At 37.3% G+C, this 72,089-nt stretch overlaps 3 protein-coding genes across 4 annotated transcripts; 2 read left to right on the top strand and 1 right to left on the bottom strand.

The window, feature by feature from the left end:
- Positions 1 to 23,813: 23,813 nt before the first annotated feature.
- On the top strand, positions 23,814 to 29,726 carry LOC115696632 (uncharacterized). The gene is made up of 5 exons (XM_030623525.1): positions 23,814 to 24,252; positions 24,682 to 26,082; positions 28,018 to 29,023; positions 29,174 to 29,327; positions 29,640 to 29,726. Exons 1-5 carry the CDS (start codon positions 23,814 to 23,816, stop codon positions 29,724 to 29,726), a joined length of 3,087 nt encoding a protein of 1,028 aa, XP_030479385.1.
- LOC115697609 (putative lipase YDR444W) lies at positions 29,612 to 40,848 on the top strand. 2 transcript variants are annotated; one of them, XM_030624681.2, is made up of 11 exons: positions 29,612 to 30,070; positions 30,372 to 30,513; positions 30,989 to 31,056; positions 32,644 to 32,714; positions 32,824 to 33,054; positions 38,242 to 38,405; positions 38,506 to 38,561; positions 38,659 to 38,711; positions 40,056 to 40,224; positions 40,314 to 40,411; positions 40,499 to 40,848. In XM_030624681.2, exons 1-11 carry the CDS (start codon positions 29,875 to 29,877, stop codon positions 40,601 to 40,603), a joined length of 1,353 nt encoding a protein of 450 aa, XP_030480541.1. In that variant the 5' UTR covers positions 29,612 to 29,874; the 3' UTR covers positions 40,604 to 40,848. The 2 variants fall into 2 exon arrangements, with proteins under 2 accessions (XP_030480541.1, XP_060974765.1); XM_061118782.1 differs by having other exon boundaries at positions 29,618 to 30,070; positions 40,314 to 40,848.
- A 27,580-nt stretch (positions 40,849 to 68,428) lies between these two features.
- LOC115697076 (dof zinc finger protein DOF1.5) lies at positions 68,429 to 69,444 on the bottom strand. Its single transcript, XM_030623986.2, has one exon. It carries the CDS (start codon positions 69,155 to 69,157, stop codon positions 68,603 to 68,605), a length of 555 nt encoding a protein of 184 aa, XP_030479846.1. The 5' UTR covers positions 69,158 to 69,444; the 3' UTR covers positions 68,429 to 68,602.
- Between the last annotated feature and the right edge of the window lie 2,645 nt (positions 69,445 to 72,089).

The raw sequence follows: 72,089 nt of genomic DNA, 5'->3' as shown, positions 1-72,089 counted from the left end.
GTGACATAATTTGATGTAAAGGGCAGAAAAGCTAGAGTCAAACTATTCAAGATCAAACATACTTGAGTTGTCTGATATATAACATCTCCATGATTCTCAGCCTCTTGGAAGTAACTAGTCATCTAGAGCAGGTGATCACGCACATTCTGATGAGGTTTCATCCGTGCATTGATAAAATTCTTCGTAGCCTTAAAACGAGCTTAACTTGACACCATCCCAAACAGTTGAGTCAACTGGTTCATGATATCTACAGCCATGAGAGTATTGGAAAACCTTGTTTTTAAGGTGTCGACCATGCTAGAAAGCATAAAGTATCAAGCTTTGTTGTTAGCATTTTGCAACCGCTCAAACTTTTCCTTGACTGCCTTGGTCGCATTCTCACCTGGCTGCTCAGGGTCAGAATTATCGTGTATTAAACACACCTTTAGTTGTTGATTTTAGAGATGTCTCGACAGAAACTTGATTGTAGTGATCCCAATGGTGAGCTAGAACCATTCTTCAATCCAAGATTAACAACATACGGCGATCATGGATATAAGGAAATCTACTGACTTGCCAGGGTTGTGAGTCTCGCTTCCACTAGTTGGATGAAACTATTGTTGGGTTTTATGCCCTAAATAAAACCCATTTCAATATAATCAAATTTACTAATTAATAAAGATATGAAACTGCATTTTATGTTGCATGGTTCACATAATTTATTTCATGATTATTTAATATATAAATTCTATTAAGTCCAGAACATATGTATTTGTTCATGATTATAGTGTAAACAACATAGTGGAATATAATCATGATTATATGTTCAAATGTTTATTTCCCTGATTTGTCAGTTCACTGGATTTAGATTGGCATGATAATCAATGATAGGTATACTTACACCTTGGATAAGTGTTATGTCCTTTCCAGGGCATTGGCAAAGTTTACCAATATCAGATGTATAGATTATACATTGGAAGGGACTGATATTGATCTTAGATAAGATATCCTAAACTTACCGTTATATCTTTCTAAGTCAATATCAATGGTTGATGTTAGGTCTATGGATCTTAATCCTGACATGGTTAGGTTCGATCTCAAGAGTGTTATTTGTGTTCTTTGATTTGTTAGTTAAGCCTACCTTTTGGTCTGGGTGATACGTACATTTTCGAAACATGATAGTACAATTGAATGGGAGCGCTAATCATAGATATGGAATCTATAGCTTCTATCTAGAGATAGAAGTAAAACGATGATTTCCTTCAAGCTTGGCTAAATAAAGATAAATGATTGAGATCTCATTTCAGTAATTATATTAGTTTACTAAAATATCATTTATAGGTAGCTAAGTGTTTTATGGATAAAATACATTGAAGGGTAGAACGGTAAATTTGTCTCTATTCAGTGTAGATCATCTATAGAGGATCCTTGACTATTAGGATTTTAACAATGGATAATCATAATGTATCTATATTGTGCTACATATAGAACGTTCTATAGAACAGAGAGTGCAATTTCAAGTTTTATAGTGGTTCGATGATGAATTCATAAGTTAGGGAATTTATTTGGTAAATTCTATATCTGCTTATTGGAAGTTCGGTTATATAGGCCCATAGCCCCCTTACTAGTTGAGATAATACTGCTTGCAGACTCAGTTAATTGATTTTAATTAATCAATTATAATTCTAAAATTAGACTGTGTCTTATTTAAGAATTTTCACTAAGCAATGGCTTAATGTTGAAGAAAAGAGGTTTTAGGGTCAATTTGTTAATTAAGAGACTTTGTATGGTCTAATTAATAAATTACATAAATGGAAAATTTATTTAGTAATTAATTATAATTATTAAATAAATAGTTTTGGCATTTATAAGGTTGAATTGGAAAATATGGTATAATTGAAAAGAAGAATAAGTGGTTAAAATAAAGTGGCAAAATTGTAACTAGAGTTGGTCCACTTATTGTGTATGGCCAAGAGGTATTTTTTGCCCAATTTTTTATTCTTTTTTAATCCATATAATTCAACCATAAGCTCTAGTTGAAACACTATAAAAGGAACATGATGCTCTCATCTCATCCACCTGAATTAATGTCAACTTGACTATTCAACCAAACCTAGATGATAGAGTTCCTTCTATAGAGATTTCACCTCCTTCATTGTTCTTCACCATATTTGAATGCCTTAGTGATGAGTCACGTGCCCACACATAGCAAGTCAAGTACTCAATCATAGTGAGTAAGACGGTGGTAACCAAACCCGAAGGAGGAAAGAGATCCAGGTTCAGATCTTCATAAAGCTCTGCGACAGAAAGGAATCAAGGGCTAGAGATCTTGAATGGAAGGAGTCATTATATTCTGCTGCAATCAATGTAAAGTTTTCTTAAGCCCTTATGCGTTTATTTCATTGTTTTAGAGAATTCATATTTGGGATTTTATTGAAACGTACTTGTTAGTAAATCTAGATCTTGGTAAAATATTCCAAACAACTGGCCTCATAGCCATGGTAATGATTTACTTTCATGAAATATGGATTTAAAACTATGAATATTGTTTGTGTGTTGATTTGGATACGTTCATGTTGGTTTATGTGATTATTTGATGATTGAATATGTATTACCAAATTTTTCCATGAAAATAATTTTATTTTCTTTCTAAAATTATTTTATTTGGATTCCTTGTGAAAAGTTAAGCAACTTTTGTTTTTATAGAACTCAATTCCGATGAAAAATGAGAAAGTTATGGAGTTTTGAAAATTCGGATGCATTGAGTGTCATCGCACGACACAATGCGCGCAGAGGTGCTCTTACAAGATGAACCCGTGTGCGTGTCTGAAGGGGTTCTCTCCGAGGCAGCACCCACATGTCCGAAGGTGCACCCTGCTAGTAGGGTCTTTCGCGCACGCCTGAAGCAGAAGATGCCGAGGTTTCTCGGCGTCAGGAGGCTGCAAATCCTTCCCTACGCGCGCGCACATGGGCTGCGTGCAGCCTTCCTGGGCTGCACGTGCAGCCTTCCTGGGCTGCACGTGCAGCCTCCTGGGCAACACACCCAAATTTTCATTTTTTGTGGGAATTTTCCCCAAATTTTGAATTTTTGCAATTTTCAAATCCAAATTTCAATATAAAATATTAATTTTAATATATTTAAACTTAAATATCAATTTTAAATTATTAATATTTAATTTTTAATAGATTATTATTAATTTTATGATATTTTGATGTTTAAATTTAAAAATTGATTATATTTTTTTAAAATTATGGCAAGATTTTTTAAATTTGTTAATTTCTTTAATATTTATATATTATTTAATTATAAGGTTAGATATTTTAATATTGGGTATATTTTAAATTAAAGTTAGCATTATTTTTTCAATTTGAAATATTATATTAAATTTACCTTATATGATAAATTAAATAATTAATAAATTTGAAATTAACCTAGATATTTTTATAGATATTCTAACCATAATATTTTCAAATTCAAAAATTTGTTATTTTGTTTAATATTTAATTGTTTATAAATTATAAGTTAAAAAAATGATATTTATGCTATATTATATCATTTTACTTATTAGAAATTTATAAATAATATTTTAAATATTTAAATAACCTAGATATTTTTGTAGAAATTTTAAATAATGCTTAATTTGAGATATTTTGACATATAATTAGGATAATTATTATTTGTCTATTATTTTATTCTTAAAATAATAATTATCTAACCATATCTAATTCAAAATTAATTTATTTTATGAAATTATAAGCTTAGAAAATGATATTGAAAATATCTTTTTGGTTATTTTCAAATCATTTATCTTATTAGATATGTAATTTAATTTAATTTAAATAAACCTAGATATTTTAAATTAGTTTCATTTTTTATTTTTAAATTTTAAATTTTAAAAAGATATTTAAGGTTGTTTTCAACAACCCTAAATTTTCAAAATTTAGTTGGTTAGTTAAAATAATAATTTAATTATATTAATATCTTATTTCACATTTGTTACATGGATATTGTGTTTGTTTTATTTATTTGTTTATTAAAAACTTTTTTTTAACAAACCTATTATTTATTTTATCTAAATTGTTATAATTAACTTGTTGACAGATCCAATGATCTTATTTTAATCATAGTCCAATTGTCAATAGATCCTATAAATAAATTGTAACATGTAAATTTAGTAATTTCTTTCATCTGTGTAAATCTAGTAACATGATAGGGCCCATCCAAATCAATTTGACCTATGTGAGCCTATATGTTTGTTTTTGGGCTTAAATGCATATAGAAAGCCCATTTATTTCTAGATATTTAAATGGACTAGGTTGCTAAAATAAAATATCACCCATGATAGTATTATTTAGGCCCAATTAGTATTGAATTTATTCAATGAATAACAGTTATTTAATGAAAGGTTGAATTAGGGGGGTCATTAGTAGTGGGTACGACATACTGAACCTAACCCTCCCTCACATGAACAACCCCAATTGTGAAGGCCCATTTGCCCTATTTAAATAATTGTATTAGGCTAATTATACTAGTTTAACCTAATTAAAAATAAATAAAATTAATTTTTCATTGGATTATTTTAAGATTAATTTAGATAAATACACTTAGTTTAATGAAATATTCTAGATAGTGATTTCTAGTAACTAATTTATATTTTCTAATATTTAATTAAGTAGAAAAATAAATTTGAGTTGAAAATTAATTTAATTAAATTTGGGCCAACTTAAATTAGAATATTTTTCATAGAACTTAAATAGAATTAATAATTAAGTTGATTTTATTCAAGAGACTTAATTATTTGTTTCTATTTCATGAAATTTAATTAAATTAGAAAATATATTTAAGTTGAAAATTAATTATTAATTTTGGACCAACTTAAATTAGAATATTTTCTTAGTATTTAAATTAGAATTAATAATTAAGTTCATTTTATTCATGTTGACCGAGGTTTTCGGCAACTAATAAAATATGATTATACTATTGAGCTGTAAGAAAGTGAGAGAAGGATTTTTACGTGGTTGGGGCGTTAATGAGCCTTAGTCCACGAGTCTTTGTTATTAATGGATGTATTTAATACAGATTCTATACTTGAGAGAATGTCACCCTTATAAATACAGAGAATGTTCTTGGTGAGTATTTACTCTTCTTGCTCATATGCAGCCCAAGATTCTCGATCCCATTTAATGAGCTTTGAGGGGGTATTTATAGTGTTTTGGTGGGGTAATCCCTAGAATTGTTCTTACAAGTGTATCTGTAAGTATCCATAAAGTTGGGTATTCCCAATGAATATACCATGAGTAATGCATGGTCAAATCCCTAGGTGCTGTAGGGTTTTTATGAGGAATGTCCTTTTTGCCTTGTGATTGATGTGACTCTTCGCAGTGTAGCCGTCGCTAGACTTAAATGATCATTACTGTGGCGCTGCTGGTTGGAGGTTGTGCCGTCAAACTTTATTGCGTGTTGCAGTCCCAACACGCTTCCTCCCATGCAGCATTAAATGCGACTTGATAGCTCAGGAGAAGCCTGACACCTCACGGAGAGGCTTTATGCTATGCGAGCTTCCGGGAGCACCTTACACTGTGGGTGCCTCCTCCGGGACCTATGCCCATGGTGTTTCCTTGTGGCATACAAAGACTTAGCAAATATTTATAAGTCATTTGATCCACGTGTCCCTCTTCGGTTGGTCCACGTATATTGGGCGAAATCAGGGGCAACATTTACCCCCCAAGCCTTGTTTACTTGAAAAATAAACCAAGGCTTGCTCAGGTGCCTCCGGTTGACTCCTCGGTTTCTCGGCTCAAGCTTAGAGCGCGTGAGGGCGTATTTAATGATGGCATTTAATGCAGCGATTTGCTTTTTGCAGAGGTGTCTCCGGCCGACTCCTCAGTTTCCCGGCACGAGCTTGGAGCGCGTGAGGGTGCATCTAATGATGGCATTAAATGCAGCGATTCGCTTTTTGCAGAGGTCGATTCGTTTCATGCCCATTGATTGATGCGGCGCATTAATGGTGTCAGACGGATACTCAAACGTTTCCACCGCCTTTATTGCGAATCAATCTGGCCCGTTGATCTTTGGGTATTTGAATCGTGCGTTTCCCCCACTGTTCGATTGGTAGGTGGTGACGCCTGTTCCTCATGCACTTTTGCCTATAAAAGCCACCATCTTTCCTTCATTTCGGTTACTTTCCATTTCTTGCCAACTTTGCTCGAATTTCCCAGAGAGAAAATTCCCAAACCCAGCACGAAGCCTTTGAACACTTTACAATTTTCCCAGTTCTTCCTTGCTTGCTGCTATCAGTCCTTCTCGTCTTTACTCGACTTACATCAGGACCCCCAGTTCAACATTTCACTGTAAGTTTCTTGCATCCTTTGGTAGTGACATGCTTCTACTCGTTCTGTTTGTTCTTTTCTGGGTTCGCATTTTGAGATTTCTGGGTATGCAAGTGTTTAGGTTCTTCATGTATTCTGTTTTGTATTTACTGCTTTAGTTGTAGGATTGCCATTATCATGCCTCTGTTATTATTGTGCATTTTCGTTGAAGAAGACCATACGCTCTTCGTTCAATGGTTGTTTAGGGCATAGAATAGGGTCTTTTTCTTTCTGTTCCCCTTATTGTGTAAAACCACCTTCTGCGATTTTACTGCACCCGACACTTGTTCAGGGAATCTTTCTAGGGTTTCCCGTGTGACACGTGTCCGGAGGGGGCCTCTTTCCAGCGGTTAGGGGACCCCCATTCCCTTTTTCTTGACTTAGGGTTTGGTATGGGGCCTAACTGCTGGAATTTTCTCTTTTCTTTTTTTTCCACAGAATATAAAATGTCTGCCTCTGGTTCGAAGTCTTCGAAGAAGAGCGGGAAACGTATGGCTACTTTGGAGGAGGTTTCCCTGGGACCCGTTGCCCAGGAGGGGTATAAGTCCCGGGCGACCGGATGGGAAGCGGCCGAGCTTCATTCCACCTTGACCTGTCCCCATCAACTTGAGAATATTGTGGAAGTTGCAGGGATCAAGCCTTCCACCTCAGGAACCTATCACCGGCCACCTCGTGACTCGGAGACGCCCAACCATAATTACGGCGGCTTTGGAGCCTGGAGCCAGACGCACCTGATGGCCGGTGCCATGCTTCCTCTTCAGGACTACTTTGTTAATTTTCTTGTTTTTGTCGGCCTTGCGCCATACCAACTCATTCCCCAAGCTTATCGCCTGCTTTCAGGCTTATTTATTTTTTATGCCGCCCGCGGATGGGGATCTCCTCGCCCGGCGGAAATTTTGTATTTTTATGAACTTGTATCCGTCCCCAAGAAGGGGGACAAACTTAAGGACGGTTTTTATGGGTTCTGGATCCACCCTGCTAACGAAGGGGTGGTTCCGTATAATAGGCAGACTCACGTCAAGGAGTATCGCCATCGCTTTTTCTTTTCCTCCGGGTTCAGGGCAATGGACCACCCGGAGCTTCTTACTGAGTGGGTGAGGATCCCCCCCTATCAGCGGACGGCCCCTACACAGACCTTCCTCCGGAGGGCCTAGGCCTTTGCCTCCTATGACCGAGCTGATCTTGACGTCGGGGGTTTGGTCACCACGGAAAACTGCAGAAAGGCCAAACTTATCCTTCCGCATCAATCTGTGGAGGACTCTAACCTCTCCCAGGTCATCTGTCCCAATGTAAGGGCGCCAGTCACGAAGAAGACCTTCCGGGACGAGATTATCGCCACGGCAGAGAAGAAATACCATGACTATCTCTACCGGAAGGCCCAGGAGAAGGCATACTCTCAGGCCCAGGCGGCCTCTGGGAGGGGACTTCGCGTGGGGAGTCCGGTGGTAAGAAGAAGCCAGGCGATTGCCGGGAAGTCCGAGGCTAAATTTTTTGACAAGATTCTTCAAGAAGAGGTTGGAGATCGTCCCGCCGGGAGGCCCCTTCGCATTGAGGATTCTTCAGAAAGAAGGGCTCCCAGGCCACAGCCTTCGGTTCCAGAGCCAAACTCAGGGGCTCCTGGTGCCAGCACTTCCGGTGCCGGCGGTAAGTCTCCTTTGATAATTCATTATGTTCCTTCCGTTGGCGAATACGCCAGTCGTAGGCCTGTAGGGTTCGACGAGTGTCTACATAGGTTTAGGATGCCATCGACCCGGTGGGGGGATCGTTTGAAGGAATTTTATTTTTCAAACTTAAGAGATTTTCTAGGTCGGTCCCGGATGGGTTCTGGCCCTCCGGAACCTGTTCCCTTAGGTCCTTCAGCTTACATCACATCCAGCTGGTTCCGGCTTTCGGACAGCTATCTCAGAGATGATGCTGCCAGCATTAAAGTTCAGGACTTTGCTAGGGCCGAATTAGGAAGTTCGGGTAGGAGTAGCTTATTTGCTATATCTTGTGTAAGTGGTTTCCCACGGATGTCTAACACTTGCCTATTTTTGTACAACAGGTATCTCCATGGATGCCATCTTGGAACAGCTTGCCGGAGTTCACACTCCCGTGGCTCCTCCGGCCTTTACCTCTTCTCCAATAGCCCCTTCCCTAAAGGTCTCCTCCAGCGCTCCCCCTGACACTATTGATTTGGTGGACGACGAGGAGGTGCTACCGGGAGAAGGTCAAGGAAAGCAATGGGGCTTTTCTGAGGAAGTCGCAGAGGGTGCGAGAGAGTTCCGGGCTCTTCCGGAGGAAGCTGAAGAAGGTGAAGAGGAGCCTGAGGTGGCTCTGATTCGCAAGCGCAAGGGCAAGATGGTTGCCCAGGACGAGCCCAAGCGGCCTCGGAGAGCTGACACTCCTGTCCATGGTCTCGACGGCGGGGTTTCCCCCATGGAAGAACATCCTGCTCCTCCCAACATTGTGCTGACTCCGGTCCCTGGGGACGAGGTGAGGCAAGAGCTCCGGATAGCGAAGCATAACTATGCCATAGACGAGTACTCCCGGGGATATGCCGAGGTGGAAGCCCTTAGGAGGGTTTTGCGGGTTGAGGTACAGGAGAGTATCAACAACCCAGAGTACCAGGATCCATGGGACCTTAACTTGGACCCCCTGTCGGACTGGTTTCGTCGCTTCCTTGGGCCCACCTTGGCTCCCTTCGCCGCGGAGATGACTGGCGAGTTTGCTTCTCAGCTTACTCGATGCGCGCCTAAACGGTTCGCCACTTGCGCCTCCCTGAACTCTATCTTCCAGGTCCAGGACCTCAGCCACTCGCTCACCGTGGTAAGTACTTCGCAATTTTGCTTTTCCCTTCATTTTTCTTCTTGGGAATTTTTCTCTTACACTTGCGTTATTGTTCAGCTTGCTGCTGAGGCTGGCCGCCTCTCTAAGAACGTCATAAATCACGGCTTCGTTCTGTCTGACTTTGGGGACATGAACGACGTCCGGAAGGTCCTTCAGGACCTTACTGCGGAGAGGCAGCTCTACCAGGAGGCTGCTGAGCGCCGGGAGGCGGCTGCCAAGGCCAATGAGGAGGAGGCCAAACGGAGGGAGGCTCAAGCGGAGGCCATGATCCGGGACGAGGCCCAACGAAGGGACAGGCTGGAGGCCCAGCATCAGGAGGAGCTGAGGGTACAAAGCGAGGCTGCTGATAAGGCCAAGCGGGAACTCCGGGAGGCCAGGGAAGCTTTGGACGAAATGGTTGCCAATGTGAGATCCTTAGAGGAAACTCACCAGGCGAACTTAGAGTCCAAGGCCGCTCTAGCCGCGAAGCTGAAGGAGCTCAGGGACTTCAAGGAGCAATCCATCAAGAAGGCAAAAAGAGCCGAGCTCCTTTCTCTTGTTTCCTGCGCCCGGTGTCCAAAGCGCTTCGATGATGGGGTCTACATGGCTTGGTCTACCAACGACCAAAATATCAAGCTTACCTTCTATTCCAAACCTGAGGAAATGATTGCCAAATTCCGGGAGAAGAAGAAGAAGCTTGATGCCATGGTAGAGGCACGTATGTTTGAGGCTCGAGAGACCTTTTTTAGGACCGCTTTTTCACTTTCACACGAACAATGTGAAACATGTATGGTTTCCTTGCAAAGTCCTTCCGCTGCATGTTTGATTTCATTTTCAGGTATAATCCCTGAGACGTAGCCGATACATACGATAGGCGAGGCTTCGAAGCCTGTAAGTACGTCTCCGGATCTGTCTACTCATCAAGACCTCGCCTTCCTCCGCGCATTGACTGAGCTGCTTTGTGATTGACCTAGTATAACCAAGATTCCACCCGCTTCTTTTATTATTATCTTTTTTTTTTCTTTGTACATATTTGCTGCTGCCTTGGAACAATATATATAGGTAGCAGTTTTTATTCGAAGGGGAGACAATATTTTTTAAGGCCTATCCCCAGGGCGTTTGTATGTATACGACCTGCCCTTTGGGTCAGGATATTTTATATGTGATCTTTCTTTTGCCACATATTTCTCTTTTTAACCTGTCCTTTGGATCAGGATTTTTATACTTATGCTTTTTATTTTTGTGCATACTTTTTGACCTGCCCTTTGGGTCAGGATATTTTACTTAGTTTGTTTTTCTGTCTGTCCGTGCGGTATACCCTAGTACCCCCTGAGTGGCATAGAAACTTTATTTTTAAGGCACTCAGTTTTATTTAACATGTAGAGGAGGTATACATTTGGACGGTACAAACTCTTTGAACAAAGTCTAAGTTTTATTTCGCTACTGGTAATATCTTCTGAGGTGATCGGCATTCCAGGCTCTTGGCACGGTGGTTCCGTCCATTCTTTTTAATTTGTAAGTGCCGGAGCCGATCTCGTCCTCGATCTCATATGGTCCTTCCCAATTTGGCCCAAGTACCCCTACTCCGGGTTCCTGGGTGGCTGGGAAGACCCTTCTTAGGACCATATCCCCAATAGCGAATTTTCTGTTTTTTAACCTTAGAGTTAAAATACTTGGTCACCTTCTTTTGATAAGCAGCCATCCGTATTTGAGACTCATCCCGGAGTTCTTCGACTTGATCCAAAACTTCTTGAAGCAGTGCCTGATTCGTGGCAGGATCGTAAGTCGTCCTCCTGTGGGATGGGAATAATGTTTCTACCGGGACCATTGCTTCACAACCATACGCCATTGAAAAAGGCAAGTGACCGGTCGTGGTTCTGGGGGTCGTCCGGTAGGCCCATAATACCCTTGGCAATTCTTCAGGCAAGTTGTTTTTGCAGGCCAGCAGCTTCTTCTTCAAGGTGACCTTTAGGATTTTATTGAATACACTGGCCGTTTGTTTGAGGCCTGGCTACCGCGGAGAAGCTTTTCACTACTCCGTGTTGGTTACAGAAGTCAGTAAATTCTTCGCAATCAAATTGCTTTCCATTGTCAGAGACTATTTTGTGAGGCAAACCATATCGACACACTATGTTTTTGATAACAAAGTCCAATGCTTTCTTGGCAGTTATTGTCTTCATAGGCTCGGCCTCTGTCCATTTGGTGAAGTAGTCTACTGCTACTATAGCATACTTTACCCCTCCTTTTCCTGTTGGCAGGGACCCGATAAGATCTATTCCCCAAACCGCGAAGGGCCAGGGACTGGTCATCAGGGTGATCTCATTTGGAGGGGCTCTCGATATGTTCGCGTATCTTTGGCACGAGTTACACTTTTGGACATAGTCTATACAATCTTTTTTCATTGTTGGCCAGAAGTACCCTTGCCTCAATATTTTCTTTGAGAGGCTGGGTCCTCCCGTATGATCTCCACAGAACCCTTCGTGGACCTCTAGCATGATTTGTCTAGCTTCAGGGTCCAATACACACCTTAAATAAGGCATGCTGAGTCCTCTCCGGTAGAGAATTTGATCCATCATCACATAACGATGAGCCTGATACTGAATCTTCCGACACAGTGCCCTCTCTTGGGGCAACTCACCTGTTGTTATGTATTTTATGATGGGGACCATCCAGCTGGGTTCTTGCCCAACCGTTAGTGTGGTCTCTTTTATTTTGATGCTTGGTTCTGCCAAGCGTTCCACTGGTACTACCCCCAGCTCTTCGATTTCGCTGTCCGAGGCTAACTTAGCCAAACAGTCCACGTGAGCGTTCTTTTCTCGGGGGATTCTTTCTATTTTGTAGTCCGCGAACTCGTGGAGCAGTTCTCGGACTATTGTTACGTACGCGGCCATCCGCTCGCCGCGGGTTTGGTATTCTCCGGATACCTGATTTACGACCAGTTGGGAGTCACTGTAGACTTCCACTCTTTTGGCTCCGACAGCTTTTGCCAATTTCAGCCCTGCTATCAGGGCTTCATATTCGGCCTCATTGTTTGAAGCTATGAAGTCGAATCGGAGGGCTGCCTGGAGTCGCAGTCCAGTTGGTGATATCATAGCCACTCCGGCTCCAGAACCGTTCTCATTAGAAGCTCTGTCTACAAATACCCTCCAGGTGGGGATTGGCGGTACCGGCGTATTTGCTGTTGCGTCGGCTTCGTTGCATTCAGTAATGAAGTCTGCCAAGGCTTGGCCTTTTATAGAAATCCGGGGGACGTAGTGCAAGTCGAATTGACTTAGTTCCATTGCCCACTTGAGGAGCCTTCCGGACGCTTCCGGCTTTTGGAGAACTTGCCGGAGTGGGTGGTTGGTCAGAATCTTGATCGGATGGGCTTGGAAGTATGGCCTTAACTTCCTTGACGCCATCAGGAGGCAAAATACCAGTTTTTCAATGACCGGGTATCTCGTTTCGGCCCCTATCATGCGCTTACTGACATAGTACACAGGATGCTGAGTTTTTTCTTCTTCCCGGACCAGAGCGGCGCTGACCGCGTGTTCGGAGACGGCCAAATAAAGGAACAAGTCTTCCCCGAGGACGGGTTTTGATAGGATAGGAGGCTTGGCCATGTGGTCTTTTAGCTTTCTAAATGCCTCCTCGCACTCGTCCGACCATTCGAACTTTTGGCATTTCTTTAGCACGTTGAAGAAGGGTATGCACTTGTCCGTGGACCGTGAGATAAAACGGCTCAATGCAGCTACCTTTCCGGTCAAGCTCTGCACATCTTTATGCTTCTTAGGGGATGGCATATTCAGGAGAGCCTGGATTTTTTCCGGGTTTGCTTCAATCCCCCTTTGGCTGACTATGAAACCCAGGAACTTTCCTGATTTGACCCCGAAGGTGCACTTCTTTGGGTTGAGTTTCATACCGTATCTCCGGACAACTTCAAAGCATTCTTCTAAGTTGCTTGCATGGCTGTTGCATGCTTTGGATTTGACAAGCATGTCGTCCACGTACACCTCCATGTTTCGCCCTAGGAGGCCTTTAAACATCCGGTTAACCATTCTTTGATAGGTTGCTCCGGCGTTTTTCAGTCCGAAAGGCATGACTAGGTAGCAGTATACCCCCTTATCGGTCCTGAAGCTGGTGCACTCCTGGTCTGTCGTATGCATTTTTATTTGATTGTACCCGGCATAGGCATCCATGAAGGATAACAGCTTGAATCCGGAAGTGGCGTCTACCATTTGGTCGATCCTGGGCAGCGGGAAACAGTCCTTTGGACAAGCTTTGTTTAGATCAGTGAAGTCTATACAGACTCGCCAAGTTCCGTTCGGCTTGGGCACCAGGACCGGATTGGCCAGCCACTCCGGATAATACACTTCGCGGATCATGCCGTTAGCCAAAAGTTTGTCCACCTCTTTCTCTAGAGCTTCGGCTTTCACCGAGTCGAGCGGGCGTCTCTTTTGCTGTACAGGAGGCATGTCCGGATTGACATTGAGTACATGGGTGATGACATGAGGGCTTATGCCAGTCATGTCTTGTTGGCGCCATACAAAGATGTCGATGGCGCCCTTCAGTGTTTTTATTATTTTGTCCTTTTCCTCCGGGTCCAGGTTCTTCCCTAACCGGAGTACTTTGGTGGAGTCGACGTCGCACACTGGTATTTCTTCGACGTCCTCCATTGGTTCCACGATTCTTTCGGACCCTACACGAGGATCCAACTCATCCTCTTCAGCCATTTCTGGCTCAGCGGACTCCCGGACCATAAGTACGGGCAGGTGGGTTGCAACATTATAACATTGCCTTGCTTCCCCCTGATTTCCCCTCACAGTCCCGACTCTGGCTTCCTGGGTAGGGAATTTTAGGCACAGATGTCGGATTGAAGTGACTGCACCAAAGTCTACTAGGGCCGGTCGGCCGAGGATCGCGTTGTAGGCTGTCGGACAGTCCACCACCACGAAGGTGCAGTATTTAAATGTACTCTGGGGAGTGTCCGGGCACAGGGTGACCGGGAGCCTCACTTTTCCCATTGGGATAAGTGTCGTCCCGTTAAACCCTGTGAGCTGGGATCCACTAGGCGAGAGGTCACGATCTGTCAAGCCTATCGCGGTGAAGGCTTCTTTGAAGAGCAGGTTCACGGAACTCCCATTGTCAATTAAGACTCTGGCCACCACTTTATTCGCGATGGGGGTCTCTATGACCAACGGGTCGTGATGAGGGAAGCGCACCGTCTTAGCGTCTTCTTCCGTGAATGTGATGGGTTGGTCCATCAGCCGAGGCCTTTGAGCTGGGAGTTGAGTAACTTCCCATATCTCATTGTGTTTTGCGGCCTCGGCGTATCGCTTTCGCTCCTTGCGAGTTTTCCCTCCGATATGGGGACCTCCGGAGATCATGGCTACCCGTCCATTAGGCCGGGGCGGCAGCCCGGGGATATGCTGGGCGTCACCTGCGGGAGCAGCTGGAGCCAATACTCCTGCTGTACCCCCTGGTGTTCCCGTAGGCATACCGCCAGCCACCTGACCCGGATTAAGGTGGGGCAACCTATTCTTGATCCACTCATAGAGGTGGCCCAATCGGATTAGATTTTCGATCTCGTCTTTGAGATTCTTACATTCATTGGTACTATGACCAATGTCGTTGTGGTACTCGCATCTTTTGCTCGGATCTCTCCGGGAGCTGTCTTTGTACAACGGCTGCGGTCTCCGGTAATGTGTATTTTGCCTAGTGGCGAAGTACACACGTTCCTGGGAGTCCGATAGCTCCGTGTATTGAGTATATTGGGGGGTGTACCCCTTTTTCTGGCGCTTCTCTCCTGTCCGGGTGCTGCCTTTGGAGGACCTTTTACTCCTTGATCCCTGGGAAGGGCCTGTTAGGCTAGCAGCCGGGGCAGCATGTGAAGGAGCTTGCCCATTTACTCCGGACGGGTTGCCATAATGAGAAGATGCTGGTGCCAAAGCTTGGCCCTGGCTATACCCGGGGGTAGCAGAGAATTGTATGCCGCTTGCTTGCGGAGTTGCGGTCGGGGCAGTACCCGAGGGCGATACTCCGGGCATGTACCCTGCTATCCCGGTGGGATAGTAGCCTCCATAAGCCACGATTTGGGCTTCTTCGAGGTTGATATATTTTTGGACTCTCTTCTGGAAGTCCTGGAGGCTAGCAGCCCCTTCTTGCTGCAACTCATTCCAGAAGGGAGTCCCAGTACGGATTCCTGCTTGGAGAAGTGCAAGCTGTTGTCCGTCATCAACCTTCTTGGTCTTCGAGGCTTCCTCTCGGAACCTCTTGATGTAATTCTTCAAGGTCTCGGTGGGCAGTTGCTTGATATTGGTCAAGGCACTGACCTCCAAGTTGACCTTTCTTGCGGCGACAAACTGTCTCCGGAAGTTGGTCTGAAGCTTGTTTCAGCAGCCCACGGATCCTGGTTCCAGCGTTTTGAACCATTCCTCTGCGGACCCACTCAGAGTGAGTGGGAAGCACAGACACTTGGCGTCATTGCTGACCCTCATGACCGTCATGACACGGTTGAACCGTGACAGGTGGTCGCTGGGATCGGAGTTCCCGGTATATGCTGCCATTTCGGGCATCTTGAAGTTTTTAGGGAGCTCCGCCTCTAGGATGTGCTTGGCACATGGCTCTCGATCCTCGCTGTCCGAATCGGAGTCGTCTCCCTTCTGTCTTCGGGAGACTCGGGCAATGTCTTTTCGGAGTATGGCGAGTTCCGCCATAATTCCTTCATTTAACGTACCCGAGGAAACCACGGGTCCGTATCTTTTTTGGTCAAGGTGATCCCGAAGGTCACCTTGGTTCCCATTGATTTGATTTCTCAAATCAACGGGAGGGCATCTCTGTCCTCTTCTCCCTCTACCCCCGGGTTCCTGGTGTACGGAAACGCTTTTTCGGTCCCCTCGATCCTGAGGGCCAAGACTCCCTTTTTGGGGCTTGCCCCTCTGCGGACCTTTCCCTTTAGGGAAATCTGAGCGGACCTTTCGCGGATCCTGCACCTTTTTCGTTCGCCCAGGGGTAGAAGTAGGGTTTTTTGTTTGATTCCCCTCAGCAGGATATCTTATAGGGCTAGGCTCCCTAGATTTCTGCTGCTGGGAATTAGGCGAAGATGTCGTTGGTTCCCTGTTGAGTCCAGCGGTCATTGCCTTGGGGTGCACGTGAATGCCAGCTGCTTCCATGGCTTTTTGCATGGCCAGCATCACTTCCTGCATTTTCTGGTTTTGCGCTTTCTGAGCTTCGATCTCGGCTTCGTGATCGATAGCTTTTTGTCTAAGAAGCACCAGTTCTGAGTAACTTCCTTCGTCATAGGCATACTCGTCGAGGTTTCCCTCGTAGTCCTCATCGGGGACTATTTCTTCTTCCTCGGACTCCTCTGCTGCTCTCGAGGCTACATCTTCCTCGTTTGGGTCTTGAGCGTCTTCTAGAGGGCGAGGCTCACGTGTACTTCTTGTCTCCACCATATTTGTGAAGTCAAATGCTTGTTTTGTAGCAGCTTTCTTTAGCTCTCAATGAAAGCACCAAAATGTTGACCGAGGTTTTCGGCAACTAATAAAATATGATTATACTATTGAGCTGTAAGAAAGTGAGAGAAGGATTTTTACGTGGTTGGGGCGTTAATGAGCCTTAGTCCACGAGTCTTTGTTATTAATGGATGTATTTAATACAGATTCTATACTTGAGAGAATGTCACCCTTATAAATACAGAGAATGTTCTTGGTGAGTATTTACTCTTCTTGCTCATATGCAGCCCAAGATTCTCGATCCCATTTAATAAGCTTTGAGGGGGTATTTATAGTGTTTTGGTGGGGTAATCCCTAGAATTGTTCTTACAAGTGTATCTGTAAGTATACATAAAGTTGGGTATTCCCAATGAATATACCATGAGTAATGCATGGTCAAATCCCTAGGTGCTGTAGGGTTTTTATGAGGAATGTCCTTTTTGCCTTGTGATTGATGTGACTCTTCGCAGTGTAGCCGTCGCTAGACTTAAATGATCATTACTGTGGCGCTGCTGGTTGGAGGTTGTGCCGTCAGACTTTATTGCGTGTTGCAGTCCCAACACGCTTCCTCCCATGCAGCATTAAATGCGACTTGATAGCTTAGGAGAAGCCTGACACCTCACGGAGAGGCTTTATGCTATGCGAGCTTCCGGGAGCACCTTACACTCCGGGTGCCTCCTCCGGGACCTATGCCCAGGGTGTTTCCTTGTGGCATACAAAGACTTAGCAAATATTTATAAGTCATCTGATCCACGTGTCCCTGTTCGGTTGGTCCACATATATTGGGCGAAATCAGGGGCAACATTTATATTTAAGATTACTACTAAGATGGAAATAATTAATTTTATTTCAATCACCATCTAACTATAATTTTATAAATATTATATTAAATTCTTATTTTTGAATTTCAATTCTTAATTTCGAATTTAATGAGAATTTATTCATTAGAATAATAAAGAAAATACATTTTAAAGAATGAGCTTTATTATTATTAAGATATTCGATCTCCATTGTGGGTTTTACACCGCGTTTGTTTTAGTGAGTAATCCTCCCTAATGGAGGAACGTTCATTAGCAATTTCGCACCATTTAATCTCGCATGATAAGTGGTTTGTAAGTGTTTTATATGGTATAGATCACCCTAATGGTGGCTACCATATTTGACTTGCAAATTGCGAAACAATGGTAGAAGCTCATGAGATAGAATAGCCTTGACTCTCGCCTAAACGGGACAACGCTGGATTCCAATCTTGATCGAATAAAAGGTTGCTAGAATGTTTAACATTTTAGATGAGCTGACAACTGTATTCAATGGATGGTAGCTTTGACTCTCGCCTAAACGGGACACTGATATCAGTTTGTTGAAAACCTTGGAAATTATTTAGGATTGAATTTTTTAAGTATTTTCTCACATCATTCCTATTTGCTATGTGCTTATAATTTCTGAATTGATTTTGTGTTAAACCATTATTAATTTCTATTTGTTGATTTCTATTATTTTGTAGTATCCTGTATTATCAAAATGAATCCCATGTTATCACTGTTGACTGAAAACAAGCTGAATGGATCTAACTTTAATAAGTGGAATGAGAACATTAATATTGCTCTCATAGGAGAAAGTGCCTTGTTTGTTTTAACTGAGCCGTCACCTGAAGTGCCTGGGGATAATGCTTCCAAAGCTGTGAAAGAAAAGTATGAGCGTTGGCAGAAAGCAAATGACAAAGCTCTATACTTTATGCTTTCTAGCATGGTTGACACCCTCAAAACTCGGTTTTCTAAAACCGAGAAGGCTGCTGAAGTTATGACGAAGTTAAATGAGCTATTCGGTAAGGCATCACTTCAGTCACGCTTTGACGCGACTAAGAAGTACATTAATGCACGGATGGAACCTCATCAAAACGTGCGTGACCATGTTCTCCTCATGTCTAGTTATTTCCAAGAAGCCCAGGATCATGGTGCTGAAATGGACAGTGCTACTCAAGTTAGTCTTATCTTGAATAGCCTGACTCCAGCATTTCTACCATATACATCAAATTATGTCATGAATAAGAAGGAAATTGACTTTCATGAATTAGTCAATGACTTTCAAACTTATGAAAATTTGATTGGAGGACCCAAGAAGAAAGGGAATAAACCTCACAATCCTGGGAATGGTAATGGGACGATAAAACCTGAAGCAAATGTTGCCTCTGCTTCAAAGCCCAAATCGAAGAGGAAGTGGCACAACACCAAGAAGCGAACAAAAGCCAATAAAAAGGCTGCTCCTTCCGGTGATGCTACACTTAAAGGAAAGTGTTTCTACTGCAATGAGAAAGGTCATTGGAAACCCCAGTGTCCTAAACTTCTTGCAAAGAAACAAGGTATTTCCATTTATAAACTTTAAGAGTTTAGTGAATTATTATCCAATTGGATTTATGATTCTGAACTAACTTTGTTTATTTGTTTTCTTCTTCTTATAGGCCAAGCTACTTGAACTCAATTGAGTTGGATCAGAAAGCTGGACCAAGGGTGAAATCGTCCATATGAAGATGAAGCTCTTCAATTTTTTGAATTAATTGTTTTAGTTTAAAGACAATTTGGATTTCAAATTTTAGTCAGGGATATTTATCCCTGTTTCTCTCATATTGTTGCAATACATTTTTTTTATTAATAAAGTTTCTAATTTTCGAAATTTACTATTGCAATTTATGAGATTGAGCTTCATTTAATTTATCTTCATCAATTATTACCACATTATATTTGTATGTTTGTATGTGTAAGTGTTTTTATTATTGATGCAAATTCTATATATTTTCAACTCTTCATAGAGTTATATTATATAAACACTAGAAATTATTTCTATGTTTATCAATAATTGTTAATTCTCATACAATTATTAAGAATTTGTTTAATAAAAGGATCTTTTGATCTGATAGGGGTGGAGAAAAGTTAAGAAAACTATGCAGTTCAACGATCTTTTATATCTAATGAACTCTGGATAGTATTCAACTCCACATAAACTCTATCACACTAAGAGAATCATGATCTTTACTACCTTTAGGGGTGGATCATAATCTCTATATACTTAGGGGTGGAGGTTATCCACAAGTACCCTATATGTATATTCTTAGGGGTGGAGTCCATTCCACAATTCCCTATGAAACACATATCTTGTAATATAATGAGTCAGCTATTGTCAATATAAATTCTTGATCTTGATTGTATGTTCCATTTCATTTTACTGTTGTAAGTAAAAGTTTGATACCTTTGAAAGTTCTTTGTTAAAGTTTCACACTACCTTAATTGAGTGGGAGAATTTTAAAATTCTATACCCATCTTCATCAGGTTGATACTTGTGATAGGTACTTAAGAACAATACTGAAAAACAAATCTAACCATTCACATGGATAGGAATAGCTTATCAGAATTATGAGAATAAGATAAAGAACTCTAGTTCAGTCCATTCGAATGACTTGAACATAGAATTCTTAATCCTCATAAAATTTGATGGTATCTTAATTTTGATTACTTTATCTCTGGCATGTATTTTTCACTTCAAATACTAGTCTGCCATGTTGATGACTTAGTCTTAACTTAAAGTTTCAGACTAATACAAAAGTCACAACTAGATAACTCTCTAAACAATCAGAGGTTAAAAGTATTATTTAACCAGACATCTGCAATTGAGTGGGAGCTATCTGAGATGTAATCAAATAGGGAACATTAGAAGATATTCAAGAAAGATTTATGAAAGTGATCTATATGTCAGATATTAAGGAACTGTGTATCAGTTGTCTTTGTATCACACCATCTAATTTCGAAATTCTGTAAGATGGTGCTTACTTTGGGGGTGGAGGAATTATTGTATAATAATTCAAGCTCTACCAGAGAAGAACTATAACTTGGTCTATTTGAAAATACAAGAAAGTTATATCACTGAAGAAAAGTCTACACTTTATTATCTCAATTACATATTTTAAAATATGAGAGATATGTCTTCTGTTAATTCAGATGTACTTTTAAAACAGTAAAGATTTCAGTATCCCTTGATGAGTAAAGCATATAGTAAAGGATGTTTCATAAGAGTTTTTATGAACTAGTTTCCAGAAGTTTGGGTGGATTCAAATATACTACACTTGATCTGAAGATCAAGACATCAGATTGACCTATTTGCACAGTTTGTTTTATATTAGTGCAAGTGGGAGTTTGTTGGTTTTTATGCCCTAAATAAAACTCTTTACAATCTGATTAGTTATCAATATAAGAAATTTGAAGTGATTGATGTTTGCATGAATTTTACATGCTAATGGTTTAATATGTTTATTACATTCATACACACAAAATCAGTTAAATCCAGATCATATGTTTATTCACAATTACAGTATCGTCAACACAGTGGAATGTGATTGTGATCATATGAATCAAAAGACTTGGTCCCTGTTTCATCAGTGTTATTGGATTTACACTAATGTGATAATCAGCGATGATGTATACTTACACTTGGAGTAAGTGTTATGTTCTTTCCAGGACATTAGTAAAGTATACTAGTTTCGAATGTATGGAGTATACATTGGACTGGACCGATATTGCAACTAAGTTAAGATATTACAAACTTACCGTTATACATATCTTTCCAAGTCAATATCAGTAGTTGATCTTAAGATTAAAAGAATCTAAATCCTGATATGCTTAGGCTCAACTCAGGAGTGCTATTCATGTTCTTTGATTTATTAGTTAAGCCTACTTTTGGGTCAGGGTGATACGTATATTTTGGGAACATGATAGTATGATTGAGTGGGAGTCTTGAACATAAATATGGAATCTATAGCTTCTACTGGTGTATAGAAGTCAAGTGATGATTCCCTTCGAGCTTAGCAAATAGAAGTAAATGGATGAGCTCTTGTTTAACTGACTAATTATTAGATCACTAAACACCATTTACAGGTAGCTAAGTGTTTTAAGGGGCAAAATACATTGAGGGGTGAGAACGGTAAAGAAATCCCATCTCGATGTAGATCATCTATATAGAGGATCTTTAAATCATAATAAGATTATAACAATGGTTAAATGAGATAGTATATTGATATCGTGGAACATACAATATGCTCTATATAAGTCTGAGAGTGCAATTCTAAGTTCTAAGAGTGGATTCAACGAAGAATTAATAAGTAGGAATTTACTTGGTAAATTTGGTTCACTTATTGGAAGCTCAGCATATAGATCCATGGTCCCCATTCTAGTTGAGAACATTCTGCTTGTAAGACTCATTAATTGATTCGTGATTGATCAATTATAATTCTAAAGTTAGACTATGTCTAATTTTATGAATTTTCACTAAGCATGGGTGAAATTGTAAAGAAAAGAGTTTCTAGGTTTATTTATTTATTAATGGACTTTATATGTCTAATTAATAATTAAATTAAATGACAATATTATTTAATAATCTATTTTAGTTATTAAATAATTAGTTTTGGCATTTAAAAGGTTAGAATTGGAAAATTAGCGTTTTTGAGAAAATAGAGATAAAATTTGATAAAACTGCAAAATCAAGTGAGGCCCATTATAACACCATGGCCGGCCACTTATTGTGGGATTTCAAATTAATATTTTCATTATTTTAATGCCAAATAATTCCTAACCTACACCTAGTAGTTGCCTATAAATAGAAAGTGATGGCTCAGTCACATAACATGCTTTAACATGCTTTCATTAGTAATCTGACAGAAATTTCTCTCTTCAGAAAAACTGAGCCTTCCCCACTTTCTATACCTGGCCGAAATCATCCCTCTCTTTTCCCTTCATCAATTTCGTGACCCTAGTGAAAGAGTGAGTGCCCACACACAGCAAGCAGTAACTCAATCATAGATTGGAAGACTGTGAATGATCAAACTTGAAGAAGAAGGACATTCGGGCTCAGATCTTGATTATACTCTGCTACAGAAAGGATTCAAGGGTTAGAGATCTGAGTGGAAGGAGACATTAATTCCGCTGCATCAATGTAAGGTTTTCTTAACTTTATATGTGTTTAATTTATCGTTTAGAAAGTTCATATTTAGGGTGTTTAAATAACATACTTGTGAGTAGATCTAAGATCCTGGTAAAATATATTCCAACAACTAATCCTGTTTCCTTAGCACCTCCTCCAAATCCTCGGCCCCCTACAAACCAAATCATCTCTGAACCACCCTATAGTGATCCAACATCTGAGTTTAGGATTCAATACTTTCATCAACCACGAACCACCCCGGTAGGATGCTACATGACACATGTTTCTCAAAATACCTCCTTCAATCGTGGCCATAATGGAACAAGCTCCCCCCCCCCCCCCCCACATGCTTTTCGGCCTGGCCAAATAATGGAAATGTGGTGGATCTTGATAGCCCTTCTCATAGGCCTTCCCCCCCTTTGCCATACCCGATCGTCAATGATCAAAACGCTCACATCAATAATACTATGCCGCTCCCTGAACAAATTGCTACATCAAATCCCATTGCGGCTTCCCCTATTATCACTAGCACCATGAATACCACTGATACAGCCAGTTACACGGTTCCGGTCTCTCAAGCCTTTGCTACTATTATGGCGGATCTCAATGCAAACCAACCTCTTCATTTTGCCATTGGTTCATCATCCTCACCAGCAACGGCTTCCCCTTCAGTTCACCGATACAAGCCAAAGCGTCTACCAAGCATTAACGAGATTGAATTTCGTAAGATGCTTAAACGTACTCGAGATCTTCTCGTGCTCTTGATGAAGGATATATTGATGAGGCGGGTGCTACCCAGCGCACCCGCCAAGCCCCATGATTGTCATCAGTTGGAATGCTCGTGGATTAGGGAGTAAACGAGCATTTCGATCTCTCTCCCTTTTAACTAGGAAATATAAGCCCACACTTTTGTTTATTATGGAGTCTAAACTCCCTGTTGGTGCTTTAAGTAGATTTAAATTGCAACTTAATTTTCCTAATGGTTTAGAAGTTCCTCGAGTCGGGCTTAGTGGTGGTCTTTTGTTGCTCTGGACTCATGATGTTGATGTAACTTTATTTTCATATAATATAAGTCATTTTCATTGTTACCTAAAGCCTAATAATTTTTCTGCTTTTTATTTCACTGGATTCTATGGGGCACCTAGTCATCACAATAAAGTTCACTCTTGGAAAGTGCTCCACAGAATTGGATCCAATATCCACAACTCCCCTTGGTTGATAATGGGTGATTTTAATGACTATATAAATCTGGATGATAAAATTGGGGGGGACACATCTCGCACCCCATCTGGCCAGTTTCAAAATTTCCTTGACTCTTTCGCTCTCCATGCTCTCAGTTTTACTGGCAACCCTTTCACATGGACAAATAAACAAAATCAGCAATTCCATACCCAAGAGCATATCGACTGGGGGATTTCTAACACTGAATGGGATTCTTTGTTCCCAAAGCATCATCTTCTCCATGGAGATTACTTTGGATCCGATCATCGCCCCCTAATTTTGAACCTTCATCACACACCAACCTCCCAAAATCATAATACCCGCTTCTTTTTTGATAAACTTTGGTTGTCTGAACCGGACTTTGAAGATTGTCTTCGTCATGCTTGGACTTCGAACCTTCATAGCAATACTACCGATTACACCTTGCGAAATGGAAGAAGTCACTTGGGCCTTCCATATCTTCCAAAATCCGAGATATCCAATCTAATCTTAAGAATGTGCAAAGTTGCACTCATCTGACCGATTCTCAGCTTCAGCTTGGGCGACAACTCGAACATGAGCTTGATAATCTTCTATACAAAGAGGAAGAATATTGGAAGCAGAGATCTCGTGTAAACTGGCTTAGACTGGGAGACAAAAATACGAGATATTTTCATCAATTTGCTTCCTCCAGGCGAGCGAAAAATAAAATTACCTCTCTCTTAGGTCCTTATGGATCTTTGGCCACTGACACTGAGGCTTTTGTGAGTACGATTGAGCAATATTTTGATCAACTTTTTCCAAGCCAGAATCCTGAAGAGGAGATCATTGATCGTGTTCTTTCTGGCTTCATTGACTGCCTTTCTGAGTCTGAATTTGATTCCCTCAGCTGTCCCTATACTGACACTGAAATCAAAAGAGATGCTTTCCAACTCGCCAATGATAAAGCCCCCCGGATCTGATGGCTTTCACGACACCTTTTTCCAAAAAAACTGGCATATTGTTGGGCATGATGTTCTACTAGCCGCTAAAGGTTTTCTGAATGGGGATGCAAACATTGGTGCCATCAACCACACGGTTATTGTGCTCATTCCTAAGCATTCCCACCCCCAACAAGTGACTGATTATCGTCCCATCAGCCTCTGTACGACTCTGTACAAAATCATCTCTAGAGTTCTTGCCAACCGGCTTAAGCCTATTCTCAGTCGTATTATATCACCTACTCAAAGTGCTTTTCTTCCTGATAGATTAATTTCGGATAACATTATTATCAGCCAAGAAGTTTTTCATGCTTTATCCCATCGAAAAAATGGCCGAACTGGTTGGATGGCCATCAAATTGGATATGGCAAAAGCATTTGATCGAGTCGAATGGAGATTCATCAGGCAGATCATGTCCAAGTTCAATTTTCCTGCTCGCTTCATCAACCTTGTGATGGCTTGCATTTCGACTGTTTCTTTCTCCTTCTCTATTAATCATCAAGTTCTGGGAAGAGTCATACCATCTAGGGGAATCCACCAAGGTGATCCTTTGTCCCCTTATCTCTTTCTACTTTGCTCGGAAGGTCTTTCTTCCCTCATTTCCCAGAAGACACTGACCAATAACTCACGTAACCAAGGACTTGGTCTCAAGATTTCCCACACTGCCCCAATCATATCTCATCTTTTCTTTGCGGACGACAGTCTTCTCTTCAACCCTTCTTCTCCAAGTGCCGCCACCACAATCAAGGATATATTGCAGGATTATAGTTCAGCATTGGGCCAGATGGTCAATTACAGCAAGTCATCTCTCTTTTTCTCACCCAACACTAATGAGAACATCAAAATCCATATCACTTCTGTCTTGGGTATTCCCATTCGAAATTCCTTTGAGAAATATCTGGGGCTTCCCCAAACTTTTGGGAGAACTAAAAAAGAGGTTTTCAATTACCTTAAAGATCATGTCTGGTCACATCTGAACAAATGGAACTCAAAGCACTTTTCAAAAGGTGGAAAAGAAATTCTTCTGAAAGCTGTGGTTCAGGCGATTCCATCTTATGCCATGTCTTGTTTCAAGTTGCCTGCCTCTTTTCATTCAAAGATCGAGTCCATGATGCCTTGTTTTTGGTGGGGAGGAACTGAAAGCAACCGAAAAAATCATTGGAAAAAATGGTCCTCACTCAGTCGCTCAAAATTTCATGGAGGACTTGGTTTTCGCTCAATGAAGGCCTTTAATCAAGCGATGTTGGCAAAGCAAGCTTGGCGCTTACTTCAAGCACCCCACTCTCTTGTTGCTACCATACTTAAAGCCTGTTATTTCCCGCGAAACACTTTTCTTGAGGCTAGCAAAGGAGGCCGTGTTGGAAATTATTTTACCAGGATCTTAGATCTACTCACAAGTATGTTTATTAACATCCTAAATAAGAACTTTCTAAAACGATAAATTAAACACATATAAAGTTTAAGAAACCTTACATTGGGTGCAGCGGAATTAAATGACTCCTTCCGTTCAGATCTCTAACCCTTGAATTCTTTCTGTAGCAGAGTATTATCAGGATCTGAACCTGGATCTCTTTCTCTGAATCCTTGATGCTGTATCTCCTTTGCTGATGATCTTTCTTCACGATCTTCCTCACTATGATTGAGGTATTGCTTGATGTGTGTGGGCACTACTCTAATCACTAATGTAGGTTCGAAATATGAAGGAAGAATAGAGAGAGAGTGGCGGCTAGAGAAGAGAGAGGAGGCTCAGGTTTTTCTGATTCAGAAAGTGTAATTTTCCTGAAGCCTTCACTATCTATTTATAGCATTCCACTAGGGTTAGGTTTGAATTATTTGGCATTAAAATAATGAAAATATCAACTTAAAAAGCCTACAAAGGTGGCCGGCCATGGCTTAGTGGATTGGGCCTTGCTTTTTGCAATTTTGCAATTTTAACACCTTTTGTATCTGATTTTCTCAAAAATGCTAATTTCCTAATTCAACCATTTAAATGCCAATTCTAACTATTTAATAACTATAAATAATTATTAAATAATATTGTCATTTATCATATTTATTAATTGAACCATACAAAGTATCATAATTAACAAATATGCCCCTATTAACTCTTTCTTTACAATTTCGCCCTTACTTAGTGAAAATTTCACAAATAGACATTGTCTAATTTGTGAATTATAATTGATTAATCAAAACCAATTACATGAGTTTTACAAACAATATTATCTCAACTAGTGGGGGGACCATGGGTCTATATAACCGAGCTTCCAATAAGTAGATCAAGAATTTAGCACTAAAATTCACTAACTTATTAATTCTTCGTTGAATCCACGCATAGAACTTAGAATTGCACTCTCAGTATATAGAATGCTCTATATGTTCCACCATATAGACACATCATTAGTTATCCATTGTTATAATCCTAATGTGATCAATGATCCTCTATATGAATGATCTACACTGTAAAGGGAATAGATTACCGTAACACCCTACTATGTATTTTATCCTTAAAACACTTGACCCCGTATAAATGATATTTCAGTTTATGTGAAATGAGATCTCCACCATTTATTTTCGTTTGGTCAAGCTCGAAGGAGATCATCCTTTGCTTACTATTTGCCAGATAGAAGCTATAGATTCCATGTTTATGCTAGCGCTCCCACTCAATTGCACTACCGTGTTCCCAAAATGTACGTATCACCCTGACCTAAAAGTAGGCTTAACTAACAAATCAAAGAACACGAATAGCCTTTCAAGATTGAGCCTAATCATAACAGGATTAAGATCATTTGATCTAGGATCAACTTGGCGATATTGACTTGAATAGATTTTACGATAAGTTTAATTAAATCTAAGTCAAAGTTCAATATCGGTCCCTTCCGATACATACTCCATGCATCCAACCTGAGCTTTACTTTAACCAATGTTCTGGAAAGAACATAGTATTTCTCCAAATACAAGTAAACTCTTGTTGTAGATTATCATATCAGTAAAACCCTGTGTCTGATAAATCTAGGAAACTTTATTCACATAGTCATGTTTACTTTCCAATGTGATGACAGCACAATAAACATGATCAAGTATGTGAAAAGGGTTTAAGATGAATTTATAAATCAAATTGACAAGCAATTGATAGAGTGAACCAAAACATACACAAATGAATGAAAAATACTTCTGTTTCTTTATTGATGTTGAATAAAATAGATTACATTGGAATGGAGTTTTATTTAGGGCATAAAACCTAACAGGCCGACCTTCACTTGTTTGGATTAGTGTCTCCTGGGGAAAGGAACTTCTAGTTTCAGGACTTCGAAAATCAATAGGTAATGGTGCAAGTACTTCAATATACAATGATGCTTGGATCCCTGGATACGGTAAAGTCAACTACCTCAAACACCTCTCAGACGGAAGTTCAAATGTATCAAATCTTATAACCCCGTCTCATCAATGGGATTCAAATCGTATTAGAACCATTTTTCCTGTTGATATTAGTCAAGCCATTGAATCTATTCCACTCTTGCCCCTATACCCTGATACCTATTACTGGCCATACACAACACATGGAAATTATTCTGTAAATACAGGTTACCATAAAGCCCATTCCTTAATGAGTAAAGATGATCCCACCCCTTCGGATACCATGGCTAGCCAAACCTGGTGGAAAAAGATGTGGACACAAACAATCCCACCTAAAGTTAAGCTCTTCATTTGGAGAACCTTTTACGACATCCTTCCCAAAAGCTACAATCTGCATAAGAGAAAGTCCATCCCTTCACCAAATTGTTGTCGTTGTCAACATCACATGGAGACCCTAGAGCATGCTATTTTCAGATGTTTGACTGTCCAAAAGGTATGGAAATTGACCCAATTCTCTTCTTTTATATTTAAATATATGGAACTAACTTGCAGGGAAATTGTTCATGTGGCCGCTTCATCTCTCACGGATAGAGACTACCAATTTTTCCTTTGTTTGCTTTGGAAGATTTGGCATTGCAGGAATGATTATCTCCATCACCAGAAGCTATCGGCACCAGCTCATGTGATCCAATCAACCTCTGATTATTTGGATCTGTATCAACAAAATAACAGGCATTCACTCACATCGGGGACCCATCCTTCTTATACAGTAGCAGATAGTTACGAAGCCCCTTCATCTTTTAACTTAAAACTGTCTGTAAATGCTGCCCAGAACACAACAACAAACAAGACAGGTTTTGGTATGGCGCTCTTCAACAACATGGGGGATTTGCTTCTGTCAGTAGCTACACCATGGCGAGGCACTCAATCGGCATTATTAATGGAAGGGCATGCGCTTTCCTATGCTCTCTCTTGGTGCCACCAATGAAGCATACAACCAGATCATATTGTTTCAGATTGCAAATTACTTGTGGATTATGTTCGCAGTGGTGCTAATCATCATTTGCTCTTAAACAGATTTGCAAAGGACATTAAAAACTTCCTATCTTATCTTCCTAATGCTACTTTTGTACATATTTCTAGGGAGCAAAATGAAGATGCTCATCGTCTTGCAAAGTTTTCATTAGGCCTAGATCAGGAAGTTTGTTGGAAAAATCAGCATTTTAATTGTAATCTGTAATTTGTATCCTGAACTTTATTCCTCTTTGCAATGGATACAGGTTTTCTTCAAAAAAAAAAAAAAAACTTTTGAAAATATAAAATTGAAAAATAAACTTTTATAAATATTCAAATAACTGAGTATTGACAAAAATGTAAAAAAAGTGGCAAAAAGTAGCACCACGTGTGAAAATACCTAAACAAAATCTCTCTCTCTTTTTTTTTTTTTTTGTAAAAGCGACTAAAATAAAATAATTAAATAATATTGAAAACATAAAGGACTGAAAATGAGCAGGAAAGCAATGTACTGGGTAATTTTTATTCAGTTGGAGAAGAAGCGAAGAAGCAAAGAATGAGCAGAATACTGAAAGTGAAAGTCTGAAACAAAGAATGGGCTTGCTGGCGTAGGCGATTGTCATGATAACAAACAGTATGGCCTTGATGCTTACCTGATTCTCCTCTCAAACTAAATCCAAAATCTCTCTCTCTGACTCTCTGGGTGTGTTTATATATACGACATATTTGCTTACATGGCTTCGGCTCCTCTGATTCACGCGCGTTATTGTTACTCGCCCATATTTGGTGGTTATCGAAGAAATGGCTCTTTAAGTTCGTCACCGTCGGCGTCGGCGTCGCCGTCTTCTTCGTCGTCTTTTTCCTCATCGTCGGCCTGTTCCTCGTCTTCAAATTGCTGTTCTTCGTCATCTTTGGGCTTCTCCTCCTCTGGTAATTTGCTTCGAAATGACTTTTTATTTAGACGGTGACTTGTCAATGTCGAAAATATTGAAATATAAATACTTATTTATTGGATGAGATAGAAGGGAACTAAATTAGGATTTTCTTTTCCTTTCGAAATTTTTTGATTTATGTGAGCCTTACAACACTTTAAGTTTTGTTTCTTATAGTGTAAGCTAACATCGAAAATTTATCATTAATACTCAAGACCGAACGGTGGTTGAGGAAAATTGTTTCAGGGAATCAATATGCTCCATTTTTTTTAGCTGTTGATTACAAAATTTTTGTGCAGGGACAAGCAATAATTGGAGAAATCAAGGTTTTAGAGGTCACAGTATGTCTACAATAATTCAAGGAAATTTTGGATCGTCCAGGGGTATTACTAAAGATCAGCCTGATCATCTCCTTGTCCTTGTTCATGGCATATTGGCTAGGTACGTATTCAACCATTACGGTCTTAGGAGTCATATGATCAACTTTAGAAATGAAAACTAACTCATTTGAGGGTTAATTTGATTAGTCAGGCTAAGGTGTGTGGGATTTGATTTATCATGAGGATTGTAGGGTTTAATATAAGGACAAGTATTGAATAATTATAGGATTATTTCAAAAAAAACATAAAAACAACAAAGGAAAAAATTACAAAATTACGGTTGTCTAGAATTTTAAATATTTTTACAACTCTTAAGATTTTATTTACATAAAATAAGGTCGATAACATATTCTCAAGGCCAATTTTAAACGTTAAACTGTTGCCATTAGTTTTCAATTCAACTATAAATGTTTTGTTGTTAAAGCGACATTTCTGCCTTAAATTTTAAATCAACTAAATGTTTTTCAGCAGTGTTTCATGGTTATATTTCTTTTTGCTTCCAATTCATATAAGCTTCTCTAATATTTATTTTACAGCCCAAGTGACTGGACGTACGTTCAAGCAGAGTTAAAAAAGCGACTTGGGAGAAAATTTCTAATCTACGGTATGTTCGTCTCATTTATTATTAATCTATTCAGGTTTCAATCACAGATTTGCAACTATAGTTATTCTTTTTATGTTAATATATCAAGCATGATGACATGTTAGGCCACCGCTTAGACTAACATATTCCAGGCATAAACAGGGCAATAATTAGAATTAATTAAAATAGGGCTGAGGTGTTGTAAATGTAAGTATGATTGGTTGGTTTGATAGTTTTCTATGGTAGTTGTTGTCGTTGGTATAAATATACCAACAGCTGCCTTAGTAAAGGATTGGATTGTTGTATTCGGATTGTGGAAGACTAAGAACTTCTTTGTAGAGTTCTCCAAGTGTCTCAACGACTTGGAACTTTGTAACTCTGGTAACGCAAACAGCCGAATTCTTTGATGGATTGATATTTTTTTTCTTTTTTCTTTTATTAGTGTATCAGACCATGTGGGATATTTGATAGTCCTCTATTTCACTATGGAGAATGGTCGTCCAATTTTAAGGGGTGAAGTAAACATAGGAAGAATCCCAATTTTTTCACAAAATGAAGAGGGGTAATAATCAATAATCAATTTTTAGGCTTCATCTAACCCTACAATATTTGGATCATAGAAAATGATAGCACAATTGCTAGAAAACCTGCATGCCAGTTTCAGCTACCTATCTTCGCTATTAACTTGATGTTTTCTGCTTCACCTTTTAAGAAGGGTGTCAAAATAGGAAAAGCTTATCACTTGCTCCTTTTTCTTCTATTCATGATCCAACTTTTTTTGTCCTCACTGAAAAGTGAAACATTTGGGGCTGTCTAACAAATTGGCAATCATCTTGCATGTTTAGAGATTTGTCTGATAATAATTCTTTTTTAAAATTCACTTATAAAAGCCACACAGTAGGTATGAATTCTTGATTTTAGGTTTGGTTAAATAGAGAACACAATGGTAAGAAGCATTTGCAGGATAGACAGACAAGTAGTATTGATGATTTGACCCACAGGCTCATCATGGCAACATGTAAATTTTTGCATGTGCTTTCAACATTGGAAAGAGAATAAAGAAATAAATAAAAAGAAACAATTGGTTGTCAAAGTGCCTGATACTTGGGTTACGATTTTTTGTTGGTTTCTTGATTAAACCAAATCTGTAGTACATTGATAGAACTCAGCCAAGAAACCCACACATAAACCAGAAAACCTTCTCTTTATTTCTCAAACCCTGGCCTCAATTAGAGACTAAGACAAAAACATACATAGTATAGAGCAGTAGCTAATCTGAGATAGCTAATCCCCAAAGTCGCTCTTCCATTATTAGAACTCTTTTCTTTTTGATAAAAAGCATTACGACAACCCAAATCCACTTATTTATATTCCTAAACTAACTTTTGGTCTAGCAAAATAAAATTTCCTAAAAATCATAACAAACTTTAATATATACATAACAACACTACTAATACAACTCAGCTAAGTAAAAAAACTTAGCTTAGTTAATCCTCTTGTTGCACCTCACATAAGTGAACCTTATGGGAGGTCTATCAGACATTTGCATGAGTCAGATGCCATAATATTTTTAGTGCTTGAATTTGATTAGGTGTTGATGTTTTGCAGCAAGTTCGTCGAATACGTACTCTAGAACTTTTGCTGGTATAGATGGAGCTGGAAAACGATTAGCAGATGAAGTGAGAATCTTACATTGAGGAGAATTTTTAAAATTTGGTTATATGTCCTATATTTGATATTTGTAAGCAATTTTTTGATTTGATTATGTTACCCTTGGCTTTTAAACAGGTCATGCAAGTTGTGCAAAGAACAGAAAGCCTCAAGAAAATTTCATTTTTAGCCCATTCTCTTGGTGGCTTGATTGCAAGATATGCTGTTGCTGTTCTTTACTCTCCGAATTCTCTGATGCCAAATTCACAAACAGCATATTCCTCGAAACGTGGTATGATTGCTGGGTTGGAGCCAATCAATTTTATAACCTTGGCAACTCCCCATCTTGGGGTGAGAGGGAAACGACAGGTTTGTGCAGAAGGGTGTACCTTGCCACCTTTATTTCATTTTATATTTCATATGAAACGAGGGTTATCATAGTATTAGGCAGAGAGCCTAGTTGCAAAAGTTGATATTTGTTGATCAGGTTTTCCTGACAACTACAAATTGTAGAGAGGTTGAAGACATAAATAAGATCACATGATATTTAACGTGTTTTAAACTATTAATGAAAATTGAAAACCTTGTCCACGAGTCAGTCGTATTAAGAGGAAAACTTTCCAAGGTTGAAGTTCTTTGGTGATTTTGGTAGCGTATTGGTTCTATCCTTTTACAAGTGATATTTTGACCCTATTTATGGGCCCGTTTGAGTGGGCCGAAAAACAATAATCTATGATTAGTCTCACTAATAGTAGTGGTCTTACATTTTTTTTAATATAAAAAGTACACGGAAAATCGTTTTTTCACTAATGTACAAATGTTCTTGATAGGCCACCACTAACCTCATGCACAGTAGGAGAAACAAAGGGAAGACAACCAAAAAAGGAAATGACGTGGCCGGGGGTTAGTTAGAAGAGTTTTGGTTGGGTGTGGGAGTGTGCAGCTAGTATAGTGCACTAATTAGTGTATAAATAATGTGAGTTGTTTCCTGATCGGGTTTTATGTGAGAATTGTATTTAGGTTTTACCTTGTGGAGAGATCAGGTTCTCGAATCTTGAGATTTGTCAATAACTAAGGGTTGAGACCCATATTTTCTTTCTTTATTTGTGTTCTTGATATTAATTGACAGGTTATCTCTATCAATTGGTATCAAATTCACGATCTTTTATGGGCCCTACAAAAGACTCTCAACTAGAAGTCATTGATGAGCGGATTGATGCTGTGCACTGGGAGATGCAACGGGAGTTATAGGCATTTCAGATTGAATTTCAGTTGATTTTGAGGGAGCTCGATAAGCTCAGAGAGGGTGTTGGTCCATATGAACCTTTAAGGGAACTGAACTTTTCCAAAGGATCTTTGACCATATTAGTCCACTATGGTTTGGATCTGATGTCAACCATTTAAAAGCGGATTTGCTCGAGAATATTCCTCCTACATCCAGCTTCCAAACTCTAATGTCTATATCTATACTGAGCAGCCTTACGTGCTCCAACCTCTTTAATAGGTTGATAAGGTTAGGGACTTCTCAATCTGCTAGATTTCTTCTAAATTTGAAATCCCAACTCTTCACTAATCGCCTGGTAAGCCATCATCGACTACCATCTCCCAAATACATTCATTCATGGCTTTGGATAACACTGCTAGATTCAGAAAGGCACTCTTCAAAGATGATTCTTCAATCCACACATCTTCCGAAAAATGAACAGTATCCCCTTTTCCCACTACCAATTTCGGGTATTCCTCATACATATCGGATATCTCTCTCCAGACCCTTTTGGAGACCAACGCCCACCTAATTTAGAGTCCCAAAAATTTTGTGCCTTACTATATCGGCCTGAAGTCTTTTACCTTGCAATTGTTGAGTCTTTTGGGTATCAGACATATGAATGTTTCGTTGATACTGCCTTCTATTCTCCCTTCTCTTTTGAACGCTTTAAATACTTCCATGAGATCTTCTTTAATGATTTACCAATTTGCTTGTAATGCTACTAGATTGAATCCGTCCGGTCTTGGAGCTTTGTTACCTTCACAACTGAAAACCACATTTTTTACTTCCTCTTTCTCAAAAGGTTTTTCTAATTCTATGGCTGAAGTAGCTGTGATTTCTCAACACTATGCCCTCGATGCCCCTACCTCTTCTGTTTTCTGAAGTGTACAATCTTGAGAAGACGTTAATCAATTCAACCACTATTTCTTCTTCTTTATCGATAATGGATCCATCTTCCCTCTCAAGTCACGAGATAGTATTCTTTGACTTTCTTGCATTTAATAAGTTATGAATAAACCTTGAATTGGCATCTCCTTCTTTTGCCCATTTACATTTTGATTTCAGCCACACACACCTCTCTTCCTATAATTTTAGACGCTGCCATTCCTTTTTTAAGTTTCTCCATTCCACCTCAAGGGACTCGTTCCACGAATCACTACCCTCCATTCTATCTAAGGCCATCAGCCTTCCTTCCAATGCATTTACCACCCATTTATTTTGTCCAATTGTAGCTTTACTCCATTCCTTTATGTTTCTTTGCACTTTTTTCAGTTTGGTCATGAAGTTAGATCCCAACCATTCCTCCACCTTTGCTTCTTTCCTCCATTCTTCAAAAAGCTTGGGTAAAGACTTGTGTTCCAACCAAAAATTATCAAAATGGGATGGGCCTGGACTCCACTTTGGCGGATTGGTATCAATCACAATAGGGTTATGGTCTGACACTAATCTTACCAGCATTTCTTGCCTAACAAACGAAAAATTAGATTCCATTTGTTTGTGAACATGAAACGATCCAGTCTACTACAAATAGGATTTCCTTGAAAGTTTGACCATGTGAATCTTCCATTGTTTAGCTCTGGTCAATCAGCTTCAACTCCTGAATTAACTCATCAAATACCTTCGTGCTCTTTGTATTTGAGGAACTATTTTACTTCTCCCCTTCTCTCCTCACTCCATTAAAATCTCCGCCCAAGCACCATGATTCCCCACATATGGAACTCAGTCCTGCCAACTCATCCCAAAAATCAGACCTGCTCTTATACGAACATGGTCCATATACCCCAGAGAACCACCAAGGTTCTTTTCCTTCAGCCTTAATTTGTATAGAAATAGAAAAATCTCCCATCATGGAATCTATTATCTCGATGCTTCTCGTGTCCCAAACTACCAATGTTCTCCTGATCTTCCTATGGCTGGAAGTAATATCCAGGCTTTGAATCTCGATCTCCATATACTCCCAATGAATCTTCTATCCACTTTATCCTTCTTAACTTCTTGTAATACAACCAAAGCAGGATTAACTTTAGAGATTATTGCTTTAATTGCTTTTCTCTTCTTTTTATCCCCACATTCACGTTTCAAAATAAGATCTTCATTAGATACGTTTCACGACCCTTGACTTGTTACTGCTTTTGTCATAATTCACATTAAAGTCAACTTATTTAGTTCTCTACACATCCTCCTCCCATTTTTAGTATCATCAAACTTCTGCCCCCATCATTCTTGTTTGGTAATATTTACATTCCCATGGTTGATAGAGATTACCGTTTTACTCTATGATGCTTCTTTCTCAAAGTAGCAGCTCTCAACCTGCTTATCCCCTACCAAATTAGATTGGTAATTGCTTTCTTCTTTTTCATCTCTCCAAAGCCCCTCCATATCACTAATGATGTCCTCCGGCTCCTCCTTATCTTCTTCTTCCGAGTACTCATCTTCCTCTTTTGACGAGTCACTTTCTGAACTATCCTCCAAGAACTCTTTTAACAGTAAACAAGACATAAACAATAAAATCTCTCAAATAAAACTTTATTGAATTGTTGAAATAGTACACGAATCAAGCATTCAAGAGGCTTATCTCTCCTATTCCAATCATTTGAGAGGATTGGTCTCTCTACACGAGTCTACTCTTTTCTAATTCCCAACTACCCTTACAAAAGAACCCATGTCCTAGTCCTATTTATAGGCATTAGTTAATGTAACTAATGCCAACTAGGATCCTATTAGAATAAGACAAGTCAGCTCCAAACTAAGGGTGCGTTTGGAAAGCCACAATATAATTAGATTTGTGTGTAATTAGAGGTAATTACACAATTTGGCATGTTTGTCTGACCATGTAATTACACTCTGTGTAATTGGAGATAATTGAGGGGTTCCAATTACACTCTCTAATTCTCATGGCCCCTAATGAGAATTGAATATAATTACACTGTGTAATTACTAAAAACTTTCCACATTAAACATTAGCTACTAAAAAAATATTATTTTCTCATGTAATTACTAACTATTTAGCAAACAAGATATTAAGAATTCATATGTAAACACACCTTGCATTTTAAAATATAGTGTAATTACTAAACGTGTAATTACCACCCTACTTAGTAATTACTTAGTTACTTCCAAACACACCCTAAACAAAACTGCACCCTAAACAAAACTGCCAGCTAGATAAAAAAAAAAACAAAATAAGAAAAAGTCTACAAAAACAATAAGTACTTTATTTTCTTGGACAATCTCCTATTAAATATAAAACGTATAGAAAGCTTATTAGATAACTTCTTCCTTTGATGTGTGACGTCATCTTCGAAAAGAGTACATCATCTCATGTTATGCCACGTGTCACTCACAGGAAATATAGTGCGTTAATAAAAGATGATTCGGGATCATCCAAAACACTACCTAGCAAGCTATCCAGAATTTGGTCTAGTGGTGAGGGGGTTGGGAAACAGGGAAGACCAAGGTTCGAACCTGGATATCTAGATATTAAGGTTGTTAGAGCCTTAATTGCACCAATTTGACCAATAATCTAAAACCAATACTGAGAAGAATAGTCTAGTATCAGATTACAACCACAATGGCTAGTCCAAATTTAAAATTTAAGATAAATGTCTATCGTATACATACAAACTTTTTATACATGGCAAATGAAATGTTTCGTGTTGAAAGATAGCCGTCAATGCTTTACAATTCAAATTAGCACCTGCTTTTTGAAACCTGTAGAATTGACTTGCATCGCCGTAAATTCTTATGCTTCGACTAGTTAAGGCTATCAACCAACCGTATCCCTCACTTTTGAAGGACCAAAATATCCATACGAAGGAACCTGGGTTAAAGTGGTTAGACTCCTCCAACCTAATCACCTTTATTTATTCAAAATTTCCCTTTTACTCCCATCTTAATTGGAGCTTTCAGGAATTTTTCTGCCTTCCAATAATTATTATCATTTTAATTTAATATGCTAAATAAATAGTTTTCATATCTAGATGATCACTCGAACAAACTGTAGGCAAGTCAACTTATTCATTTGCATAAAGCCTTCGGCTTAGAAGATGAATTAAGATACTAAGCACATTAATGATCAAAATGTTAATTTTCTGGCCACATAAATAGTTAATGTTATGATTGTCGTGCTTAACTTTCTTTGTATGTGATTTTAAGAGTTTGGCTATCTTGTGATTTCTGTTATGTTTTGCTTGCTTGTGACCCTTGAATTTTCTAGATTATTTTCATTGTCTGCAGGGCTTCACATTGTCAAGTTTAATTTATTCTTCTGATCCCTGATTATTGTCCAGCTTCCATTTCTTCTGGGAGTTCCCCTATTAGAAAAACTAGCAGCACCCATTGCTCCTATTCTTGCTGGTCTAACTGGTAGTCAGCTGTTCTTGACTGATGGGAAACCCGATAAACCCCCTCTTCTGTTACGAATGGCCTCTGATTGTGAAGATGGAAAGTTTATGTAAGTGTAGGAAGCATCTAAAACTACTTGTATCTTTTTTTTTTCACCCTATTACTGAGCTTAACTAATTTAAAAATGCTTGATTTGATCTATTTTGCAGATCCGCCTTGGGTGCTTTTAGAGCTCGCATTGTTTATGCAAATGTATCTTATGATCGTATCCTATTCAATGCCATCCTATCTGCAATGAAATAACTATCGTACCTTTCATTTATATATCCTTTCTTCAACGTGAATTTCTTGACATTACACAGACATGGTTGGTTGGCGGACATCATCCATTAGAAGGGAAACAGAAATTGTCAAGGTGCAATTTCTATGCTCAATATCTTTTTTATGGCTTTCTGATAAGCCTCTAGTCAAGTTAGTATACATTAGGAAGGCTTGAGACATTTAAAGATAGGGCTGTTATGTTCTATTCCAGCTATAATTGTTTCGTTTTTTATCTAATTGGCAATTGTTTTATCTAGCTGGCTATTTTGTCTTAGAGGGTTGTGTTGTATTAATTCTTTTTAGATCGTGGCAGGCAACTAATTTAATCTGTCCAATACCTATAAATAGGGGGTTGATTCATTGTGTAAGGTAGCTTGGAAATAGAAGAGAATAGATTGTAGGAGAGAGCAGCCCTCTCGAAAGGTTGTAATTGGAGATGCTAGCATCTTGAAAGTTAGATTATTCTTTTATTTCATCATCAATAAAGAGGTTTTCTTTGAGGAATTTCGTAATTTTGGATACCAATTTGGATAGATAAATTTTATTATCTAAGCATATCATATTAAATTGGTGCCGTGAGCGTGGACACGATGCCAAAGAAACCTGTGGAGAAGAATGACGCTACTGCTGGGTTTGAGGATGAGTTTGAAGCTCTGAAAATTGATGTCTATGGAATCAAGGATTCAATGGAGTAGATTGTCACCAAGGTTGAACAACAGCTTCAAGAAACCTTGCAACAGCAGTTTACGATTCTCTTAGATAATCAAGAAAGATCGAGAACTCTTAAGAACCAAGGGAAGAGGTCAGGGAAGTTGTTGGAACCCAAGAGCATGGAAATAGTTTATAGCTAGCCAATTGTTAAACTGAGGGTGTGTTAAACGTACATAAGACGCAAGAAGTGAAGTAATGACATGGACCAGTAGATTTATTTAGTTTACACTTCTCATAGCTCTGTTTCTGGTTTTTTGTAATGCCTATTGTTGTTAATCAGTATAAGGATAGGGCTGAGCTATAAAATAGGAAAGGATTAGGTCGTTTGGAAAAATTATAGAGACAAGCTTTAAAACCTGGGGCTTCTTTGTACTGGTTCGTTGGATAAATGTGAGCAATTCTAATAAAATATAGGCAATCATTCTAAATTCTCCTTCTGTCTTAGATATTTGCTTTGTGTGTGATGTGAACTCATAAGAATACAGATGTTGAACAGCCATTTTCATAGGAAGATTCAAGAATGATGTCTTCTCTAGTTGATGCAAGATATTTTATTCATCTTTTTCCACTTCTAAAATTAAGTGTTTGCTTTTTTCGTTGATGGCGGTTGTAATCATCTGTGAAAATTTTCTTTTGCAAGAGAGTGCAGTCATTACATTGTTAATTTATCTTGCCCCTTATCCTTTGAACATAAATTTTTAACATACATTCAATGTTATTTTAATAGCCACCTCGTCGTTCTCTGGATGGTTATAAGCATGTAGTAGATGTTGACTATATTCCCCCAATTTCCTCTGATGGCCCACATTTTCCTCCGGAAGCAGCTAAAGCAAAGGAGGCAGCACAGAAAGAGCCTAGCACAAAAAATACTGTAGAATATCACGAAATTATGGAAGGTAAAATAATTTTTTTCTAAAATATTATTCATTATCAAATCTCATCTTTTGCTGTAATGGATTGATGGTGTGTTTGGTTATATTTACAGAGGAAATGATACATGGCTTACAGCAACTAGGATGGAAAAGAGTTGATGTCAGTTTTCACTCCGCGATGTGGCCCTTCTTTGCCCATAACAACATTCATGTAGTGCTTTTGTTTAAAAATAAGCTATTTGAGATGCGCTTCTTCTCTTTTTGGATTCTAAGCTTTGTTTCTGCTTTAAAAATTCAGGTGAAGAATGAATGGCTTCATAATGCTGGTGTTGGGGTTGTTGCTCATGTTGCAGACACCCTGAAGCAGGAAGAATCCTCCCAATTCATTACCGCAAGCTTGTAGGTTTGACTTGCTAGTAAGTGAAAAAATAGCTAAAACACGAAAAGGATGTAATATGACAATCTAGAAGCCAAGTTCTTTCACTTGGCTTTTTCAATGCAGTTAAAGCTTTAAAATCAGGTCTAAGCATCTAACACTTTGTCATTCCCTAGGATTATATAAAGTCTAGCAAACTCTTCTTGGAGAAAATAAATATGGAATATTTGGCCTGTTTGGTGTTATTACATCATATTTGTGGTTTTTAAAAAGCAAACGAGGTATTTGCTTAATGTTTTTTAGAAGTAGTTTTTAAATTTTTTCAATAATGAATTTATAAATGTATTTATTACAAGAAAGCTATTTCAAAAGTTTGTAACAGATAATGAGAAATAGTAATGTTGAGGAAGAAATAATGAAAATTAAGAAGCGAGAAAGTAGGGTGATAAAAATTGTGGATGGAGAAAGTTATGATTGAGTTGCTGGACAGGGAAGTGTGATGGGATACAAAATCAGATACAATAATGATAGAAAATAATTTGAGAAAATAATGAGAAATGAATATAAAAAGGCAAAAAGATAAAGACTTTGATATTAAGAAAATAAGAGTTTTTTTGGCATTTTTTTTTTTAAATTGTATTTTCGAAGAATTAAAAATAATTTTTGTTGTTTTTAAAATACATGACGCATTTAGTTAATGCTTTCTAAAAATTGTTTTTAGGTTTTTTTGTTTTTTTTTTCCAAAAAACAATATCTAGGAGCATTCTTTAGATGATTTATATCTAGGAATTATAACTATTCTTTAGATAAATGGAGTTAAAAGATTTTCTATAGAGCTAGCATTAGAAAAATACTCTAACATCTTATTAAATTATATTATGTTGCTTGTATTAGAGTATAAATTACCAGACATATCACAAGCCGAAGGTTTAGATAATCTCAAACCTATGATACTAGGATTGGGAAGTCTTGTTAAGTCTATTGAATAGACTTATTATTAAAATTTCCCTTCTTGTCTTTGTAATACAATATTTTTTGTTACTTCATATGAATGGTTTTAACTATAGTTCTGTTGGCTTTGCTTCTTAGTTCCTTATTCTGACTATCCAATACATGTTTAAACTAATGATGGATTTTTACCACAAGTGTCTTCCAAGTCATAACAGGGTGAGTTCCTTGAAATTCTCTCACTACGACAAGGTATCGTGACTTTCTATGTAAGAATATAACAGAGGCAATGGGACCATCTTATATAGAATAAGATGATAAAACACTTTGGAATAAAGAAATAGTATCTCATCTACTTTTCTACTTTATAATCAGATTTAGTCATATTTTTAAAAAGTAGTATTTGTAGAAACAAACACTTTCTTATCTTAATGACCATAGGATGATCCACCCCTAATCACTTAGAATAGCTATCAAATATGCAAACTTTAGTTAACAATTTTAGCTTTTCTTAAGTTCATGATCAGGACATCCATGAATCTAGTAATAGTTTACACTAGTACATAACCAATCTATCATTCTGAAATTAGTCTATCACTAGGATATTTCTCTTGAAGGACTTAGACAACTATTAGTAATTAATCATAGACCTTTCACTTTCATCAATATGCAATTGGAATTTTTAAGAAGGTAAGTTTGGATACAATTCAAAGTTAAACTTAATGATCTTTAAACTGCATAACCAAATATTTTCCAACCCTAACAGTTCACAAGATCTTTAACCACTTACCTTAATATTTTTCAACATTGTTAAAAATTCATGAAATTTCTCAAACATTTCAAATTTCTTTGCATAAGGTAAAGTCTATAGTGATCGTTTTAAGAATTTAACGATAATTCATATCCACCCCTGGATGTACATCCATATTCGAATATAGATGATCCTACTTTCAAGTGGATATATGCATATTTTCTCTTTTGTAAAGAATTATCTTGTCAAAACCACTATGAACAAGATGCAAATGCCATAAATATTATGTGGTTGTGGTCTTTTGATGACTTAGGTCAAGTTACAACAAAGCGTTCTTAGAATAGTCCAAGTGGATTCTGGTCACACAATACAAAACTCATATTCCATACATTAACAAGTTCAAATCTATTGACAAAAAATGGTTCTAACAACTTCTGAAAGTTATACTAAATGTTCAATGCATTCTTGGAAACTGAAATTAAAAATTTCTATTTAGAATCTAAAATTTAAAGTCAAAGACTTAAATTTATATCAAATATTCTTTGAGTAATGATTCTTTCTTGGACCACCACTACTAATCTAACTCTAAGTTTAGGTTGCCTTAAGTAAGCATATACAAATAAGAGATTTTTATGATCGATGATTTATATCATTTTGGGATAAATTTTTTGGAATATAGTCATCTCTGCCATTGAATTTCATAGAAGAAATTAGAAAGACATCTTAAGAAAATGACTTATGAACTATCTATCCAATGATATATTTTCTAAGTAATATTTCAATGAAAAAGCTAAGAGGAAAAATAAAGAATAATTTCGATTAAAATAAGAATCCAACGATGTCCCAGTAGGCAAGAGTTAAAATTATTCTTATTTTATGAACTTCTTCATTATTTCATATTTTAAACACTAGTCTAAGTTGTCATCTTTGGATGTACAACTAGGTGTTGCATTTACAAATATATATTTGTCTAGATCTAACACTATTTTATTTGTCTAACGAATGAGAATCCTTTAGGATTTGTCCCATTAAAAACAACAAATAAAGTTAGACCAACAATAAAGATTCGAAACTATACTAAAACAATTAATAACATAAAACAACATGATTTAATATAAATCCATACACAATTCAAACATTATTAAGCATTTAGCAAGTAACAAAGACATGTTAAAATACAAAAACTATCATATCTTAAATAATTTCAAAGGTTTCCAACAAACTGATAGTGTCCCGGCAGGCGAGAGTCAAAGATACCATTCATTAAATAGAGTAGTCAGCTCATCTAAAATGGACACCCTTCTAGCAACCTTTTATTCGATAAAAATAAGAATCCAACGTTGTCCCGGTAGGCGAGAGTCAAGGTTATTCTTATTTTATGAGCTTCCACTATTGTTTCATACTTTGTAAATTTATTTCTAAGTAGTCACCGTAGGGGAGAGTAATAGAGACAAAAACTTATAAAATACTTATCTTTCGAGATCTTTACGGTGTTAAATATTCAATGTAAGACCATCCATATGGGGGACGAAGTCTAGCGTCTCGAGGTCCCATTGAAATATTAACCATGTAAGACCAACAATGGAGATCGAATATTCTTATAACTAAAGCTTTTTATTTTAAAGAGTTGTATTTTCATTTGATACTTATTTTAATCTATATATTTAAAAATTAATATATTTATTTAATAAAAATTACTAATTTAGATAACTCTAAATATAAATTTTAATTTTATATTTATAAAATTATAGATTTGAAAAATACAAAATTTATTTTTCGTCTTTAGTATTAATTTTCCAATAAATATAATGTAATTTACTTAATTAAAGTTGGTCCAAAATTAATTAAATTAATTTTCAACTCAAATTTAATTTTCTATAAATGTACATCTCAATTAAATTTGAAATCCAATGTATTTAAAATAATACATTTTCGAAATCTCACAATAAAATAAAATAAAATAATTTTGGAAAAATTATTCTAATATATGTTGGTCTAAAATTAAATAAAATAATTTTAACATAAATATAATTTTCCTATTTAATTAAATTTCTTAAGAAAAATATCAATGAGCCTTAGTCCACGAGTCTTTATTATTTTTTGAGAGAATTTTTACAGAGATTGTTCTTGGTGAATCTCTCTCTCTCTCTCTTCTTTACTCCCTTCGATTCTTTAATTAATCGATCCACCCCATTTTCATTCTATCTATGGGGTATTTATAGTGTTTTTTGGGGGAATCCCTAGAAAGGGATCACTTGTCTTTTTGTGTTAGCCTGTTATGTGCACAAATTCCTAGCAGATATAAAATAGAAAATACATGCCATATATTGTAGGTATCTTGGGGATTAGGTTCATATAATCTTTTATCCTCCCTTGATTGATGTGAGTCCTCATAATGTAGCCGTCACTAGACTTGTCGATTGTCGTGTAATCGTCGTAAAAAGGGGCTTACGCCATCTGTCAAATCCTCTTGTGGAGGTTCTGATACGTTTCTCCCCATGCGACATTAAATGCGAAGTGACTGTTCGAACAATCTCTTTCCCTCCCAGAGATGCTCTGTTATAGTTTTAGCCTCCCAGGGAGTAAAGGCGTGTCTTAGGCTCTCCTCCGGGAGGCTCACTCCATGAGATGCACTTTTCTGCCTAAGACTTAATTAATTTTTGTGAGGGGATGTTTTCTTCGGTCCACGTGTCACCCGTGGTCGCTGCCACGTATTTTGAGAAAAGTCTGAGGCAACAAATATAATTTTGTATTTAATTAATTTATTAAAATAGAAACAAATAATTAAGTATCTTGAATAAAACAACTTAATTATTAATTATAGTTTAATATCTAAAAAAATATTCTAATTTAAGTTGGTCTACAATTAATTAACAAATTAATTTTCAACTTAAATATATTTTCTAATTAATTAAATTTCTTGAAATAGAAATAAATAATTAAGTATCTTGAATAAAATCAACTTAATGATTAATTCTAATTTAAGTTCTAAAAAAATATCCTAATTTAAGTTGGTCTAAAAATTAATTAATAAAACTTATTTTCAACCTAAATATATTGTTCTACTTAATTAAATATTAGAAAATATAAATTAGTTACTAAAAATCACTATCTAGAATCTTTTCTTCAAACTAAGTATGTTTTTCTAAATTAATTTTAAAATAATCCAATGAAAAATTAATGTCATTTATTTCAAAATTAATTATGTTGTTAATTCAATTTTAATTAGGTTAAACTAGTATAATTAACCTAATAAAATTATTTAAATAAGGTAAATGAGCCTTCACAATTGAGATTGATCATGTGAGAGAGGGCTGACTCTAGTATATCGTACCCACTACTAATGACCCCCTAACTCTCACACAAGGCCCAAAGGAGATGAATTTTAACCATTCATTAAATAATTGTTATTAATTGAATAGGCCAAATACTAGTTGGATCTAAATAAAACTATCATGATTGATATTTTATTTTAGCAACCTAGTCCATTTGTATATTTAGAAATAAATAGGCTTCTATATGCATCTAAGCCCAAAAGCAAACATGTAGGCTCACACAGGTCAAAAAAATGTGGATGGACCTTATCATGTTTCTAGATTTATCACATATGAAAGAAATTACAAAATTTACCTGTTACAATTTATTTATATGATCTATTGACAATTAAACTATGATTAAAATTAGATCATTCGATCTATCAGTTAATCATTGCAAATTAGATCAAATAAACAATAGGTTTGTTAAAAAAAGTTTTGAATAAATAATTTAAATAAAACAAACAATATCATGTAACAATATGTGAAATAAGATATTTATTACCTATATAATTAAATTATCATTTAACTAACCAAAAAAATTTCGAAAATTTACAGTTGTTGAAACAACCTAAAATATCTTTTTAAAATTTAACAATTCAAACTAATTTTAAAATATCTCGGTTTATTTAAATTATTTTTATCAAATTGAATTAAATATCTAATAAGATAAATTATTTGAAAATAAACAAATAAATATTTTTAATATTATTTTTTAATCTTATAATTTAATAAAATTAAAATAACAAAATAAATAATTTAAAAATAAATATGGTTAGACAATTATTATTTTAAAAATAAAATTCTTAAAATAATAAACAAATGATAATTATCTAAATTATATGTCAAAAAATCTCAAATTAAGTGTTTTTTTTAAATTTCTACAAAAATATCTAAGTTATTTAAATATTTATAACATTATTTATAAATTTTTGATAAGTAAAATGATAAAAATATCATTTATCTAACTTATAATTTATAAACAATTAAATATTTTCTAAAATAACGAATTTATGAATTTAAAAATATTATGGTTAGAATGTCTATAAAAATATCTAGATTAATTTGAATTTTATAATTATTTAATTTGTCATATAAAATAATTTTAATATAATATTTCAAATCAAAAGGATACTGCTATCTTTCAATTTAAAATATACCCAATATTAAAATATCTAACCTTATAATTAAATATTATAATAATATTAACAAATTCACAAAAATTTTAAATATAACCATAAATTAAAACAAAAAATAATCAATTTTTAAATTTAAACTTCAAAATATCAGAAATTAATAATAATCTATTAAATAATTAGATATTATTAAGTTTGATATTTGATATTTAGGTTTAAATATTAAAAATAATATTTTATATTGAATATTAGTGATTTGAAATGGAAAAATTCAAAATTGGTGAAAAATCACCAAAAGAATCGGTTTTGGGTGAAATTACCCATGCTGCCCATCGAGAGGCTGCACGCAGGGAGCTATGCGCGTGGAGATGGGCTATTGCAAGGTGTCATGCTGAGGATTCTTAGCGGCCTGCAGCATCTGGGCATGCCAACTCGTGTCTGAAGCTAGCGTGCAAAGGACGAAGACCGAGCTTCAGACACAAAGTGTCCGAGGCACGCGCGCGTCTCCCTCGTCTTGTCTGAGTGCCTGGTGTACGCGATGCACCATCTCGACACCCATATGCACCCGATTTTCAAATTACCATAACTTTCTCAATTTTTATTGGAATCGAGTTCTGTAAAAACTAAAATTTCTTAATTTTTAACAAGGAATCCAAATAAATTATTTTCAGAATGAAAATAAAATTATTTTTATGGAAAAATTTTGTAATTTAAATACAATCATTAAATAACACATAAACCAACATGAACACATCCAAATTAACAAATTCATCGTTTTAATCCATATTTCATGAAAGTAAATCATTACCATTGCTCTGAGGCCAGTAGTTGGGAATATTTTACTAGGATCTAGATTTACTAACAAGTATGTTGAATTATCATCCTAAATATAAATATCTCTAATGCGATGAAATTAAACACATAAGAGTTTAGAAAATCTTACATTGATTGCAGCAGAATAATATGACTCCTTCCGCTCAGATCTCTAACCCTTGTTCCTTTCTGTCGCGGAGTAATAACAACATCTGAGCCTCGATCTCCTTGTCTCCTTTGAATTGGTTACCACCATCTTCTGCACTATGATTGAGTACTTGGCTTGCTATGTGTGGGCATGACAATTTATGACTAAGGGTCGATTGATGAAGAACAATGAAGGAGGCTCGAAATCACTATAGAAGGAGGCTTGAAATCACTATAGAAGGAGGCTCGAAATCACTATAGAAGGTGTCTCTCATCTACTAATTTTCTAACAGAGTTAGAAACTAGATTTGGTAGGTTGAAAGTGTTGGATGAGACGAGAGCATCATGTTCCTTTTATAGTGTTTCAGCTAGGGCTTAGGCTTGAATTATATGGATTAAAAAAGAATAAAATAATGGGCAAAAATCACACATAGTGGCCGGGCACTAAAGGGCCTTTTACCAGTTACAATTTTGCCACTTTATTTCAACCACTAATTCTTCTTTCTATAATACCATATATTCTAATTTCAATCCTATAAATGCCAAACTATTTATTTAATAATCATAATTAATTATCAAATAAAATTGTCATTTATATTATTTATTAATTAGATCATGCAAAGTCTCTTAATTAACAAGTAGACCCTAAAACCCCTTTTCTTCACAGTTAAGCCCTTGCTTAGTGATAATTCATAAATAAGACATAGTCTAATTTTAGAATTATAATTGATTAATTAAAACTAATTAACTGAGTCTGCTAGCAGTATTATCTCAACTAGTGAGGGGACCATGGGCCTATATAACCGAGTTTCCAATAAGTAGATCTAGAATTTACCAAGTAAATTCCTTAACTTATGAATTCCTCCTTGCGCCACTATAGATTCAGAACTGCACTCTCAATTATATAGAACACTCTACATGTACCAACATATAGGTACATTATGATTATCCATTATTACAATCCTAATAGTCAAAGATTCTCTATCGATGATCTACATAGAATAGGGATAAATTTACCGTTCTACCCTTCAATGTATTTTATCCTTTAAACACTTAGCTACCTATAAATGATATTTCCGTAAACTAATATAATTACTGAAATGAGGCCTCAAATATTTATCTATATCAAGCCAAGCTCAAAGGAAATTTTCGTTTCACTTTTAAATACTTATAGAAGATATAGATTTCATATCTGTGATTAGCGCTCTCACTCAATTGAACTACCATGTCCTTAATCCCAATGTCACGAGAAGATCTAAGTGGTCGACTTTAACGAGCAAATTGAAGAACATAAATAATAAAACTAAGAATGAACCTAACCATATCAGGATTAAGATCTATAGACCTAAGATTAACCAGTGATATTGACTTAGAAAGATATAACAGTAAGTTTATGATATCTTATCCAAGTTCAATATCAGTCCAATCCAATGTAGACTCCATACATTTGATACTGGTAAACTTTGCTAATGCCCTAGAAAGAACATAACACTTATTCAAGGTGTAAGTATACCGTATCGCCAATTATCATGTCAGTCTAAATCCAGTGTACTGACAAATCGTGAGACTTATAATTTTGAATATATAATCATGATTATATTCCACTGTGGACGACACTATAATCATGAATAAATATATATATATATATTCTGGACTTAATAGAATTTATACATTAAACATATTCATGAAATAAATCATGTGAATCGTGCAACATAAAATGATTTATGATCTTTTATTGATTAGTAAATCTGATTATATTGAAATGAGTTTTATTTAGGGCACAAAATCCAACAGAGACATGGTCAGGAATTGGGGAACCATCTATTGATGAGCCTAAGTTGGACCTTGGGGATGATATTGAGTTGGCTAGGCTCAAAGAAGATGTAAGGCATGTCACTTAGACAGGACAAGAAGAATCATGCACTGTTGGTTGTGATGCTTTCACCTAGCAGAGATGCGAATTCCTAAGGTGGATGGACGACCAGGAGACCATCTTCTGGGCCCATCACGTGGAGCTGAACCACCATAATAGGGAGGCCAATGACCTGATAAGATAGTCCAATGCTAGAACTACCGTAGGAGATTAGGATCTAATAAGAGATCTATTACAAGGAACGCTCATCGACAAGTCAATTAGGGTCTACAAGCAGGTAGACAATGGATAGTCAGTCCAACCAGGTGTTAGGTTTTGTGCCTTAAATAAAACCCATTTCAATATAATCAGATTTACTAATTAATAAAGATCAGAAATCACATTTTATGTTGCATGGTTCACATTATTTATTTCATGATTATATGTATGAATTCTATTAAGTCCAGAACATATGTATTTGTTCATGATTATAGTGTTGTCAGCACAGTGGAATATAATCATGATTATATGTTCAAAGAGTTTAATTCCCTGATTTGTCAGTTCACTAGATTTAGACTGGCATGATAATTAGCGGTAGGTACACTTACACCTTGGATAAGTGTTATGTCCTTTCTAGGGCATTTGCAAAGTTTACCAATATCGGATGTATGGAGTATACATTGGAAGGGACCGATATTGAACTTTGATTAGATATGATAAATTTACCGTAATATCTATTCAATTCAATATCACCTAGTTGATCCTAGATCAAATGATCTTAATCCTGACATGATTAGGATTGATCTCAAGAGTGTTATTCTGTTCTTTGATTTGTTAGTTAAGCCTACTTTTTGGTCAGGGTGATACGTACATTTTGGGAACATAGTAGTACAATTGAGTGGGAGGCTGGGAGCCCTAATCATAGATATGGAATCTATAGCTTCTATCCGACATAGCAGTGAAACGATGATTTCCTTCGAGCTTGCTAAATAGAGATAAATGATAGAGCGCTCATTTAGTGACTATATTAGTTCACTATAATATCATTTGTAGGTGGCCAAGTGTTTTAAGGATAAAATACATTGAAAGGGTGTAACAGTAATTTTATTCCTATGCAATGTAGATCATCTGTAGAGGATCATTAATTATTGGTATTATAACAATGGATAATTAATAGCGTATCTATATCCTGGAACATATAGAGCGTTCTATGTAACTGAGAGTGCAATTCCAAGTTCTATGAGTGGATGCAATGAGGAATTAATAAGTTAGTAGATTTACTTGGTAAATTCTAGGTCAGCTTATTGGAAGCTCGGTTATATAGGCCCATGGTCCCCATACTAGTTGAGACCATACTGCTTGTAAGACTCAGTTAATTGATTTTAGTTAATCAATTATAATTCTAAAATTAGACTATGTCTAGTTTATGAATTTTCACTAAGCAAGGGCTTAAATGTGAAGAAAAGAGATCCTAGCTCTTATTTATTAATTAAGAGAGTTTATTAAGTCTAATTAATAAATATATTAAATGACAATATTATTTAATAATTAATTTTTAGTTATTAAATAATTGGAATTGGCATTTAAGTGGTTAAATTGGAAATTTGGCATTTTTGAGAAAATTAGATGGAAAACGAGAAAATGGCAAAATTGCAAAGTGGGGCCCATTATCCAACCCATGGCCGACCACTATGCATGGATTTTACCATTTATTTTTCTAATATTTTAATGCTAATTGATAATTAAACCATTGGTTAAAATCAGATCATTGGATCTGTCAACAAGTTAACTATGGCAATTTAGATCAAACAATAATAGGTTTTATAAAAAAAATTTAATAATTAAACCATATATAAAACACACAAACATGTAACTAGTTCGATAGTTTGATATAGGATTTATTTAAATTAATTAATTAATTAATTTATTAATTTCGAAATAAATAAAATAATTTTTTTTTCGAAAATAAATAAAAAATAAATTAAAAAAAATTAATTTAAAACTTAAACCTATAAATTTGAAAAAATTAGGTTTCAACTAACCTAAATATCTATTTAAAAAAAAATGCTAACAACTTTTCAAATTTCATGTTATTAAAATAAAATTAAATATTCAATAAAATAAAATGATAAATCAATATCATTTTTCTAATTTTATAATTTAATTTTTAAATAAAATAACAAAATTTAAAAGTCAACAAAATATCTTATTTCAATTTAAAATTTTCTGATTAAAATAATCTTATTTTAAATTTCAAGTAAGGTCATTTTATTAAAAAAAAATTAAATAATTTAAAATACTAAATATCTAACCTTAAATTTAAATAAGATAAAATAATCAAATTTTTAAAAATAAGAAAACAAATTAAGCACAAAGATAGATTTTTACCAATTTTTAAATTCAAATTTCTTTAATACCTCAAATTAATTTAAAAAATATTAATTAATTTAATTCTCATAATTAGATTTGAAATATGAAAAATAAAAATCTAAATAAAAAATTACACAAAAAAAATTCGAAATTAATTCCATGAAAAAACATGAAAACTTGAAAAAACTAGAAAAAAAATAGATTTGGTACGGATGGTATATGTTGCATACCATCCGCGCGCGTCCCAAGTGGTGATGACCCAAAGAAACACGCACAGAGAGGTTGCATGCAGCCTCTCCACGCGCGCAGGGGTCCCTTCAGACAAGATCAGCCCATCCTGACCGAGAAATCTCGGATAGGGCCTTGTCCGAAAGCACGTGCACCCCTGAAATCAAGGGGATCTGCGCGCGTAAGGGAGGTGTCACCACCTCCTGATTTTTTCTAATTTTTAAAAATTCATAACTAATTCAAATAAAATCGAAATTAAGTTTTGTAAAAAAGTAAATTGCTTATTTTTTTTTCCAAACTATCCAACAAAAATAATTTTAGCAGAAAAATCCAATTATTTTTTGCAAAAATTTCGCAAACATCAATCAATCATCAAAAACACATATATAAACATGAATTACATCCAAATCACATATATATCGTTTTAAGTCGAAATTTCTTGAAAGTAATTCAGTTACCATGGCTCTCAGGTCAGTTGTTGGAATATATTTTACCAAGATCTAGATTTACTAACAAGTATGTTTTTAACAACCTAAACATGAACTTTTAAAACGATATGAAATAAACACATATAAAGTTTCAGAAACCTTACAATGGGTGCAGTGGAATTATAGTGGTTCCTTCCGCTTAGATATCTAACCCCTGTTCCTTTCTGTAGTAGAGTATTACCAAGATCTGAGCCCGAATCTCCTTCTCTTGAAACTGAATTCTTCACAGCCTTACACACTATGATTGAGTACGACTTGATGTGTGTGGACACTTACTCTAATCACTCTAGGGTTTCGGTTTGAAGAGAGGAAGAGAGAGAGAGAGAGGATTTCGAAATTGGTAGGCAGAAGATGGCTCAAAAGTTTTGTAAAGGAAAGTGTGTGCATCTTCTTTTCCTTTGAGGTCATCACTACCTATTTATAGGAAACCACCTAGGGTTAGGTTAGATTTATTTGGCATTAAAATAATAAAAAATAAAATGGTAAATTGCTCCTCAAGTGGCCGACCATGGATATTGGGCCCCACTTTGCAATTTTGCTATTTTTCCAATTATTCATCTTATTTTCTCAAAAATGCCATTTTTTTTAATTTAACCACTTAAATGCCAAAACTAATTATTTAATAATTAAAATTAATTATTAAATAAAATTGCCATTTAATATATTTATTAACTAGACTTAATAAAGTCTCTTAATTAACCAATAAAGCCTAGAATATCTTTTCTTCACAATTAAGCCCAAGCTTAGTGAAAATTCATAAACTAGACATAATCTAATTTTAGAATTATAATTGATTAATTAAAATCAATTTACTGAGTCTTACAAGCAGTATTGTCTCAACTAGTATGGCGACCATGGGCCTATATATCCGAGCTTCCAATAAGCAAATATAGAATTTACCAAGTAAATCCCCTAACTTATTAATTCCTCATTGCATCCACCATTGAACTTGGAATTACACTCTCAGTTATATAAAACGCTCTATATGTTCCACGATGCAGATACGCTATTAATTATCTATTGTTATAATCCCAATAATCAATAATCCTCTATAAATGATTTACACTGCATATGGATTAATTTACCGTTACACCCTTCAATGTATTTTATCCTTAAAACACTTAGCCACCTATAAATGATATTTCAGTGAACTAACATAATCGCTGAAATGAGTACTCAACCATTTATCTATATTTAGCCACGCTCGAAGGAAATCATCATTTCACTTCTATGTCCAGATAGAAGTTATAGATTCTATATCTATGATTAGCGCTTTCACTCAATTGCACTATCATGTTCCCAAAATGTACGAATCACCCTGACCAAAAAGTAGACTTAACTAACAAATCAAAGAACATGAATAATACTCTTGAGATCGAACCTAACCATGTCAGGATTAAGATCATTTGATCTAGAATCAACTAGGTGATATTGAATTGAATAGATATTACGGTAAATGTAAAGCCCGCTTAGTTAATTTGGAAATTATCTGTTAATTATGATTAATTATTAAATTATTTATAGCTATTTAAATAATTTATTACTGTTATTTATGGAATTCAGAAATGCATGGTTATGTTATTCAGTAGTTTTCATAGTTTGCATTTCCGGTGCCCGGTATTTTGGAACTCGGCGTTTGGCTCAGTAGAAATCACAACTTAGCATGTTATTAGTTTGGGACTGGTTTTAGACATTGGGAATGTCGGGAATGGCCGGGAATTTAGAATTTCCCCAAAATACCCCCTTTAGATTGATTTATGTGGTTTTAAGGTGGAGGGGCAAAATGGTCTTTTTGCCCCATTAGTGTTTTGTCTTTTGTGAGTTTATTAAATGAAATAAATGTTTATTTTTATTTAATTATTGGTTGAAATGTAAAAGGATATTAGTGGCTTTTATTTGTTATTCCCTTCATTTTTACAAAAAATACTAAGTTAGGAAAATAGAATTTTCAACTCTCTCTCAAGCCTCTCGCTTTTCGGCCCTCTTTGAGCAGCAAGGAGGAGGAGTTTTCCTTGGTGATTCAAGCCCATCTTGTGTAGATTTTTTGATCCTTAGTTGCTAGTAAGTTGTTCTCAACCTTTCTTTTTGTTCTTGATGTTTTTGAAGTGAAAATGGTAGGTTGCATGTTAGTTTGTATGGCTGTATGTTGCTGTGTTTAATTGTTGTTTACAGAAGCTTAATTAGGTTTTAAATGAATGGATTATCTAGGTTTTATTGCAAGCTTGTTACTTTGTTTAAAGCCATGATTTTTCTAAGCAAAATATGTGATTTTTGAAGAAATATAGTGAATCTGTTTCTGTGAAGTTGTTGTTGTTTTTAATTGTTTTCAGAGGCTTAGTTAGGCTTAATTAAGTAGAATTAAGCAGGTTTGATTGCATGTTTGTGGGATTTGCTCAAGTTTGAGTTTAGAACTCAAAGCTTGAGCTTTAATGGCAAATTTTGTATCTGAGGTTTCTGGGTTGTTTTTATGCCTTGGAAATGTTCCTTGGGGTATTTAGAGCAGGTCTGGAAGGTTTGGTATGAATTGGGTTTGATTTGGTTGAGTTAGGAATTTTTGAAAAATTCGTGCGAGGAACCGGAATTCCGGTTGTGCAACCGGAATTCCGGATGAGGGTCCAAGATTCCTAACCTAATTCGGTTGGGCAACCTATTCACGGTTGGGGAATTTTCAGAACCCGTGTTTTTCCTCATTTTTATGTTTTAAGGGGTATTGCCATGCTTTTTATCGATAGGGAAACTTTTAGTTCCTAGTTTTAGTCCCCGGGAAGTGATTTAGCGTGTCACTTATAGTGTTGTGATTTTTATGGTTTGGGAGCCTGTAATCCGCCGCTCAGCTAAAGTTCCAACAAGTTGACCAAGACACCCGAATTCGAATCCAGTAAGATTAGTATAACAAAGATGCATATGTAGATTGCATGTTTAGCGTGCATGTAGGAAGCCTCCGTTAGATTACATTAGTTATGTATGTTGGCTTCGAACCATCCAACCCCGTCACGTCAGTACAGTGCCGGAGTATGACCAACGGAGTATGACCGGCTCGACCGATCAGCCGACATTTGGTTGGTGGTTCCGTGCTATTGACCTATCCCGTCGGCACAGCCGGAGTATGACCAAGCCGAGTATGACCGGCTCGACCGATCAGGAGGATACTTGTCAATAGTACCGTCCCCGTGAACGTTCAAAACTCGCACCATGTTGGACATGGCAAGAAGTGGCTCGCACCGTGTTGGAAACGGCAAGAGCGGACTCGCATCGTGTTGGACACGGCAGCTTAGAATTATGTATGAGTATTATTATGCTTTTCTTACCGAGTCCGTCGACTCACGCTTACGTTTATGTGTAGGTAAAGGCAAAGCTAAAGCCGATGGGCCGTGAGCGAGCTTGTGAAGATTGTACATGTCGGGCCAAGTAGGGCCCTGGAGCGTACGATCATCGGGATGCCGAGGCCGATTTTTGTAACTGGTCGTTAGACGACCTTTATTTTGTGTATCAGTTAAACAGTTAAATCTTTTGTAAATAATTTTATAATCGGGATCCCGAGTCTTTTGTAATATTGTTTTATAAGTTTAATTAAAAAAGCAAAATTTTAATTAATCACGTTTTTCTATAAACCTCGTTGATTAGCAACGAGCTGCACAGCATGTTTAAAAATCACGTAATACGCCTATGTTAGTTAGGGTGTTACAATTTGGTATCGTAGCCGCTGTGTTGTCTTCCGAAGATCGTCACGACATGTACAATCATCATCGCCAGCTAGCTCCTGCTCACGGTTCAGTAAGCCTTTATTGCTTTAGTAGTTTATTTTATTCAGTTATGAAAAAAGAAAAGCCTGTTAGGAAGCATGTTAGTAGCCTGATAGTAGAATAGGCGCATGTTTCGTTTTTAATTTCCAAATTAAGCGGCATTAGTAAGCTCTCCTTGAATACGACCTGATATGCCAACTCTTGGTTTCGCAGGCGGTTCTAATCAGATGGACGCCAGGCGGACAAACTGTGAGTCGTGGCAACTCCGTAGGGTCGAACCAAGGACAGGGAGCTCGCCCCCCACCGTTGGGGGCCGAGGTAGAGGTCCCCGAGGCAGGCTCGTGGTCGGGGTGATGAGAACCCGCCACAGCCGCCTGTGCTCCCCACCCGATCGTGGAGCCCGGGACTGGGAGTTACGGTTTGCGGAGATGCAAGCCCGGATCGAAGAGCAAGACCTCGAGATTCGTAGGTTGAGACGCCAGGTGCTCCCCGCAGCCCGGTTCGTAGTTCCGGTGGCACCGCCTCGCCGCCTGTGCCGAGATAGTGGTGGCGGCCCATAGATTGGAACCCTTGTACGAAAGGTTCCGGAAGCAAGCACCTCCGTTTTCCCGGGAGGTCCTGGACGTGATGAAAGCCGAGCAAGGCCGACGGTGATCACCAAGATTCGAATTTCATGGGTGTCACCCAGAACGACAGTGGTGTGCGCCACATTCCGGGCCTGTGAGGACGCGCTGGTATGGTGGGACATGGTGTCTCAGATCCATGACGTCACCACCATGACCTGGGAAAGGTTCCAGGAACTCTTTATTGCAAAGTACTACAACGAGGCGGTCAAAAGCGCCAAGAGGAAAGAGTTCGCTCACCTGACCCAGCGTGAGAACATGAGCGTCACTGAGTATACTACTCAGTTTGATCGGTTGGCGAGGTTAGCCTCGGGAATTGTGCCGACCGATTTCAGCAAGAAGGAGAAGTATCTGGACGGGTTGAATGCCAGGATCAGGCATGATTTGATGATCACCACAGACGACAGCACCACCTATGCTCAGATGGTGGAGAAGGCACCGCGTGCCGAGGGCGCAGCTTGGGTGCATGTCGAGTCGCCCAAGATCTCGGTGAGTGGCGGGCTCCTACCCCTCCCCGCATCGAGCCTATAGCAGGGGGAGTAGTGGTTCGGCCATTGATCAGAGGAAGAGAGCACCCACTGCTTCCGGTGGCTCGAGTCAGAACAAGAGGTTCCGGGGGAACCAGAACAGAGGGAGTCGTCCTGGTGGTACTGAGACCCGATTCTCCTATCCCGAGTGCCCTAGCTGCAAGAGGCACCATCGGGGCGAGTGGAAAGGTCAGGGATGCTTTCATTGTGGCATGCCCAGACACTTCAAGAGGGACTGTCCCCAGCTCCGATCAGAGGCACCGGGAGCTCCAGCGATACCCACTCCAGCCAGGGTGTTCACTATCACGCAGGCTGATGCAGATGCCAGCCCATCAGTTGTCACAGGTCAGCTTTCTATTAACAACTCGCTATATTCGGTCTTTGTTTGATTACGGGGCTACACATTCTTATGTGGCGGCCGCAGTCTTTGGTAAATTGGGTAGACCGTATGATAGATATGAATCGTGGTTTGGAACCCCGTTACTCAGCTGAGAATTGGTTATCTCCAATAGGTGGATTAGGTCTATGCCAATCAGGATAGATGGTAGAGAGTTAAGTGCTTATCTGATAGAGATGAGTCTAGTCGAATTCGATATTATTTTAGGAATGGATTTCCTATCTAAATATTCGGCGAGCATTGATTGTAAAAGGAAGATGGTGGTCTTCCAACCGGAAAGTGAAGAACCGTTTGTATTTGTTGGTTCAGTTCAGGGATCTCGGATCCCGGTGATCTCGGCTATGTCAGCTAGAGAATTGTTGCACGGCGGTTGCTTAGGGTTTCGGCCGTGGTGGTGGACACCACTCGGCCGTATACCATTCGCCGTAAGACATCAGAGTGGTTCGGGAATTTTTGGATGTTTTTCCCGAAGAACTTCCAGGGTTACCACCTCAGCGGGAGATTGATTTTGTGATTGACTTGGCACCAGGGGTGGAACCGGTTTCCAAAGCCTCGTATAGAATGGCTCCAGCTGAACTTAAGGAGTTAAAGATTCAGCTCCAAGGGTTACTTGACATAGGGTTCATTCGGCCCAGTGTGTCACCCTGGGGAGCCCCGGTTTTATTCGTCAAGAAGAAGGATGGATCTATGAGGATGTGCATCGACTACAGGGAGTTGAACAAGCTGACGGTGAAGAATAAATATCCACTACCTAGGATCGATGATTTGTTCGATCAACTTCAGGGGAAGACAGTCTTTTCTAAGATTGATCTCCGTTCGGGTTATCATCAGTTGAGAATCCGAGAGGAGGACATTCCAAAGACGGCTTTCCGCACTAGGTATGGACATTACGAATTTCTGGTTATGTCATTCGGACTAACCAATGCTCCTGCAGCATTCATGGACCTGATGAATAGAGTATTCAAGGATTTCCTCGATATCTGTGTGATTGTGTTTATCGACGACATCCTCGTGTACTCTCAATCAGAAGAGGAGCATGAGTTACATCTTCAGATGGTACTGCAACGGCTTCGAGAACATAAGCTTTATGCCAAGTTCAAGAAATGTGAGTTCTGGCTATCTCAGGTGTCCTTCTTAGGGCACATTGTGAGCAAAGATGGGATCAAGGTGGATCCCGGGAAGATTGAATCCGTCAGGGATTGGCCGAGACCGAAGACAGTGACAGAGATCAGAAGCTTCTTGGGTTTAGCTGGGTACTACCGTAGGTTCGTCGAAGGGTTCTCTAAAATTTCAATGCCCCTAACCGAGCTTACAAAGAAAAATCAGCGATTTATTTGGTCAGACAAGTGCGAAGCAAGCTTTCAGGAGCTAAAACAGAGGTTGATTACTGCTCCAGTACTAGCTTTGCCTTCGGACAAGGAAAAGTTCGTAGTATATTGCGACGCATCCAAGCAGGGTTTGGGGTGTGTATTGATGCAAGCCGATCGGGTTATCGCTTATGCCTCCCGTCAGTTAAAGGATTATGAACAGCGATACCCGACTCATGATCTAGAGTTGGCCGCAGTTGTTTTTGCACTAAAGATTTGGCGGCATTACCTTTACGGGGAAAAGTGTGAGATCTATACCGACCATAAAAGTCTCAAATATTTCTTTACTCAGAAGGATTTGAATATGAGACAAAGGCGTTGGTTGGAATTAGTGAAGGATTACGATTGTGAGATCCTCTATCATCGCGGAAAAGCCAATGTAGTGGCCGATGCCCTGAGTAGAAAGGGTCCCGGGCAAATAGCTAGTATGGTTCAGATCTCACCTCAGCTAGCAGAGGATGTGGTTAGATCCAGCATTGAGTTTGTGATAGGTCAGCTTCACAACTTAACGCTGCAATCTGATCTGTTGGAAAGAATAAAAGTCGCTCAGATGACAGATCCGGAGTTAGTGAAGATCCGAGATGAGGTGTTGGCTGGTCAAGCCAAGGACTTTTGAGTGTCAGATAGTGGGATGCTTTTGTATAAAGCCAGGGTTTGTGTTCCGAATAGTGTGGAACTTAGGAATGAGATCTTTGAGGAGGCTCATTCTACCCCGTATTCTCTGCATCCCGGCACCACTAAGATGTACCAAGATTTGAAACCGTACTTCTGGTGGAACGGTATGAAGAAGAATTTGGTAGAATTCGTATCGAGATGCCTCACTTGTCAGCAGATTAAGGCTGAACATCAGAGACCAGCAGGGTTATTGCAGCCCCTAACCCTACCAGAATGGAAATGGGAGGATATTACGATGGATTTTGTGGTCGGGTTACCTAAGACCACGGGTTTATTTGATTCCATCTGGGTAGTGGTGGACCGATTTACGAAATCTGCTCATTTTCTGCCGGTTAGAACAACATTTTCAGTGGATCAGTTGGCAGAACTGTATGTCAGAGAGATAGTAAGACTTCACGGGGTACCGAAGTCTATAGTTTCGGACAGGGATCCGAAGTTCACCTCCAAATTTTGGCAAAGTTTGTAGCGGGCAATGGGTACAAAGCTGAAATTCAGTACAGCATTCCATCCTCAGACAGATGGTCAGTCCGAAAGGACAATTCAGATATTGGAGGACATGTTGAGAGCCTGTGTTATGGACTTTGAAGGCTCATGGAATAAGTATCTACCGTTGATAGAATTTTCTTACAACAACAGTTATCAAAGTATGATAGGGATGGCTCCCTATGAACTGTTGTACGGTAGGAAATGTAGATCCCCTATCCACTGGGACGAGACAGGGGAGAGGAAATACCTAGGTCCTGAGTCAGTACAGCGGACCAATGAGGCGATAGAGAAGATAAAAGCTAGAATGCTTGCCTCACAGAGCAGACAGAAGAGTTACGCAGATCCGAAACGCAGAGATGTTGAGTTCCAAGTAGGGGAACATGTGTTTTTACGGGTATCTCCGATGAAGGGGATTAAACGTTTCGGGAAAAGAGGCAAGTTATGCCCTAGATTTACAGGACCTTTCGAGATTCTCGAGAAGATAGGTCAAGTGGCATATCGGTTAGCATTGCCTCCAGCCTTATCAGAAGTTCACAACGTATTCCATGTCTCGATGTTGAGAAAATACGTTTCAGATCCCTCTCATATACTCAGTTATGAGAGTCTTGAGCTTCAGCCAGACATGACTTATGAGGAACAGCCAGTGCAGATCCTGGATAGAAAGGATAAAGTCCTTCGGAATAAGACCATAGCTTTGGTCAAAGTTCTCTGGAGAAACAGCAAGGTGGAGGAAGCCACCTGGGAGCTAGAGTCAGATATGAGAACTCAATATCCAGAGTTATTCAGGTTAGATTTCGGGGACGAAATCCTTTTAAGGGGGGGATAGTTGTAAAGCCCGCTTAGTTAATTTGGAAATTATCTGTTAATTATGATTAATTATGAAATTATTTATAGCTATTTAAATAATTTATTACTGTTATTTATGGAATTCAGAAATGCATGGTTATGTTATTCAGTAGTTTTCATAGTTTGCATTTCCGGTGCCCGGTATTTTGGAACTCGGCGTTTGGCTCAATAGAAATCACAACTTAGCATGTTATTTGTTTGGGACTGGTTTTAGACATTGGGAATGTCGGGAATGGCCGGGAATTTAGAATTTCCCCAAAATACCCCCTTTAGATTGATTTATGTGGTTTTAAGGTGGAGGGGCAAAATGGTCTTTTTGCCCCATTAGTGTTTTGTCTTTTGTGAGTTTATTAAATGAAATAAATGTTTATTTTTATTTAATTATTGGCTGAAATGTAAAAGGATATTAGTGGCTTTTATTTGTTATTCCCTTCATTTTTACAAAAAATACTAAGTTAGGAAAATAGAATTTTCAACTCTCTCTCAAGCCTCTCTCTTTTCGGCCCTCTTTGAGCAGCAAGGAGGAGGAGTTTTCCTTGGTGATTCAAGCCCATCTTGTGTAGATTTTGTGATCCTTAGTTGCTAGTAAGTTGTTCTCAACCTTTCTTTTTGTTCTTGATGTTTTTGAAGTGAAAATGGTAGGTTGCATGTTAGTTTGTATGGCTGTATGTTGCTGTGTTTAATTGTTGTTTACAGAAGCTTAATTAGGTTTTAAATGAATGGATTATCTAGGTTTTATTGCAAGCTTGTTACTTTGTTTAAAGCCATGATTTTTCTAAGCAAAATATGTGATTTTTGAAGAAATATAGTGAATCTGTTTCTGTGAAGTTGTTGTTGTTTTTAATTGTTTTCAGAGGCTTAGTTAGGCTTAATTAAGTAGAATTAAGCAGGTTTGATTGCATGTTTGTGGGATTTGCTCAAGTTTGAGTTTAGAACTCAAAGCTTGAGCTTTAATGGAAAATTTTGTATCTGAGGTTTCTGGGTTGTTTCTATGCCTTGGAAATGTTCCTTGGGGTATTTAGAGCAGGTCTGGAAGGTTTGGTATGAATTGGGTTTGATTTAGTTGAGTTAGGAATTTTTGAAAAATTCCTGCGAGGAACCGGAATTTCGGTTGTGCAACCGGAATTCCGGATGAGGGTCCAGTAATTCCCAGAACCGGAATTTCGGTTGGGCAACCGGTCTGCCGGTTGGGGAATTTTCAGAACCCGTATTTTTCCTCGTTTTTATGTTTTAAGGGGTATTGCCATGCTTTTTATCGATAGGGAAACTTTTAGTTCCTAGTTTTAGTCCCCGGGAAGTGATTTAGCGTGTCACTTATAGTGTTGTGATTTTTATGGTTTAGGAGCCTGTAATCCGCCGTCGGCTAAAGTTCCAACAGTTGACGGCACACCCGAATTCGAATCCGGTAAGATTAGTATAACAAAGTATGCATATGTAGATTACATGTTTAGCGTGCATGTAGGAAGCCTGTTAGATTACATTAGTTATGTATGTTGGCTTCGAACCATCCAACCCCGTCACGTCTGTACAGCCGGAGTATGACCAAGAATGGAGTATGACCGGCTCGACCGATCAGCCGACATTTGGTTGGTGGTTCCGTGCTATTGACCTATCCCGTCTGCAGACAGCCGGAGTATGACCAAGCACTCGAAGTATGACCGGCTCGACCGATCGTGAGGATACTTGTCAATAGTACCATCCCCGTGAACGTTCAAAACTCGCACCATGTTGGACATGGCAAGGTAGTGGCTCGCACCGTGTTGGAAACGGCAAGAGCGGGACTCCGCATCGTGTTGGACACTATAGCTTAGAATTATGTATGAGTATTATTATGCTTTTCTTACTGAGTCTGTCGACTCACAGTTTACGTTTATGTGTAGGTAAAGGCAAAGCTAAAGCTGATGGGCCGTGAGCGAGCTTGTGAAGATTGTACATGTCGGGGCGGTTAGGCCTGGAGCGTACGATCATCGGGACAGCGAGGCTGATTTTTTTGTAACTGGTCGTTAGACGACCTTTATTTTGTGTATCAGTTAAACAGTTAAATCTTTTGTAAATAATTTTATAATCGGGATCCCGAGTCTTTTGTAATATTGTTTTATAAGTTTAATTAAAAAAGCAAAATTTTAATTAATCACATTTTTCCATAAACCTCGTTGATTAGCAACGAGCTGCACAACATGTTTAAAAATCACGTAATACGCCTATGTTAGTTAGGGTGTTACAGTAAATTTATCATATCTAATTAAAGTTCAATATTGGTCCCTTCCAATGCATACTCCATGCACCCAACCCAAGCTTTACTTTAACCAATGCCCTGGAAAAGACATAGCACTTATCCAAGGTGCAAGTAAACTATGTTGTAGATTATCATATCAGTTAAACCTTGTGTACTGATAAATCTAGTAATACATTTAATCACATAATCTTGATTACATTCCACTGTGCTGACGACACAATAAACAAGAATACCAATGTGATAAGGATTTGGATGAATTTATAAATCTAATAAACATATAAATGATAACATGAACCAAATGACACACTAAATAAGTGATGAAAATACTTCTGTCTCTTTATTGATAATTGAATGTTAAAGATTACATTGAAATAGAGTTTATTTAGGGCACAAAGCCCAACATAATTAATAAATAAAATAAATGCCAAATTCATTTGATTGAAATTGGAAAATATGACATTATTGTATGGAAGGATAAATGGTTGAAATAAAGTGACAAAATTGTAACTAGTGAGGCCCATTTAGTGGCCGGCCACTAAAGTGTATTTTTGCCAATTATTTTATTCTTTTTTTAAATCATATATTTAAATCCTAAACCCTAGTTGAAATACTATAAAAGAAACATGATGATCTCATTCTCATCCTACCTAATTCAACCAACATAAACCTAGTTTTCATTCTCTGTCAACTAGTAGATGAAAGACTCCTTTCATAGTGATTTCAAACCTTCTTGCTGTTCTTCATTAATCTTCAAACCTTTAGTGATAGAGTATCATGCCCACACATAGCAAGTCAAGTACTCAATCATAAAGCGGAAGATGGTGGTTAACCAAACCAAAGGAGAGAAGGAGATCTAGGGTCAAATCTTGTTATTACTCTGCGACAGAAAGGAAAAGGGGTTAAAGATCTGAGCGGAAGGAGTCATCTTATCCTGCTGCCATTAATGTAATGTTTTATAAACTCTTATGTGTTTAATTTCATTGTTTTAGAGAATTCATATTTAGGGTGTTAATCAAACATACATGTTAGTAAATCTAGATCCTGGTAAAATAAGTTCCAACAACTAGTGCCATTACCCTTACATCCTTGATAAGTCTCTTTGTCTTAGCGGATGCCTCTAAGAAATATTAGATATAGTCTTTGAGAGATCATATTACTATTATTTTATGTCCACCAAATCATTGGGCTCGATTTGGCGCAGTTGGGAATGAGCGAATTGGTTTCCAGAAGTATCCACTAGATCTTTCCATGTGTCGATCGATCCAGAGGGAAGCTTGAGGTACCATTGCTAAGCTAGGCCTGTCAGTGTGGTAGGAAAGATTCTACACCTAGCATCGTATCTTATTCCCTGTAGATCAGTCTACACTTCAAAATAATGGATGTGTGATAGTGGATCTTCCTTCTCGGTGTATTGATGCCAGGAAGGGTTCTTGAACTTCAAAAGTATTGGTAGAGCTTTGATCCGATCAAAGAGCGGTGAGCATCACTCTCTTTATGGGTTGAAGGTTGACAAATTTGGGGCCATGATTCCTTTCACTAGGGACTCTATGTTGTGAAACTCTACCTTGTTAACACCATGGATGGTGGTTTGCGTCCCAGTTGGAGCTTCTGTTACTCGATCAGGGTTTCCTATAGAAGCTCCTGCTTCCACCAACTATTTTCTAGTTAGAGTTTAATGCAGGTCTCTTGGTCTTCTAAGTCAATCACGAACTCTGATCGACTTGGGCTTGTCGTTGTCTCCTAACCATGGAGTTGTGAAGGAAACATTGGTTATGTTTTCGGAATGAATTTTGAATCGTCTTGGAATGATGGCTGCAGAAGTGGTCATTCAGAGCATTGTAGTGGCTACTTTTCATAAAGTAGTCTTCAACTAAATCACAATTAGGGAGAGAATTGAACTTGTTGCTCATGTTCAACTCCTCTCCATGCACTCAAGGGAAGTGCTCATATTGTTGGCCATCGGGGCCACAGGCAAAGTAGTGGCACCACTATCCTCTTTCATCTCAAAAGTATTTTCAAGTATGAAGTGGTTCGTTGGTCCCTACTGGCCGGATGTCATAGCTGCCAAATCCAAAGTAAAGTCTTCGATTACCCCCTTCATTTTGAGTAGTAGGTCCATTTCCCTTTGTAGGTTCTTGGGGCCTGGTGCCCTGAGAGCGTTCAGGAGGACTTAGTGGAGGAGTCTTACTGGATCTCTTGATATTTCGAGGTTTCTCTATGTTAGTTATAGGGCCCATTGGTTGGCACCCATGATTTTGAGTCCTTTCAGACTCTTGCTTGAAGTTTGCTTCCCTCTGGGGGGCCTCAACACCTGGTGTTTGCGTAGTGCTTGCAAGGTTACCATGCATGGTAGTAGTGTTTCGTGTATTTAGGGTTTCCTCTTGAGCATTAGTTCCCATGTGACCAGTTGGTCGATGGGGGAATCTCTCTAATATCCTCAGAATGACCCCTACAGGGGGATGGTTTTGTGACAGAGTGATAGGCTTCTCTGATTCGTTGAGATAGGTTAGCTCTCTGCTGTTCGTGCTCAACTTGTTGGCTCTCATTGTTTTGCCAAATTTCCACGAACCTGTTTTAAAACTACTCGTGTTGTCTGTCAAGAGAGTCTTGTAGCTGTGATCGTAGATCAGCCATAATTTTGCTAAGCTTTTCAACCCAAGTATCCCCGTCATTGGGTTTTTCCAACTCCACGCGTGGCTCTCTAGGTGGAATCTTCTCGTTGGCTCAAGCACCAGGAGCATTTAGTGGACTTGGGGGATGAGCTAAGTAGCTGGTTCTGGGACCTCCTCTTGGCACCTAAGGTGTAGTAGTAGTCTTAGTTCCTGCTTCAGTAACTAGCATGCCCCTAGTTTGTTGACTAGTTATTGGGGCTCCTCTGTTGATGCTTGAGGAGCGTGTTGCAACAATCTTGTAAGTAACTTCCTTGAGCTATGGCTCTTAATGAAAGCACCAAAATGTTGACTCACTAATCTGGACACAGACTTCTGAGCCACACTCGCTTGCTAGATTGGCGAAAATGATATAATTGTTAAGTATAAATAAAGAGACACAACAATTTATAGTAGTTCACTCCTTATATCGCGACAGTAATGAAGCTACGTCTACTTCGAATTTTTATTCTCATGAGATGGATTGCAGAAAAATAGCTAAGTCTAGATGCTCTAATTTCTAGAGAGAGAAACTAAAGAGAGATGCTCTTACCTTGTGGAAATGAGCTAGAAGAGCTCTCCTTTTATGATATTTTATGATTTTAATCATATTTTCTGAGAAATTCTCTGAGTATCTTCTCTATTTTCAGCAAAGTTTAAGATTCAACTGTTTCTGGGGATCAAACAGAATTTTTGAAGGGCCATAAAGGGGACCCAGCACCCAGGTTGGCACCTAGCACTATGCCCAACACCTATATTGTCAACCTGGACTATTTCCAATCAAGTTCTCAAAAAAGTGTTTTGGGCATTCTTTCCGTCATCAGAATTAATGAAGATTTAAGAAAACTCAGGGAGGAAACCACAAACTCGAGGCCCTTGAAATAGAGCCTAGCACCCAGGTTGAAAATCAACCTGGTGTGCTCGTTTCGATCGCTCAAATGTCAAATCTAATTCGACCAATGAATCCAAAATGGTCCAAAACGAGGTAGTAGACCTCGTCCTCAAGCTCAAGAACCTTGAAAGTATCAAAACGACAACCCAGGAGCTCAGAAATGAAGTACCCATCTCCAAGGTTTACAAATAGCCTGGTGCGCTAGGTCTACTTATCCGATTTTGATTCATTTTTTATCGTCCATCTAGTTTTTCACAATAACTAAGATCCATGAAGTCAGAAAATTCAAATTCATAATTTTGTAGTTCTCATTTCTAACATGGAAACTCACTCGAAAATGAAGAATTTTGAGTCTCTCTTTTTCACAGAATAGCAACATCTTTGAGAACTACTGATCAGCTTCGCCAAAGCACAGAAACAGACTAAGTGATGCCAAAATATCACTTAGGCATCATATAGTACGTCCGACCGTTGGATGTTTTTTCACTTACCCACCATCCAGGTTGATGTCAAATGTTAACCTGGGCACTCGGATGTCAACTTGGGCGCTGGATGTTAACCTCAGCGCTCGGTCATGAACAACTTTCAGTAAAACAGCCATAACTCACTCAATATTGATCTGATTGACGCGATTCAACTTGTGTTTCAAAGCTATTTTAATGCTCCATGAATAATGTCTCACACTTCAATCATAATTCTGAAGTTATCAGCCCAAAATTTCACCCTAATAGAGTTACGAAAATAAGCTCTAACTTACCCGGAGCTGGGCCTGCCGTCGTGACCCTTTAAAAATTGATGATCGATCTCAGAAGTTAATTTTCACTATTAGATCATCATCTACTGTCAAAAATAGCCAACATGTATTTTTTTTTTTCTATTTTTGTGGGCCTCCTTTACCTATAAAAGGAGAAATCCCTTAGTTTATTTTTTAAATTCTGAAAACTATTCACGAGGTTAGAGCTTCTCTCTCTAGTTTCTCTCTCTATAAATTGGAGCTTTGACAATTAGCATTTTTTTGTAATACTATCTCGTGAGATATAAAAATTCAAAGTAGACGTAGCTCTATTACTGTCGCGATATAGAAAATTAACTACTATAAATTGCCGTCTTTCTTTTTTTTACTTAATAAATATTTTATTCTAGTTATTCTACTAAGGTGGTGTGGCTTGGAAGTTAATTTGTGTCCAAATTTCTAAGTCAACAAAGTCTCTTTGAGAAAAATTGACCTATCAATGATGACTTAATTTCCGTCGAATTTAATTTTTTGATTTTGCTTGATTCCATGTATCTCTATGGAGTTTCATTTTTTGAAGAGTTGATCTACTCTCTTCAATTATTATTATGAGTATGATGAAAAGTAAGATCTAATAATAATGATGACGATTAATTTCAATCAATTTGTTTATGTACACCAATATGATCGAAGATACATACATCACAACTCTTGTTTTGGTTTTTTCCTCAAACAAGAGAAAAATAAGTAAAATTGGCACTTCCCAAACCACCCCAAGAAAAAGAAAAAAACAGTAATTGAAACTATTAAGCACACGTCTGACTACCTGAACCGCTCCTTCGCCGCTTGACAGCCGGAAAGTGATGGCGGAAACCACCTTGGGCGGCTTCTACATGCCATTCTTCTACCATTAATCCATCCAAGTCAAACTGCCCAACAACCTCAGAAGCATCACCATAAAAACAATCGTCGGGCAAGCCAGCCAGATCACCACGGCAAGGCGGCTTGGCCTTTCTTCGGCCAGCCCCTACCGGCACGTTTCGCAGGGCCCCGCCAGCCGTCCAGTATCTCTGGCAGCCCTTACAAAAGTGTCTAGGCTGATTAACGTTGTAGTTGTTGAAGTAACAAAATTTAGTCTCCATGCTCTTGCATCTTGGACATGGTATGATCTTTTCTGGCCTCTTCATCTCAACCGTTAGATCATGATCACGCTCCGCTTCGAACTTATTTGGTTCCTCTTTTACTACTTGTTCTTGTTGTCTACCATATTGCAAAATGATCGTAGCCCCAAACAGCTTAATTCCGGGCACATCTTTGCCACTATTAATATTAATCCTACCATCACGCTCACCCATAGCCATAAATTAATTGTTGATTAACTCAATATATGTAAGTGCACAAAGAGAGAAGCAGAAAAAAATATATAATGAATAGGAACAAAAAAAAAAAAAAAGGAAAAAGAGCAACTTTTAAATTTAGGGCTCAACGAGACTTGGTATGGAAAATTCTCATGTAAGTATATATAGACACATAGAGATATGTGTATAGAGAGAAATAGACTTGAAAATGGATTAATATAAAGTGATAATTTAATAAAAGAGGGATATTGATTGTTTCATTTAAAAAATAAAGGAGAAGAATTGAGAAAATTAGAAAAATCCATGTGACAACTGAGGAGTAGCCAGTTAGGTGGCGTGGAAAAGCTGATGGTGAGCATTTTGTACACATCATTACTCCACGTAATCATCGTGTAGTATTTATAAAATATGTTTTTCTTTTTTTTTTTTTTAAAAAAAAAAATATATTAGCAAAATAGAACAAGTCTAGAAAGTGGGTCCCAATCCAGGTAGGTAGCTTTGCAAAGTGTCAAAGATGATGGGAACATAAATAAAGGGATAAAGCTCAATGTCTATAAAAGATTGTTCCTTGTGTACATATCCTATTACTAAAAGATAGAAAAAAAGAGTAATAATAAAAAATAAAGTTGAAAAAAGAGAGAATAAAATATAAAGAGAAAGAAAGCTGAGAAGTAAAATGGTCTTAAATTTGTAAATTAAAGTCTTGTTTGGTAATATTTTTGTTTTCTAATTTTTTTAAACACTAAATGAATTTTTTTTTTTTTTTAAAAAAGAATTGTTTTTGAAAAATAAAAATACATTTTGTAACTACTTTTGTTTTTTAATTTTAAAAACAGAAAATAAATGTGTGTTCTATAAAGTTTATTTTTATTTTTTATTTTATAATTTTATTTAAGTCGAGTCTAGCTCCGGAGTCGAATTCGAGTTTGGGTGAAAGGCCAGGTTCGGCGCCAGGGCGGTGGGGAATTTGGGTCCGGGTTTGGTCGGAGTCCAAAATATTAATTAGGAAAAAACAAACTGTTTAAAAAAAATATTGAAATTGATTTTTTTTTTTTAAAAAAAATTTAGATTCTCATTTAAAAAATTAAAAAGTGAAAACTATTTTATAGAAAATGTTTTTAAAAAATATTTTCACTTTTAAAATTTTAAAAATAGAAAACATATTAAAAAAGTATTACCAAACGCCACCTAAGTTAGTAAATATTTTTTTTAAAAAAAATTAAGAAAATAGTTAAATATAATAAATTATGGGGTATTTGGTAATATTTTTTGTTTTTTTAATTTTTCAATCACAAAAATAAAAGTGAAATTTGTGTTTTTAAAATTTTATTTTTGCAGAACAAAAATTGTTTTATAATCACTTTTATTTTTTAATTTTTAAAATAAAAAACAAAATTGTGTTCTATAATTTTTATTTTTATTTTTATTTTTGATTTTATTTAAGTCAGGTCCAAGTCCGTGTTTGGGTCTAGGACTAGGACTGGGGTTGTAGTTTGAGTCTGAGACTTGAACTAGGGCCAGAGTTTGGGTCTCAAGGTTCAGGTTGGGATCACAGTCTAAAGTATTGATTAAGAAAAAAATATCGTTTAAAAAATTGGGAAAGTAATTTTTTCTTTGTTTTCAGAATTTTTAAAATTGTGATTCTCAATTAAAAAAATCAAAAAGTGAAAACATTATATAGAACATGTTTTTTAGAAAATATTTTTACTTTTCTAATAATTAAAAAACAAAAAACTTATTAAAATGGTGTTACCAAACCCACCCTCTAATGAAAATTATAAAAATACATTTACTATATATTATTTATTTAAAAATATATATATAATAATTAAATGAAGTTATATAATTTTTTAGTATTGCATATTATCATATTATAGCAAAAATGAATCAATATATTAGATCATTAAATATATACAACAATATTTGATATATTGTATTACTAATAATTAATATACTGTAACAATAAAATTATATACCACTATAAAATTATAACAATACTAAATTAATACTCAAAAAATATATATATCATGCTAGCCAAATTATGTATATCACTATTAAAATATGTATACATATAAAAAAATTTATATATAATAAAGTAAAAATTAAATATCATCTTAAAGAAATGATATACTATAGACAACACAAAATATATATACCTACAATAAAAAATAAAATAAAATATTATAATATTATTAAAAAAAAATTATATATACCATATTCACAAAATTACATGTCACCTTTACATATAATAAAATAAAAACTAAACATGCATGATGTTCACCTCGCTTCTAGCCAACAACAGTGAGTCAAAAATAAAGCGACTAAATAAGATAAGTAAAAGAAAGCAAAAACAGTAAAAGAAAGTGAACACTAGATTTTAAAGAGGTTCGGCCTCGTAAGTATGGTAATAGCTTACTCCCGTTTTATTTGTATTGACTTGAGAGAAGGAACAAAGTGTTCTTCCTCTCGAAAGCTCTTACAATTGATCTCTGAGTAACTTTCTCTCTTAGATCACTCTTTTCTCTCTTGAATGTACTTTTGAAGAAATTCCCTCGATCTCCTTCATAGTGAGGCTAGGCAACTATTTATAGGGATTTCATACATGAGGGATAGTTTTCCTTTTGCTTATAATGAGGAAAATAGGAAACTGCATTAATTCCATAATTACAACACAAGAAATAAAAAACTAGAATGTGTTGCCATTATTCTCTGACTCAATCCTGTAATTAATGAGATTGCCTTTGCATTTGGACACAATGAGATTGATCTCTAGAATTGACATCTCTTATGCTCCGCTCGGCATAAGCAAATCTACATTTTGCTCAGACATGTCTTCAACCATCTTGCTCGGATATCTGAATGTTACAGATGTTAAGTAGTCATTTATGGGTTGCTAGGGACATTTTCCTATCTAAAATATGGGATACGTGTCAAC

This window comes from Cannabis sativa, chromosome 7 (assembly GCF_029168945.1).
Source record: "Cannabis sativa cultivar Pink pepper isolate KNU-18-1 chromosome 7, ASM2916894v1, whole genome shotgun sequence".
NCBI lineage: Eukaryota > Viridiplantae > Streptophyta > Magnoliopsida > Rosales > Cannabaceae > Cannabis > Cannabis sativa.
The sequence above is the reverse complement of the archived record's forward strand: the minus strand, read 5'-3'. Positions and strand labels throughout refer to the sequence as shown.

What these genes read in the sequence shown, in the direction of transcription:
- LOC115696632 (XM_030623525.1), top strand. Translation starts at nt 23,814, where the DNA reads ATGGGTGATTTTAATGACTATATAAATCTGGATGATAAAATTGGGGGG. An exon ending in TGCTACCATACTTAAAGCCT is followed by an intron (nt 26,083 to 28,017) that starts GTTATTTCCCGC and finishes AAAACCTAACAG; the next exon opens with GCCGACCTTCACTTGTTTGG. An exon ending in AACATGGGGGATTTGCTTCT is followed by an intron (nt 29,024 to 29,173) that starts GTCAGTAGCTAC and finishes TTATGTTCGCAG; the next exon opens with TGGTGCTAATCATCATTTGC.
- LOC115697609 (XM_061118782.1), top strand. Translation starts at nt 29,875, where the DNA reads ATGGCTTCGGCTCCTCTGATTCACGCGCGTTATTGTTACTCGCCCATA. An exon ending in TTTGGGCTTCTCCTCCTCTG is followed by an intron (nt 30,071 to 30,371) that starts GTAATTTGCTTC and finishes ATTTTTGTGCAG; the next exon opens with GGACAAGCAATAATTGGAGA. An exon ending in GAGAAAATTTCTAATCTACG is followed by an intron (nt 31,057 to 32,643) that starts GTATGTTCGTCT and finishes GATGTTTTGCAG; the next exon opens with CAAGTTCGTCGAATACGTAC.
- LOC115697076 (XM_030623986.2), bottom strand. Translation starts at nt 69,157, where the DNA reads ATGGCTATGGGTGAGCGTGATGGTAGGATTAATATTAATAGTGGCAAA.